Source organism: Phacochoerus africanus, chromosome 16, assembly GCF_016906955.1.
Source record: "Phacochoerus africanus isolate WHEZ1 chromosome 16, ROS_Pafr_v1, whole genome shotgun sequence".
Taxonomy (NCBI): domain Eukaryota; kingdom Metazoa; phylum Chordata; class Mammalia; order Artiodactyla; family Suidae; genus Phacochoerus; species Phacochoerus africanus.
Window position 1 is genome coordinate 40,406,882 of NC_062559.1, and position 50,880 is coordinate 40,457,761.

General features: G+C 37.3%; 1 protein-coding gene and 1 long non-coding RNA gene across 7 annotated transcripts; one reads left to right on the top strand and one right to left on the bottom strand.

The window, feature by feature from the left end:
• Positions 1-6,304: 6,304 nt before the first annotated feature.
• On the top strand, positions 6,305-48,412 carry NT5C3A (5'-nucleotidase, cytosolic IIIA). Of its 6 annotated transcripts, XM_047763375.1 has the most exons (11): positions 27,596-27,665; positions 28,341-28,436; positions 32,108-32,155; positions 38,478-38,576; positions 40,309-40,378; positions 41,917-41,963; positions 43,006-43,091; positions 44,798-44,887; positions 46,032-46,194; positions 46,740-46,940; positions 47,706-48,412. In XM_047763375.1, the coding sequence occupies exons 3-11, from the start codon at positions 32,126-32,128 to the stop codon at positions 47,805-47,807; spliced, it is 888 nt and encodes a 295-aa protein (XP_047619331.1). In that variant the 5' UTR covers positions 27,596-27,665; positions 28,341-28,436; positions 32,108-32,125; the 3' UTR covers positions 47,808-48,412. The 6 variants fall into 6 exon arrangements, with proteins under 6 accessions (XP_047619329.1, XP_047619332.1, XP_047619334.1 ...); XM_047763376.1 differs by lacking the exons at positions 27,596-27,665; positions 28,341-28,436 and adding an exon at positions 6,428-6,556; XM_047763378.1 differs by lacking the exons at positions 27,596-27,665; positions 28,341-28,436 and adding an exon at positions 6,535-6,556 and having other exon boundaries at positions 32,111-32,155.
• Positions 12,958-30,177, bottom strand: LOC125117485 (uncharacterized). The gene is made up of 2 exons (XR_007132633.1): positions 29,515-30,177; positions 12,958-13,229 (listed from the first exon to the last, which is right to left on the bottom strand). It is a non-coding gene; the product is annotated as an uncharacterized LOC125117485 (long non-coding RNA).
• Positions 48,413-50,880: the final 2,468 nt, after the last annotated feature.

Genomic DNA, 50,880 nt, shown 5'->3' on the forward strand with positions numbered 1-50,880 from the left:
AAAGAAAAAAGAAAGAAAAGGAAGAAAATCCTAAAGATGCCACCAAAACACTTCTAGAGCTCATCAATGAATTCAGTAAAGTTGCAGGATACAAAATTAATATGCAGAAATCTCTTGCATTTCTATACAACAAGGAACTATATAACAAGAAACTATCAGAAGGAGAAATTTAGGAAACAATCCCATTTACCATCACATCAAAGAGAATAAAATACCTAGGAATAAACCTATCAGAGCAGGTAAAAGATCTGTCCTTGGAGACTTGAACACACTGATGAAAGAAATTAAAGATGACACAAAAAGATGGAAAATACACTGTGTTCATGTATTGGAAGAATTAATATTGTTAAAATGACCACACTACCCAATGCAATCTACAGATTTGATGCAATTTCTATCAAAATACCAATTAGAAACTTTCACAAAAATAGAATAAATAATTTAAAAAAATTTTTGGTCTTTTTTGTTTGTTTTTTTAGGGCCCTTCCAGCAGCATATGGAGGTTCCCAGGCTAGGGTCAAATCAGAGCTGTAGCCGCTCACCTGCACCACAGCAACTCGGGACCCAAGCCACATCTGCAACCTACACCACAGCTCACAGCAGCACTGGATCCTTACCCCATTGAGCAAGGCCAGGGGTCAAACCCATGACCTCATGGATTCTAGTCAGTTTCGCTAACTGCTGAGCCATGATGGGAACTCCCAAAAATTTAAAATTTTATATGGAAACACAAAAGACCCCAAGTAGGCAGGACAGTCTTGAAAAAAACAACTGGAGGAATCAGGGTCCCTGACTTCAGACTGTATTACAAAACTACAATAATCAAAACATTATGGTATGGCACAAAAACATATAGTGGAACAGATAAAATTCAATCAATGGAACAGAATAGAGTCCAGAAATAAACCCATATATCTATGGTCAATTAATCTACAACAAAGGAGGCAAGAATATACAATGGAGAAAAGACAGTCTCTTCAATAAGAAGTGCTGGGAAAATGGGCAGCTACATGTAAAAAAAATGTAATTAGAACTTTTTCACACAACATTGTAAATCAATATTTTAATTTTAAAATGTGGAAAAAACATTTTATACCATCATATACAAAAATAAGCTCAAAATGGATTAAAGACCTAAATGTAAAACTGGAAACCATAAAACTCCCAGAAGAAAACATAGGCAGAACACTTTTTGACATAAATCATAGCAATATATTTTTTTGTATTTGTCTACTAAGGCAAAGGAAATAGATGCCAAAATAAATGATACCTAATTAAACCTAAAAGCTTTTGTACAGCAAAAAGAAAGCACTGACAAAATAGAAAGACAATTTACTGAATGGGAGAAAAAGCTAGCAAGTGATATGACAAATAAGGGATTCATATCCAAAATGTATAAACAGCTCATACAACTCAACGACAAACTCAATTAAAAAAAAAAAAAATGAGAGAAGACCTGAATAGCTATTCTTCCAGAGAAGACGCAGATAGCCAGTCGGTACACAAAAAGATGCTCAACATTGTTAATCATCAGAAAAATGAAAATCAAAACCACAATGAGCTATTAGCACTTCACACCTGTCAGATAATTAATCATCAAAAAAACTACAAATAGGGAATTTCCTGGTGGCACAGCAGATTAAGGATCTGGTGTGGTCACTGGTGTGACTCAGATTGCTGCCTCGGCTCAGATTTGATCCCTGGAACATCTGTATGCTGTGGGCTTAGCCAAAAAAAAAAAAAAAAAAAATCATAAAACAGGAGATCTCTTAGTGAGGAATAGAGAAATGATGAGCAAAAAGACTGGGCTCTAGGGTGTTGCAGAGGTCAGGGAGAAGAGGAGGAGTCTGCCAGAAAGCTGAACAGGGGTATCTAAGCAGAGCAAAGGAAAACCAGATATGTTATCTGGAAGGAAATGAAAAAAAAAAAAAAAAAAGTGTATCTAGAAAGAAGGAGTAACCAGCTATATCAAATGCTGCTGACACATCACAAAGAATGAAGACTTGGGGGACATAACAGTTTTTAAAGGCATGAGCCCACTGTGTCCTCCTTTGCCTGGCAAAGCAGCAAAGCTATATTTTTTCTCCTTCACCACTACCTCCCCCAGAAAGAATGAAGACTTGGTGGCACAAGGTCCATTTGGAGACAGAGCCAAGGACAGAAATCAACAGGCTAACCAAAACGTAAGTGATCCTTCGTACACAGTCTGTGTCAGCCAGTTCAAAAAAGTCTCAAGGAGAGAAAATAGAAAGGGGAGCTCTGCCCCACATCTGAAGACGTCTTCTTGTCCCCTCAGGCAGGCAGAAGAGAAAACCTCCTGGGTCCTGCCTAGAGAACATATTAAACACCCAAGCACTGGGGAAAGAGTTTTTTCTTCTTTAGTCAGTGCTACTGAATGATATATATAAAATCAAAATGCTTAGACATGGCTTCTGTTTGAATTTAAATAACTTCAAGTAAGAACTAATTGTATCAGGTAAAAATAGTTATACTGTGACAGTGGCCTTGAAAACATTCATCAGTGTTACAATTCTGTCAAGTTGTTAGAATGAAGATGAAAATGTCTCCAGTAAGCAAAACTAACTTTCCAACATTGTCTGCAAATGAATGTTCAATATTAAACACCAATTTCTCATGGGCTTTCAAACATCAAATTGTAGATCTACTTCTATTGACAAAATAACATTGAGAAATGTGAATTCCTTCTTGCTCCTCCTGTTCTAGCATTTCTCTTTAGTCCCCTCTTCCTCCATTTGTTAACTCCTTAAAGTCCCTTTGAAAGATCACCTCCCCCATCACAATTTAGCTTCTTGCTATTATGAGCATAGTGCCTGGACCAGGAGTATCAGCAACACCCAAGAGCTTATCAGAAATGTGGAATCTTGACCTCACCCCAAACAATATCCCCAGGTGGTTCATATTCAACTTAAAGTTTGAGAAGCACTGGATGAACTGATACTTGATTGCCTAAGTGGATGTTTCCTTATAGCAGGACTTCCCTCTTCCTAGGTTCTCTGCCAATTTACCCTCCAGGGTATGAAAAGACCATTACTTTCTAATCAAAGAGATTTAATAGCTAAAAGCTCACCAGAATTATTTGGTTCTTTCCTTTGCATGACAAGAAAGCAAAGTCTAGGAGTTCCCATCGTGGCTCAGTGGTTAAGGAATCCGACTAGGAACCATGAGGTGGCGGGTTCAATCCCTCGCCTTGCTCAGTGGGTTAAGGATCTGGCATTGCTGTGAGCTGTGGTGTAGGTTGCAGACACGGCTCGGATCCCGTGTTGTTGTGGCTATGGTGTAGGCTCCGATTAGACCCCTAGCCTGGGAATCTCCATATGCCGTGGGAGCGGCCCCAGAAAAGGCAAAAGCCAAAAAAAAAAAAAAAAAAGAAAGCAAAGCCTAGAGATGTTACATGACTCTTCTAAGTCAGAGCTAATGGCAGAAACTTGCTTCTGCATACTTTCTTCCTACTCTTTAGTTTAGCTGTCACCATCCCACAATTTCATATCAAAAGAAATGAGAGTAGGTGTAAGTGGTGTTTTTGTAGTTTTGCTTTGCATTGTTTTAATTTTTAACGGAAGTATTAGTAAACCTACATCCAACAAATGGCTCTTCCTCACAAGAACACTATTTACTTCAAACAAAGGATACGCTAATTATCAAAGCAAGACGTAAGGTCATGCATAGCAAAATTTATAAATTTACATCAAATTCTTGCATATTTTTCTATGGTTCCTGCTATCCCATGTGCCATCATGTATCACTATGGACAATAATTTCATGGAAAAAAGATTTACATACTTAAAAAACAATAGAGAAATCAAATATGTGGGCTGATAGTTAATAGCTACCATGTGTTTCCCAGTTCTGCCAAAGGCATTCATGCACCCAGTGGTTAATCCAGACTTGTTTTCTTACCTGGTGCTTGCTCAGGTGAGCCCTATCCAACCTTTCTAAGAATTATCTCTCCACAAATTTCCCTTGAAGAAAAACCCCTGCCAGGATCCCAGGGCTGCAACAACTAGAACAAGAGCTGAGGGTACAGAGAAAAGCAATTCTTACTTCTTCCTCTGGTTCTCCTGCTCCAACTTGTCCCATATCCTGAGCAAAGAGAGAGCCTCCCTGGGTAGCACCACCAGCTCCACAGAGTTGGAGGGATTCCCCTGAGTAGCTCCCCTGCAACCCCCCTCTCTCTCACCCCCGCAGAAAGGCAGGAGAAACTGTGTCAATCCCTTGAAAGAGTCTGGGCCAGTGAGAACAAGTCCTGCTACTCATAAAGAGGAAATGATGGAAGAGGCAATGATTGATTGGGATGTAACGGGAAAAGGACAAACACCTCCTTGCTCCATCTTTATTCTGTTGTCATAGCAATTTTTTTTTTAACGTGAGTTGTATAAAACACATAAAATTTACCAATGTATCTATTTTAAAAGGTAAAGTACAGTAGTGTTAAGGATAGGCATATAGGGGAGTTCCCGCTGTGACTCATCAGGTTAAGAACCTGACTAGTATCCATGAGGATGCGGGTTTGATCCCGGGTGCCACTCAGTGGGTTAAAGGATCCGGGGTTACTGTGATCAGTGGTGTAGGTGGCAGACATGGCTCAAATTCAGCATTGAGGTGGCTGTGGCATAGGCTGACAGCTGCAGCTCTAATTCTACCCTTAGCCTTGGAACTTCCATATGACGCAGATGTGGCCCTTAAAAAAAAATATATATATATATATATATATATGTATACAGGCACATAGTTCTGTAACAGACCTCTAGAACTTTTTCATCTTACAAAACTGAAACAACATTCGCTGAAGACTCCCCCATTTCCTCTTCCTCAGAACCCTCCACCACCACTCTTTCTGTTTCTAAGAGTTTGACTACCTCATATAAATGGAATAATGCAGCATTTGTCTTTTTAATGAATGTCTTATTTATCTTAGCATGATGTCCTCAAGAATCATCTGTATTGTCAAATTCTGCAGAACTCCCCTGTTTTAAAGGCTAAATAGTATTCATTTGATGTAGGTATCACATTTACCACATTTTCTTTGTGCATTTATCTGTCGATGAGCATTTAGGTTGTCTCCATGGCTTGGCTATTACATATAGCACTGTAGTGAACATGGGAGAGCTTAAATTTGAGTACCTGCTTTTAACTTCTTCTGAATACTGGATCATATAATTGTTTTTAATTTTTTTGAGGAACCTCCGCACTTTTTCCACAGTGGCTACACCAATTTACATTTCCATCAGCAGTGCACAAGGGTTTCAATTCTCTACATCCTCAGCAACACTTTTTTTTTTTTTTTGCCACATCTGCGCTATGTGGACATTGTTTCACCAGAGGTCAAACCTGCACCAGCAGTGACATAGATCCTTAACATGCACCACCAGGGAACTTCTCACCAACACTTTTAACTTTACATTTTTTTTGACAGTGATCATCTTAACTTGTATGAACTGATATCTTGATGTGGTTTTGATTTGCATCTTCCTAATGATTAGTGATCCTAACGGTTAGTGATATTGAGTATCTTTTCATAAGCTTCTTTTTTGGCAGCACCTTCATGGAGGTTTCTGGGCTAGGGGTTGAATCTGAGCCGGAGCTGCCAGCCTACACCTCAGCCACAGCAACATAAGATCTGAGCTACACCTGTGACCTACATTGCATTTTCCTAGGCCAGATCCTTCACCCGCTCAGTGAGGCCAGGGATCTACCTGCATCCTCATGGATACCAGTTGGGTTCTTAACCCGCTGAGCCACAAGGGGAACTACATCTACTGTCTATTTTTTAATGGAGATGTTTTTTGTTGTTGTTGTTCTTCACGTACAGGAGTCTTTAATATAATTTGGGTATTAACTCCTTATCAAATACACGGTTTGCAATTTTTTTTCTCACATTCTGTAGGTCGCCTTTCTACTGTTTTATCCTTTGCTGCACCCTGCAGTTTGTCGTAGCACTTTAAAGCCAAGCTACTGCGCAAATCAGACTGCTGGGCCGCCATGCCTTCTGGGGGTTGTAGTCCTGAGGTCTCAGGAGGGCGGAGGATTTTTTTTCACCGGTGTACCATGTTTGCAATCAGATTTCTATCGGGCAGGGCTGGAATGAACCACTGCCTGGCCCTCATTAGCAGAGAGAGAATTAGTACAATTCCCCTTTTCTGTCCTTGTACAATTCTTCAACCGCTTGTCTCTGAGAAGACAAGCTTCCCTCCTCGGCCTCCCACGCAGGCCAGGTTCTCTAGCCCCCTTGGGTTCCCCGGCTCAGGCGTCTGTGGGCGGGGCTTTTCATTGGGGCGGGGATTTCCTGGGGGCGGGGCCAGGCCGGGGGTCCAGGATTCTCCGCCAGCCTGCGGCTCTGAGGCCTGCAGCCGTCCAGCCACCTCTTCTCTTGGAGCGGGAGGCACAGGAGGACCCGTCCATGGACCGAGCGGCCGTGGCGAGGGTGGGCGCGGTAGCGAGCGCCAGCGTGTGCGCCCTGGTGGCAGGGGTGGTGCTGGCCCAGTACATATTCACCTTGAGGAGGAAGACGGGCCGGAAGACCAAGATCATCGAGATGGTGAGTATCGAGGCTCCCGGAGCGCTTGGGGGGCCGCGGTGGTCTGTTCCGGCCTCGCCTTCCCGCGGCGGCCGCTGCTGGAATTTGAGGGGCCTTCAGGGGACCCTTTCGCCCCGCGTGCGGCGACCCTGCGGTGACCTGGTCTGGACCCTCAGCGGCGGCACGAGGCTTCCCGTGGGCTTTGTTTCGTCTCTATTTGAAACAAAAAGGCAGCTAATATGTGAAACGGGCTACCTCCCGCTGCGACCCTCGGGGGGGGGGGGGTGTCTAGAAATAAGCGGAACTTTCTGGGCAGGTTTCTCCCTCCTTCCTTCGTCCCGCGTCAGACCGTTGCTGCAGCCCAGTTACGACTGAGTTGTTTTTCACCGTGGCGAGGATGAGTTCCATTATGAAAGGGTGTAACGCCTCACTGGGTGATTAGAGGAATGCCGGTTGGAGTTCAGGATAGTTTTCTATTTGAATGTTATTCCTTCGTGTCCCAAACTGCCGGAAAGTATCTTTGTGTTCATTTTTTTTACCTCCCCCCCCAAACCTTTTACATAACGTTTTTGAAATTTCAAGTATTAGAGTGTTTGGGAGTTCCCTTGTGGTTCAGCGATTTAAGGGCCTGGCATTGTCAGTGCAGCGGACTGGTGGCTGCTAAGGCTGGGGTTCCCTGGCCGGGGAACTTACACAAGCCAAAAAAAAAAAAAGTGTTTGAAGAACCCCGTTTGAGGTACTATATTATAATGCTCCAACAGTAGGGGTGTTTTTATTTCTGCAGGGTTTTTTGTTGTCTTTTTCGGGCTGCACCGGAGGCATGTGGAAATTGTCAGGCTAGGGGTCAAATCGGAGGAACTGTGGCAGTGGGCCTACTCCTCAACCATAGCAACCGCACCTGCCTCCTTAGCCCTCTGAGCAGTGGTGTCAGGGTCCTAACCCACATCCTCACAGATACTCGTCGGGTTCTTAACCCACTGAGCCACAACAGGAACTCCCATTTTTGTGTTTTAATTAGGACCCATCAAGACAATTTCCTCAGTGAGTTGCATTCTGATATATTTACTGGAGTGAATAGTCCCATGTTTACGCCTGATGATGTAGTACATGCGGGGACTTCTGGGATTAACAATTTTTGACAGATTTAAATAATATCACTTCAGGTTTGTATACTTAAAATACTTAGCTTCAGTCATATGTCCTCATTGATCAAAGAAACTATTTGTTGTTTGCTATTGGCCTTAGGTTGAAAACAGGAATATTTTCCCGTAAATAAAAGTAAAAAAAAGTTAACTCTTACATGTCTCATATGCCAATAATATTCCTAAGTTTTTTGTTTATTGCTGGAATTAAATTAGTCTTGAGTTAGTATTACACAGTCTTTGCTCCATCTTTATGCTCATAGCGGCAAACATCAAAAATTTCATTTTGGCGTTCCCATCATGGCTCAGCAGATAACAAACCCGACAAGGATCCATGAGGTTGCAGGTTCAATCCTGGCTGCCTCGTGGGTTAAGGATCTGGTGTTGCTGTGAGCTGTGGTGTAGGTCACAGACATGGCTTGGATCCCTTGCAGCTACAGCTCTGATTACACCCCTAGCCTGGAAACCTCCATATGCCTCGGGTGTGGCCCTAAAATAGCAAAAAAAAAAAAAAAAAATTCATTTTGTTTATTTTGCTCCAAAATTTCATTTTGTTTTATGTTGCCATCCTGCATAGAAAACTTGAGTGGCTTCCTTTTGCTCCAGACCAAAAAATGTGTAATACACATGTGGGAAAAGAAACCTAACTGCTGTACCTTCCTGTATGTACTTAGACTGTGAATTGGTCTATCATGGCTCCTCTAAACCAAGTAGAGATAAAAATAAGTCCCTTTACACAATCCACAATGAAGCCATCGTAAGAACATTTTGCCATCTTTGTGAAAAATAATGAAGGCCCATTATTTGTTGTTCAGAAGTCAATCTTTACATTAATTCAGGCATGGAGGCAAATAGTATTGTGGTTACAGCATGATATATAGATGTGTATTTGGAAGAAATCGACAGGGAATGTGGACAGAGAGGCCAAATTGTAAATGAATCTTGTAAAGCCATTTTAAGAGTTTGCCCATTATTTTGTAGGCAGTGGGTGGCCATGAAAGATTTTTAAAACAGGATAGTTGTGTGTTTAAAACTGTATTTTATAAAGATCACTTAGACAAGATAGGGTGAAAGAGAAGAGTCTGGAAAGAAGGAAATAATTTAAGAGGATATTGGTGGTTTTCCTTGTGAAAGATGTTTAGGGCCTAGAGTAGGAAATGAGATGGCAGAGGATACCTGTTTCAGAGATAAAATCAACAGGAGTTAGTGGTAGTACAGATACTAGGCTCATAGGACCCCAGCTTTGAATCTAGACTTTCTCATTTATCAAGCTCCATAATCTTTAAATCATATAGCTAAGTAGGATGGCAAGTTAATTTAACCTCTCTGAGTCTGTTTTTTCATCTAATAGTTGAAAGATAATAATAATAGTGCCTGCTTCATGGGGTAGTTGTGAAGATTACATGAAATAAGAGTGGACATAATTGCTATCATTTGAGAGTTTACCATTATTTATGATGATTAAGTGAAAAGATTAATCACAGGGTGAGATACAAGGTAAACAGTGATACAGGCTACATAATTAGCCAAGATAGAAATGGGGAAAGGGAGAGGAGGCAGGGACAATGTGGAACAGTAAGTTCACTTTGTCCTGTTAAATTTGAGGTGATCGGGGAATAGCCATTAGAAATGTCCATAAATTAGTTAAATAAAGTGCTTAGAAAAGCATTTGGTTATTTTCGGCCCATATACTGGTGCATAGTAACGTAGTATATACATTACCTGTTATAATTAGCCACAGCAACTTCTCAAACTGCTGGTTTTGAGAAGAAAAACTGAGACGAGAAACAGTATTTTCTCACATGTCTAGCCTCTTGGCAGTAATAATGGAAATGGTTATAATTTCTCATCCATAACTTTGCAGCAAGATGAAAAAAAAGAAAACTTGAGAATGCTGACATATAATGAGTGTTCAGTAAGAAAAATAGAGATCTTAGAGTGTGGTACCAGGACACCTTTCTATAAGAAGGGGCAGAGTCAGCAGTGTGAGTTGGCACAGATCACAAATTAGACTGAATGCCCTGTGGGCTGGAGAGCCACTAGAAAAACTGAAGTGAAGAAAACCAGAAAGTGGTTGTTGAGTACAAACATGCTTGTGCCTTCAGTGTATGTTTTGTTTTGTTTTTGAATGGTTGGCACATGACCATGTTGGTAGGCAGAATGCAATGAAAAAACAAGTACTTAAAGAAGTAAGGAGAGTTCCTGTGTGGCTCAGTGGAGAAGAATCTGATTAGTACCATGAGGTTCAATCCCTGGCTTTGCTCAATGGGTTAAGGATCAGGCATTGCTGTGAGCTGTGGTGTAGGTCGCAGATGAGGCTCCAATACCAATTGCTGTGGCTGTGGCATAGGCTGGCAGCTGCAGCTCCGATTCACCATTGTCTGGAAACTGTTCCATATGCCGAGATTGTGGCCCTTAAAAAAAAGAAAGAAAGAAAGAAGAGAGGAGGAGAGGAAATAATCCATCAATTTAAGTTCCCGGGGAGATAGGAAGGCAGGGGATGGAGAATACAGGTGGACAGATGCCTTTTTTAAAGGAATAAGGCCCATCCCTCTCTTAGAGTGTACATACAGTATTCCCTTGCTATCCCTGGGAGATTGGTTCCAAGGCTCCTTGTAAACCAGACTTCAAGGATGCTCAAGTCCCTCTGATAAAATGGTGTAGTATATACTTATAACCTATGCACAACCTCCCATATACTTTAAATCATCTCTAGATTACTTCTAATACCAAATACATAGTAAATGCTATGTAAGTAGTTGTAAATACAATGTAAGTACTATGTAAATTGTTGCCAGTAAGCAGCAAGTTCAAGTTTTGCTTTTTGGAACTTTATGGAATTTTTTTTCCCCCACATATTTTCAACTCTTGGTTGGTTGAATTGTGGACATGGAACCCACAGACGTGGATGGCCAACTGTACTACTCATTGATTTATAGGTGCTTATTCCTGCATATTTTAATTTACATTATATCTTATTATTTTCAGCCTTCCACTAACTGCCTCTGCTTACTTCATTCTTCTGTCCAGTTAACTTAATTTCTCCTACCAAATGGTACCTCTTTCCAATTTTTACATATCAACCGTTTGCATCTTTTCCCTACAAGGATGTATTCTAGTTTTACTTTTTACCAACAGATTATTTTTCTCCAATAGAAAATTAAAAAAAAAAAAAAAGATGAGGTGGTTTAATCTTCAGTTTTTCTCATATCGTTTATTGAATTCTCCCAAAGTAATTGGAAGAAGAGTATCAAAAAGTACAAACTTAACAGTTATAAAGAAGTACTAGGGTTGGAGTTCCCATCGTGGCTCAGTGGTTAACGAATCCGACTAGGAACCATGAGGTTGCGGGTTCGATCCCTGGCCTTGCTCAGTGGGCTGAGGATCTGGCGTTGCTGTAAGCTGTGGTGTAGGTTGCAGACATGGCTTGGATCCCCCAGTTGCTGTGGCGTAGGCCAGTGGCTACAGCTCCGATTCGACCCCTAGCCTGGGAACCTCCATATGCCACAGGAGTGGCCCAAGAAATAGCAAAAAGACCAAAAAAAAAACCAGATTTACAACATGACGACTGTAGCTGACACTGCTGTAGGATATATAGGAAGATTGTTAGATTAAATTCTCAAGTTCTCATCACAAAAAGAAACATTTTTCTTTCTTTGCTTTCTTATTGTATCTGTGTGAGATGATGAATGCTAAGATTATTGCGGTAATCATTTCCTAATATCTGTATGTCCAACCATTGTGCTGTATACCTTAAATGAATACAGTGACATAACAGTTACATCTCTATAAAACTGGGGCGGTGGCAGGGAGAGGGGTTCTCCCAAAGTAGAAGTCCTAGCTATGAACTGGAGATTGGCACTCACATCTGCCTCTACACAAATTAAATCATCAGCCACTGCAGCTGCCCACCCTCAACACCCACTGAAAGAGCTCAGGGTGGAGATCAAGAGTGAGGTGCTCTGGGAAAACTAGCAGAACAAGTCTTCAGATAGTTAGATATATTCAGGAGAAGATTTTATGAGCCCGGTTCTTGCATCTTCTTATCTAGAAAAGCTACACCTTCTTGGTGACATCTGCTTCTCATGACTAGCAATAACCTTCACGAGACTAGCAGCAAACTTCTGTAAAATGCATGTTAGGTTGCATGCACCTCCCCCTCAATTTCATATGTACTGACTTCCCCCCTTAGCTCTCTGGAGCTGTATCTCAGAGCTACCTGAAATGCTGCCTCCTGGGTTACAGTCATCTTTTTGCCCCAAATAAAACTCAACTCTCAGTTTTTAAGTAGTGCATATTTTTTAAGTTGGCATAATTAAATGAAATGTATAGTCTTAATACTATTCCCTAAAGAGCAACAAGGAGGGTGAAAATTATTTGGATATCAAGAATAGGGGAAATGAAACTGTCACGTGAAGCTCCCAATGAGTTAAAATTGTCATTTCTAATTTAAACACATCTCAAGTATTTATGGCTTCCTTGTGAACATCAGCAATTATTCCTTAAATAGCTGGTGCTGTTTCTGAAACTCTGGTGTGTTTCCTTCCTGGAGATAAACTTTTAACAAGACTTCTTCCTTCTATCCTAAGATAATATCACATATTTTCTGGATACTATTCTAAGTGGAAAGCCCACTACTGAGTCTATATTTAGATATATTCAGAAAAGGGAGAGGGGAAAACTAGGATTTAAAGGACTGCTTCAGTGGATCAACATATCACATGGGCTTTTAAAATATCTCTGTAACTCAACTTTTATCTGATTTACATCAATGCAGAAATGTATGACCTTTCATCACCTGTTTTGAATTCTTGATTTGTCCTGTGAAGCATATTCCCTGATCTGTGGCATTTCTTGATATCTCATAATTTAGCAATGTATATACTTTCTTGGGGGTTTTTTGTTTTGTTTTTTCTAGGACCACACCCGAAGCATATGGAGGTTCCCAGGTTAGGGGTCTACTCAGAGCTGTAGCTGCCGGTCTACACCACAGCCACAGACATGTCAGATCTGAACTATGTATGCGACTTACACCACAGCTCACAGCAACACCGTATCCTTAACCCACTGAACAAGACCAGGGATCGAACCCACCACCTCATGGTTCCTAGTTGGATTCGTTAACCACTGTGCCACGATGGGACCTCCTATATACTTTCTTGTATTGTTTACTGTTATGTATGTTCTTGAAGGGTCTGTCGGTCTGGATTGGTGCATAGTTCTTTGTCATTCTCTTTTATTCATTGCACTTGACTAGGCGAAACAGAGACTCCAAATCAGTGGCTTTACTAAATAGTACAGATTTTATTTTTTTAGTGTAATAGGAAGTCCAAAAAATAGGCTGTAGCTGGTATTAACATGGAATATGAAGAGGTCTTTGAAATTTCCTTGGCTTTTTTCATGGTCACGAGATGGCCATTGTAGTTCTGGCCAGCATGTCCATCTTCCAGGCAGCAGAAAGGAGGAAGCAGGGAGCAGAATACTTATTCAATAAGCAGAACTTTCTCCTTTACATGTCATTGGTCATATGGTCACCATAATTATAAACGAAGCTGAGAGGGAAAAAAAATTTTTTGGTTGAACAACTTGTCATCCTCTAACAAAATTGAGATTCTTTTAGAAAGAAAGAAGAGGGAGATACCACGCTCTACTGTATTACCTGCTCTTTAGTGCTTGCTCCTTTACATTTATCATTTACCATTCAGTAAATATTGATTCAGTATTTGACCAAATGAACTCATGTGCATAATATAATATTACTGGTGGTCAGTTGGCTGGTAGGAAAATAGCATTCCAGCTGTTCCAAGTACTTGGTAATACAGCAGTAGATAATATAAACTCAGAATAGCTTTGGTCTTCTGTCCACTCTAAGAGTAAAGATTTATTCATTCACACCTGAAATATCTAGATCTTAAATATTTCCTGAGACATGGCCCTGCCTTCATACTATGAGATTTAGAAGCTAATCTCCCAAATCATGTATCAAAAACTAGCTTAAAAACTAAAGTCCTAACAGTACTTCTAAAATGAATGAATATAAATGTGTGAGAGAGATCAGCGGAAGGCTTTGTGGAGTTCAAAGGATTAGGAGATTACACTGGGTAATGTTTGGTGGATGTGGTGGTATCTGAGGGGTATCCAGCTGGAATAAAATACATTGTAAATTGAGGACAATACATTAAACTCTTAACATTGGCAAAGAATATAGCCAGGGCATCTTGAATCTCTAACTTTGCAAGTATGGAAATACTTGTAACCAGTCCTATTATGATTTTGTCTTTTCAAAGCACATTTTGTCATGTTTCCTGTGTTATCCTCACCCAGCAAGTTAACCACATTTTCAACTTCAGTGAAAACTTGATCTCTTATCCAGCAAGCCATTTTTATGTTAGCTAGAATAGGTCCTGAAAAAGTTTTAGCTTTTTTTGCTTATATCTTTTGTTGCAAATTCATTTATATAACAGACGGAGCCACTCTTGAACCAGATACTAATATTTTTAATTTATCCAAGAATTTTCTTTTCTGGCTAAAAGCCATCATCACATCCTTGGATTCTTTTACTTTATTCATTTTAGCAAGCCTCCCCTCCCCCAGGTGATTCTGAGACTTACGAAAGTTTAAGAACCATTGAAGTAAACAATCCAAATTCTTGCCCCCAGCAAAATTACTAATTTTACAAGTCACAAAACTTCCAGGTTAATTGTCCACAAGTAGTGAAATTTGTGACTGCCAGAAATTACTGTGTGAAAAGAGAAAGCAGAGTGATGAGGCTATAGAAAAAAAAAAAAGTGCTTTCATTTACTTTGGAGGTGGCATACATTGGTTAAATAAATAATAGTACATGGTTAAATTATGGTGTAGTTGTATAGTAAAATATTGTGCAGCTTAAAAAAATGTAAATCTATAAGATGACATTTTTTAAAGCTCAAAAGATAGTAACTACAGAAAAAAGCAAGTTGTAGGACAGTTATGGTTCCAAAAGAGATATACATGTATATGCTTGTTATTGGAAATTCTTGAAAAACTATACTGTTTATAGTGGTTGCAGGTGGTGGTCGAACTAGGGAAGATGAGACTGGAGAGGAAGACTGCGACTTTTTCATCCTTTAATGTTTCAAACTGTTTGAAGTAACATGAACATGTATTTTATATATATGTATTTTAACACTTGTTAAATAAAAGCAGTAACATTTTTTAAGTGTGTTGAGACCACATTGTAGAGGCATCTTTATTATCAGTAGTAAACTGTTTGTAGTTAATTTGCTAAAGAGCCTTTGAATTTTTCTTTTTTCTTTTTTCTTTTTTTTCCGTGGGGAGGAGCATTCCCACAGCCTGTGGAAGTTCTGAACCACCGCAGTGACAATGCCAGGTCCTTAATCCACTGATCCACAAGGGAACTCCAGAGTTTTTCCCTTTTTTAATAAATAAGATCTAGAATGCATTTTAGTATGAATAATCTGGTAGCTGAAGTTTACTAAATTAGCATTACTAGAATCAGGAGGAGAGGAGTGTAGGGGAGGCAAATATAGTTTTCCCTCCACCTTTCTAAAATGCCCCACTGGGGATCCCATAACCAGACTAACGAGAAAAATGAATAGAAGTTCATTAACGTGTACACATGGGCAATACTGGGGAACAGTAAGTAACTCCTGGATGGCTTAGAATTATACCATCTACAGCTAAAGACCTAAAGAAGGGTGTGGGAAGGCCTCTTAAGGGGTGTGGAGGAAGAAAAGTATGGTAAACTTGACCAAGGGTTGATAAACAGATGAAAGTGCATTCTCCATTGATATGTTTCTTGTGCTTTAGTCATACTTCTCCTCCGGGTACAAAGAGAGACAGAGAGAAGATTTGCTTTATAAATGTAAATTTCCCTTACAAAAGGGTAGTTTCTACTTTGTTTTCAGAGCTTCTTCTGTTTCTGTTATTTCTCTGAAATAATCAGTTCAAAATAATCCTTATGTCAGAGAGGTACATGTTGGGTTGGCAAATCTGCCTTCCTAGAGGAGCAGGAATTAAAATAATCCTAAAATAAAGAGAATGACTATGCTCTCTAGACTTCTATGAGAGCAGCAGAAAGAGGAAGACAGAAAATTGATGGATTGCAGAGGTGAAATCTATAGGATTTGAAAGGGAGCAGAATTTGTAACTCCAAAACATACCTCTTTGGCGTAAGGATTTTTAGGCTGATTTAAAAAACAAAACAAGGAGTTCCCGTCGTGGCGCAGTGGTTAACGAATCCGACTAGGAACCATAAGGTTGCGGGTTCGGTCCCTACCCTTGCTCAGTGTGTTAACGATCGGCGTTGCCGTGAGCTGTGGTGTAGGTCGCAGACGAGGCTCGGATCCCGCGTTGCTGTGGCTCTGGCGTAGGCCAGTGGCTACAGCTACGATTCAACCCCTAGCCTGGGAGCCTCCATATGCCGCAGGAGCCGCCCAAGAAATAGCAACAACAACAACAAAAGACAAAAAAAATTAAAAAATAAAAATAAAATAAAAAACAAAGCAAAACAAAAAAAACAGCTGACAGGAGAGAAACTAAAAAGCAAGCAGAAGTTACACTTTGATAAGAGCAACTTACATTTATAAGCAAAATCTCCGTTTTTATGGGCGTCTTCCTTTCTGTACCAGGAAGAGTGTGATGATTGAATCTTAGAAACTCTTTTTTAAAGGTTTTAACTTCACATAAAAACTACACCCCTGTTTACTGAGCTTTGCCTGAAAACCTGGCTTTCCCCTGCCCAATGTCTTTTGTCTTTAGCTAGAGACAGCATTTTAGGTGATGGCTTGAGCCATTTTGGGAGCTAACTCAGTTTTCCTGGGTATCTCCCATATATACAGGAAGTATACTGTACATGTTATTAAACTTGTTTTTCTCCTGTTGATCTTTTATTCCTGGCAGGTCTCAGCCAGGGACCTAGAAGGGTAGAGGGAAAATTATTTTCCTTTCCCCACAGATTTTATGATTTTTCAAAATGTCTTGGATTATCTCTCATTTTTCATAGCAGTTTAAAATGTTTCAAGCAGTTTGAATGTTCCCTATAATTTGTTAAATCATTTCCATATATTTCTCTTATACTTGCTTTTAAAATAATTCAGGCATGGCATTATATATTGAATTAAGAAGCATACAGGAAATCTGAAATTATATTTTAATCTTTATTCTCCTTTAAGTTAGAAGTTGTAAATTATATCTTCATATAATAACTTATTTGAAATTTAATGTAACGAACCTTACCCGATAGGTTTCCTCCCTTAAAGAAAAGCATCAGGGAAATTATTCCCTGTTCTGTTTTGTATCAGCAGGTGGCAGACTTCTCCCTCTGCTGTGGCCCAGGGCTACATTTTTAAATTAACTTGTCAATGCACTTGGATGTTTACTCTCTGTGGTTTAAGCCTGAAAGGGAGCATAATATGGCACCCAAAAAGGCCATTTCAGCATGTGGATTATTTGGAGCTGAAGACAATCAAGACTCAGTGGATTCAAGAACAGCTTTTTACCTCCTTAAATGCCTAAAAATTTAGAAAGGAGACCTGAAAGAGAGCTATTACCAGAGATTACATTATCATCTTATAGACTTACCTGCATAGAAGGACAAATGTTTGTTTACCAAGTGTTTGGTAAATGTTTGTTTGTTCTTCCTCTCCTGCTTTGAATTGCCTTCCTTCCCTTGAAGTCCCAGGCTCCTACCTCTTTCTCCTTAGCTCAATATGGTATACAAGCCTCTATTTCCTGGCTCTCTTTGGGTCTCCTATCTTTGTGCTTGCTCTCGTAGGTACGATTTTTTTTTTCTGTTAATCTGTTTTGTTTGTTTGTTTTAGTACAGGGCATGCCTCAGGCAAGAACCTGGAAGAGTAGAGGAGAAATTATTTTTCCTCTCCTAAAAACCATTATTAACCTAGAAATTTAAACCATGTGTGACATTTTTCTGCCAATACAGATGTAAATGCCATTTGTCTATTTTTTTCAAAATATGTTCTTCATTTCACTTGCTAATAGATTACAAAGTTGTTTTGCAGTTGTTGGAGGGTTGCTTAATGTGTTTGGCAAGTTCCTGCTTGTAAGTAGGTGGAAGTAGTCATAGGTTTAAGATGATGTGGGTTCCTGCAAGATCCTTCCTGCCTCTGTTGTATCTTCTCTGAAGCCTAGTCACGGCACACCCCTCCCGTTTACCTTACCTCGGATGTCCCACTTGGAGTGTGGGTTCAGAGTACTATCATCAAAAAAATCATATTACACAGTCTTCCCCTGTGAACTGTTTGTCGGTTTATCTTGATTTCTCTGTCACACCAAGGGAATGAGGGAATGAGACAGTGGATCGATTTTGATAGAGATCAGAAAAGTTTGAGAACCTGGGAGTTCCCGTCGTGGCGCAGTGGTTAACGAATCCGACTAGGAACCATGAGGTTGCGGGTTCGGTCCCTGCCCTTGCTCAGTGGGTTAACGATCCCGCGTTGCCATGAGCTGTGGTGTAGGTTGCAGACGCGGCTCGGATCTCGCGTTGCTGTGGCTCTGGCGTAGGCCGGAGGCTACAGCTCCGATTCAACCCCTAGCCTGGGAACCTCCATATGCCGCGGGAGCGGCCCAAAGAAATAGCAAAAAGACAAAAAAAAAAAAAAAAGAAAAGTTTGAGAACCTAACCTTACCTTTATAGCATAGTGAAATGTTACAAAAAAGAAACCTCCACAAGTTCCCCTAAGATAAGAGAGAACTACACCAGCATTCGAACTAGAAAATAATTAGAAACTGATTGACTTTGGGGTGAGTTTGACCCTACCCTGTTTGTTGTCTTGTAACTAGGGAAAAGGAACTCAAATTTGAGTGTTTACTTATATCCAAATATACCCTGTGTGTTTTACCTAATTTAATCCTTAAAACACAGTACAGCTGGTAATTATCATAATTTTCAGTTAATTTGCTTAGGAACTATAGCTAGTAAGTAGCAGAGCCAGCATTTGGTCTAACTCTTTGAAGCTTTTGAGTAAAGCATGCTTCTAGGTGAAAATGAGAATTACTTCTTTAGTAAGATGTTACCGTGTTGTTCATCTTTAAAATTTTTATCTTTCTAAGCTAATTAAATACTTATTCTGTTTATCCTAGGTACACAACCGTTTCCTATATATGATTTTGTCACATGTTCCTACTTTTGGCAGGAGAGGGAAATCTAATTATTGATCAATTATCATTGTTCTGTTATTCTCTGTATATTATAAGTATTGTGGTTTATCTACTTAAGATACATATATATTTCTTTCTTTTCTTTTAAATGGCCACACGAGGCATATGGAAGTTCCTGGGCCAGGGATTGAATCTGAACTGCAGCTGAGACCTACACTGCAGCTGCAGCAACTCTGGATCCCTTAGTCCACTGTGCAGGGCTGGGGATTGAATCTGTGCTGCCTGAGTGACCCAGGCTGCTACATTTGGATTCTCAACCCACTGCACCACAGCAGGAACTCCCATATTTTCTTTCTTTAACAAGTTATATAATCTGTGATCTGAGCAGTTTTCAACCTTGTGAGGGAATGAGGTCATGTATAGATGTTTGAGAGTTTAGTAGTTGGTAAATCCTTGGTTCAAATCTCAGTACTGCCTCATTGTAAGGGTTTAGCCTGGACACATTTCATTTTTATAAACCTTGGTTTCTAGTTCTCTAGAATGAGAAGATTCACCCAAAAACTCTCTTGCCACCTTGTTTCCTTCAGTAAATATTAGAGTATGTTCAGTCTTTGTATTTTTCATTTCACTTATTTTAAAGAATTACACTTTGGGAGAATTCCAGCTGTATATTATTCTAATATCTACCTGGGTGTTACTAAGATTTTAAAAAGAGGTTAGATACATTCAGTGCCAAACTATTTTTACCAGATGCTAGTTATTCAATAAATATTAATTCTTTTTTTTCTTCCTTCTGTAAATAAAGCTGTTCTTTTCCCAACTTTCTTTTAGACGTGTCATTCTCATATAGTAGGTTCATATTAAGTAGTGCATTTAAAAATTCTCTCTAAACAATATTCCATTTGAGCTCTCAGCTTTGGAGATAAAAACTGAATGGCTAGCTTTATCATACATCTTTCTTAACTTTAAAAAGATTGGGAATGAGGGATGTCCAGCATTATGCCAAATTTGGAGCAAGAGTTTTTAACCTGAGCACCTACACTCTAGAAAACAGAGACTAATCCCAATGTTCCTGCTGTCATAATTGTAGTTGGTTCAGCTGACCTAGGTAGCGCACTTGGAGGCTTGGCACATACTTTATATCATTTTCAGTTATTGAGGTTTTTTGTGGGGTTTTTTTTTACTTTTTTTTGTCTTTTCTAGGGCCGCACCCAAGGCATATGGAGGTTCCCAGGCTACAGGTCTAAGCAGAGATGTAGCCGCCGGCCTGTGTCACAACTTGGGATCCGAGCTGCGTCTGCGACATACACCGCAGCTCATGGCAACACCCGATCCTTAACCCACTGAGCAAGGTCAGGGCCGCAACCTCATGTTCATAGTCGAGTTTGTTAACCACTGAGCCACGTCAGGAACTCCCTTCAGTTATTGAGATTTAATTTCACTAAAATTGTATGAGAAACATGAATTATTATAAAGGATAAAGCTTACTTTTGAGTCTCCTCTAGAATACTTAAAGTACAGATCATGTTATTCATTACTGAGTTTGAAAAATTAACTCGTGGGGTCCACACATGTGGATTTCCAATCTTTTGATTCAGCTTTAGGGAAGTTTTGATGATAAAGGACTCATGAAACCTGAATTAAGATCCAGTTTTTTATAAGGATTCTTCCATTTTTAATTACCTATTTTAGACTTAATTTTCCTTTTGATTCTTTCCCTTTTTATTCTTGATATAGTATATGCTGATATAAAATTAGTAAATCTAGATAAGCAAAAAGAAGTAATCTGCAATTTTCACCACCTAAAAAAACTCCATATTTTAGTAAATGTACTCCTTTCTCTTTGTACACATATAACTATTGTCATTTTTTGCAAAATGAGATCATACTGTATAACAGATTATCACTTATTAATTTATTCCTTAACAATAAACTTATTCTAATGACTGTAATATTTCTGTTCTTAAATCATATATGGCTATCATTAATTATTTAGCAGCTTCTTTCTTGTTGAAGACATTTAGATTGCTTCTCATTTCCCATTATGATAAATAGTGAGTCAGTGAACATTCTTGTAGCATCTGTGCATGTCTGTGTTTGATTGTTTAAATGAAAATATTGGGTCAGAGCCTTCCGAATGTGTTGCCACATTACCCTCTGGAAAGATTGTACCAGTTTATATTTCCACCAACAGTATATTCAAATATCTTAGCTCTGTGTTTTCCAGGGACTAGGTATCATTTTTTCCTCATCTTTGCCAAATGATAATACGTTTTTTTAAAAAAGTATTTCTTTTACTTTTGAAGTTGAACTTTTAAAATAACTAGCCATTTATTTTCTTCTTTTCTCTCTGAGTTCTTTTTGTTTTTTTTTTTTATTTGCAAGGGTTTTTATAAAATGATATTAACCATGAGAGTATGTTAGAAATATATTTTTACACGTTTTTTGTTTCATTCCATTTTTGAGCAGTGTAAATGTGAACCTCCTTTTCAGGCCTTTAAATGGCTTCTTTAAGCCAACGTAGTAATTCTTTAGAATGTTTTACTGACCTTAATTTGCACATGACTCTTCATTTACACATCATGACTCCATTCTGTAGCCAGAATAGGAGAATATAGCATATTATTTAAATAGCTTGTATAACTTACTCGCTAATTTATCCTCCCAGGCATAGAATGAGAAAATGTACTACAGAAAAAAATAACAGTGTTACGATTTTCCTCTATAGATGATTTTCCTTTTACCTTCATAAACATCACTTAATATGTGCCATGTACATTTCTTCTAAAGATGTAGTAGCATTATATACACTTTCATTTTCTTTTATTTTGGAACATGTAACTTTTAAGAAATCGTCTTTGTTTTCTTCTAAGTACAAGATATCCTTTATATAGTACTTTGGTTTATTTTACTATATTGATTTTTTTTTCCTTTTTTGGACGCACCCACGGCATATGGAAGTTCCTAAGCCAGGGATCGAATCTGAGCTGCGTTTGTGACCTGTGCCACAGCTGTGGCAATGCCAGATCCTTAACCCACTGTGCCAGGCAAGGAATCAACCAGCAATGCCACAGAGATAAGCTGGATCATTAACCCACTGCACTACGGTGGGAACTCTGAAAGGGTTATATTTTGTGTTTTCTTCTATTTATATATTTTTAAAATTCAAGTTATCAACCACTAATCCTCCATATAATTTCAAATAATTCTTTGCTACAAATTATTTATGAACTTGAATCTCTTTCATAATAATTTTCTTCATTATTTTCTTAGCTTATTATTATTATTATTAATTATTATTTTTTTGTCTTTTTGCCTTTTCTAGGGCCGCTCCCAATGGCATATGGAGGTTCCCAAGCTAGGGGTCTAATCGGAGCTGTAGCTGCTGGCCTGTGCCAGAGCCACAGTAACTCGGGATCCAAGCCACATCCACAACCTACACCACAGCTCATGGGCAACCAGATGCTTAACCCACTGAGCGAGGCCAGGGATTGAACCCGCAACCCCATGGTTCCTAGTCGGATTCGTTCACCACTGAGCCATGACAGGAACTCATTATTTTTTAAATGAGTTCATTTGGCACAGCAAAAGGAAGGGATAGTAAGTTGTCTCTGAACATCTAAAAATGTACTGGATAGAAATACACTGATAATAAAAGCTTTAATACCATAACTCTTTTTCTTTTTTTACCATTTTTAATATAACCCATGCCAAAACAGCAATCCTAAACAATACTGTTACTTTTCAACATACAGAATACCAACTGTGTGATATGGAAGGAGTTAAAAATTAAAACAGAAGTTCCCGTCGTGGCGCAGTGGTTAACGAATCCGACTGAATCCGACTGGGAGCCATGAGGTTGCGGGTTCGGTCCCTGCCCTTGCTCAGTGGGTTAACGATCCGGGGTTGCCGTGAGCTGTGGTGTAGGTTGCAGACACGGCTTGGATCCAGTGTTGCTGTGGCTCTGGTGTAGGCCGGCAGCTACAGCTCTGATTCGACCCCTAGCCTGGGAACCTCCATATGCCGCGGGAGCGGCCCAATAAATAGCTAAAAGACAAAAAAAAAAAAAAAGTTTTTCTTGTTGTTGCATTTTAGGCACAGAAATGCAGACCTAATAAAATAGAAGCAATTTCAGGGGTGAGCATCTTGAAATATTAGAACATAATGCATTTAAGAGGAGAGTTAGGAAAGACTTCCTTCATTTATGGTATTGTCTTACATCTGATTTTCTTGAACTTGACCTACCTATTGCAACATAAATGTCATTTCCTCTAAAGGAGTTTATAGAATTTATTACTTTTTAAGTAAGAAAGTAAAGAGATATAGACTGTGTTCTTGAACTTCATTTGAATTTCTGAAAATTAAGTTACTCAGTCCTAGATTCTTGCATAGCGTTTTTAAGAAATGCATTGCAATTAGAACCATAGGTGTTCCTCTTTGTAGTTGTGTGTGTAAATTCATAATTGCAGCAATCAACTCTGCAACAGTCATCTAATAGGTTAAATATTTAGAATGATTTTAAATGAGAAAAAAGCTTCGGAGAAAATCTTTACTTGATATTCATCTACCCAAAATAGAATAATGTATTACTTTCATCTCTGTTTTTGCTCCTTAAACATTTTAAACCATATTCATGATAAACATATCACCTTGAGCTTTATTTTGAACTGTCACAGTGTTGAAGTTGTCTTTTTCAGAGTTTTGAGGGAAGTCAAAGGCCTCGGCAGATGTTTTGCATATAAATAGAAAGAACTACATGAAAAAAGTCTTTCTATTTACACCATGTAGTAATTAGCAAGAATAAGTTTTGCAAGAGTCCTTATGAAGAGTATTATAACTCACCTCCTACCGAATTGTCTTCCTTATGGCTCTATTGTTTGGTCTGGAATAACTTCCTAGTCAAGTTCAGATTGAAGTTGAAAAATTCATTCCATAGAGGAATGATAATTAGATTCTGGTAAACTGTGAGTTAATAGTTAAGTCATAGATTGTATTATTGAGAAATAACTACTTACCACAGGTTTTATGTGGGATTATGAAATGATTTCTTTTATATACCTATTAATTAATGTAATACCTTTATTCCCTTTACTCTCTGCCCAAAGATTAAAGGCAAAACCAATCGATTAATAAGTTATTAAGATTTAAATTGATAGATTTTTGGTGGGCTTTTTCATTTTTTTCATTATTTCAAAATTTCGAGAAACTTTTTTGATGGTAAAATTCATCTTTAGCCTTTCAAGTTAATTGAATAATTGACAGTGTCTGAATGTTTTAACAAGTTGCTCAGAAATACAGATGGATATCCTTTTCTCCTTTGATAAAGACAGCCAGTTTCAGAGTTGTAAGGGGAGAAAAATCTGCCATATATTTGAGCCCTGTACAATAAGTTCTTTGCTCTTTGGCCTATCGATTTCAGGTTTAGAGTTTGCTTTAGGAACAGTATGAGTAATTTCTGTTTCTATGACAATGAATAAAGAAACTCTGAGGCAACAAGGTCCAGTCATTGTGTCCTGAGATTGAAAGTCCACTGTGTTGCTGAAGAGTCTGCCTTTAGGACTTCTCTTATTCCTGGGATCTTTTATATCTCCATTCAAAAAAAAAAGATCCTAGAGCTATTTGAAACAAAATTCATTTTCTTTCATTCCGTACTTTGCATGCGCTTTGCTTGTGTCCTTATTCCCTTTCTGTGGCACGGTTTCAAAACATTGTTCTTATTCACACACATCTTTAGCCCTCTCATGTTAAGTGTTATGTTTATATTATTGCCTAGAAACAATGCCGATGCCGATATAATAAGAAAAAAAGTCTTCCAGCTCATATATGTAAGTCACATAAGTAACACATGATTTCTCTCTGATCTTGGATTCCTTGTCTATAATGAAGGGGGAAGTATTATCTTAAGATTTACAGATTAAATTACACAGACATACTTCATTATAAAATGCACTGTGCACTGCATTTTTTACAAATTGAAGCTTTGTGGCAACCCTTTGTTGAGCAAGTCTATCAGCACCATTTTCCAACAGCATTTGCTCACTTCATGTCTCTGTGTCACATTTTGGTAATTCTCACAATATTTCAAGCTTTTTCATCATTACTATATTTTTAATTCTGTGAATTTTATTACAGTTATATTTGTACAACCTAACTTTGGAACATTTCTATCCCAAACCCTCAGTCTGTCTCCACCCCTCCAGTGTGTCCCCTTTGGTAACCATAAGTTTTTCAAAGTCTGTGAGTTTGTTTTTCTTCTGCAAATAAATTCATTTGTATCCTTTTCTTCAGTTCCATATGTAAGTGATAGCACATGATGTTTGTCCCTCACGGTCTAACTTCTCATAGTATGATCATTTCTAGATCCATCCATGTTGCTGCAGATTCTTCTATTCTTTCATTTTCATTTATGACTGAGTAATATTCCAGGGTATATATGTACCACCTCTTTTTATCTATTCTACTTTTGGTGGACGTTTAGATTGCGTCCATGTCTTGGCTCTTGCATATAGTGCTGCAATGAACATTGGGGTACATATATCTTTTTAAGTCATGTTTTTTTCCAGATAGATGCCCAGGAGTGGGATTGCTGGATCATATGGTAATTCTAGTTTTAGTTTTTTGAGGAGTCTCCATACTATTTTCTATAGTGGTTGCACCAATATACATTCCCACCAACAATGTAAGAGGGTTCCCTTTTCTCCACACCCTCTCCAGCATTCATTGTTTATAGACTTTTTGATGAAGATGGAGTATGTGAAGTGCTTAAAAGTATCTGGCACACAGTAAACATACAATACATTTTAGCTATTTATAATAATCATTTTTGAGAGCTATAGAATTTTTATGTGTATACCACAATTTATTCACTTTTCCTGTATTAATGAACGTTTAGATATTGGGCATTTAAGTTGTTTACAGTTCCCCAGTATTATAAAACAACTCTGTGGAGTTGCTCTTTTGGCTCAGCAGGTTAAGAACCTAACATGGTGTCCATGAGGATGCGGGTTTGATCCCTAGCCTTGCTGAGTGTGTTAAGTACTTGGTGCTGCTGCTGCAAGCTGTGGCATAGGTCAGATGTGGCTTGCATCCTGCCTTTCTGTGGCTGTGGTGAGGCCGGCAACTGCAGCTCTGATTGACTCCATAGCCTGGGAACTTCCATATGCCACAGGTGAGGCTGTGAATACAAACAACTCTGCAGCATACATCCCTGCAACTAAATCTTTGTGTACTGCCTTATTTTCTTAGGGTGAAGTCCTTGGGACATAAGAGTGGTGTGACAAAGGGAATGTATATTTCTAAAAAGCTCTTAATAGTATTTCCAAATACCCCTCCAGAAAGGTTATAGAACTCTCTAGCATTATTTGTTGTTTTTGTTGAACACGATTCATCTGAAGTCATCTTTCAAAGAGATATCCTTAAAATTCTTATCATTGCTAAGCATATTGATATATTACAGGACAGTTAAGTCGTCATATTCATACTTGATAGAGAAGTGTTTTCAAAATGGGTCACCTAGTTGTCCTTGAGCCTCCATTACTAGAATGTAAAAGATCTTCCTCTAAGAGGAATGTTGGTTGTGAATCTTCTCATCTTATTAAAATAAAATAGCAATGCCAAATTTTTAGCATTTGATAGATACCAAGTTTGGATAATGTATTAGTGGCCTTTTTTAAAAAGTTTAAAAAATTTTTGTGTTGTTTTTAATAGAGAATGCTACTTCACAAAGTTTGATTTCTGAAATTTTGTGTGGGTTCAGTTTCTCTTAAGCCTAGAAGAGAGAAGACTGTTATAAATAATATTTATTTACATAAATGTAGCATGACCATGTTCCTGATGATAAAGCTTCCTGGAGCCTGTAGCATAACTTATCAGGCCCTGGCACATGGTATTAGCATATTTAATCCTACTATTTAGGTTAAAAACGAGACTGATTTCTCTTTAAAGGTTAAAAATATTTTTCTTCACGACAGTTTGACTGCTTTTATTTGCAGCAGAAAGAGAAATTTTTTCAACTTTTTAACCACAAGAATTCCATTGTGTTCAGATTTTTTTTTTTAGCAGATCTATGCATGGTCTTGTTGAAATTTACAGTTTAGGAAAATAGTACAAAAAAAAAAAACACATAAAAAATCACTCTGAATCCCACTGCCTTGCAGAAAAGACTGTTAACCTCCTACTGACCACACTTTTACGCTTCGTATCATTTTTCATGTCTTAAATGGGCTAACCTTTGAAAAATGGTAAAATATACATAACAAAATTTTCCATTTTCTATTTTAAGTGTATAGTTTGGTGTCATTAAGAAAATTGACATTATTGTGACACTGCCACCACCATCCAGCTCCAGAACTCTTATTATCTTCCAAATTGAAACTCTGTACCTGTTGAGCAATAGCTCTTAGCTCCCACCCCCACCCCACCCCTCCCCGCTGCAACTGGCAGCCACCACCTAATCTTTTTCACTTTGTATTGAAATATAATATTCATAGAGAAGAGTATGCATATTATAAATACGCTGACAACCAAGAAACATGATGAGGAAGGGAGTGTTTCCAAGTGTTAATATCGAGGTTCCTTTTTTTCTTCGCAGAGCAAATTGGCAGTGCTCTAACAGTACAGATTTACCTTAACTGCCACATTATTTCTATTTGATCATGTTCTATTGACAGACTGGTAACTAGCTCAGAGCCAGCAAGCCTGTAACTCAGAGCATAATAAAGCACTGTGTAGTAATTCGTCACAAGACTGATTTTGCATAGAGCATAGCCAAGGCTTTGGAACCGCCCTCAGCTGCACCTTGTACTATATTAGCACGCCTCAGACAGGAAGAATTTTCTTTTGCTGCGGTAGCTCCTCCGGTTACCTTCAGGGTAAGCATATGCAGTTCATGTAAACAGTGAGTCTGTTGTTTAACTTTACCTAATTCTTTTTTGGTTCAGTGTCATGTCGAAATTTTAGGCATTTAAAAATGTAAATTAAATAGATGATCCTGTGTAACACAAAATTTCTTTGTAGTTCGCAAAGATAGGAGTATGTTAAAGTTTGCAGTGCCTTGGGTCTCAGAAATTACAATTTGTAGGATCTAATTTTAAGAGTTTCTTGTTTCATTTGTTGATGTTAAGAAAAAGCAAAGTACCCTCAGAAATCTCTTTTCGGGGGGAAAAAAGATCCAATTTTGTTGTTCATTTGGTTGTTTTGTGACTCAGTTTTGCTGATAGCCACAGGCTTTGTGTACCTGGAATTAGAAATTGTTTATTATGGCTAGTAATAAAGACAATTAATTTTTATTTTGTGCCTGCAAGCTTTATCCAGGGTATTATGGAATGGGATTATACTGGCATGTTTTATAAATTGATAAAAGCTAGATATTGCCTGTAGGGACTATAACACATTTTATATTGAAAATTAAGATTCAAACACATATATACCATAAAAGCCTAGAACTTTGTGGTTAACTTAGTCTAAATAATTGAATTTATCTTATTTTAAGCTAGCTAATGCAGCAGACCATATCTTAAAGTAGTTTACTTGGTTTTTATTGGCAGCTTATAACCAAGCCCTGCATCTCTGGATATTGCTTACTACCTATGCTGTTGTTCTAGGACAAATTCAAGGACAGAGGAACTCCAAGTGCTCTAAGGGTAATCAGTGCAAATTACCTCCTTTCCATGTGCCTTGGTTTATCATCTTGAAAAACACTGTTAGGTATTAGAGCAGTGGAATTGGAGAGGATAGATAAATAAATTCTAAGCTCTGAAATTGTGTATTTTCCCATAAGTATCTATAAAATTCTGACTGAGAAGCCACGTTTTACTATTTAAGGAAATTGGTATAAATGGCCAGTTTTTAAATAACTAGCCTTTAAAATCTGTTCCCTTTTCTTTTACCACCATCTCTTATCTACTCTTTGCCGAGTTTCATTTTTGTTTTATGTTTGTATCATGAGAAAGTTTCACTTTCTAGTTTGTAGGGTTTTTTTACCTGCTGCCTTGAAAATCTAATTAGGAAGAACTCTTTCTAAATGCCCCTAAGAAACTGATTTTATGATGCTGTACAAATAATGATTACTGTTTGATTTTTTTTCCACGTGCTAATCACATTTTTAAAAAGTGTCTTTATTAAAAACTCAAGCTTAGGACAAGTTATACAGGTTGCTGGAGATGTGCAGTAAGATGTTTAGTACTGTTGCTAATCCATATCGCAGTAATACATACATTTTCTTACATAAGTGTGTATAGTTTACCATTCAAAATTTCATTACTTTATTATGTAGTTTATATGTTTCTACAAGTATCAAAATTCAAGCAGAATCACAACTTTTTAAACTAAATCAATAAATTTAATATTTTTCACTTTGCCATAAGACACACTCAAGTGGGCCTTTAAAAACATTCAGTTTGTTCTGAAAACTAGAATGGTACAAAAATGTAACCAAAACTTTCAGATACTACATTTCTAAAAAGCAAGGATGGGGAACATATGTTATCAGCATGACCCTGATATAGAAAAATAAAGTCTTCAATTGAAAAATAAAATACTCAATTTGCATTCATAGGTACTTTAAAACTTTTATAAAGGCAAGTAATTTTTTCATATAGATACAGAAATTTTCAGTAATTGATTTGTAAACTTCAGAGTGTAATACATCTCAGAATGAAATACCACAATAGCTAAAACTTTTGAGTTATCAAGTTAGTGTTATTCAAGTGAAGTTCTTACCTCTTGCTTCAGTCTTTAGCCTTGTTCTACATATTCCTTGTAATGAAAACAGTTACAGTAGAGACCTTAACCTCACAGTGAAAGAACACAAAGTAAATATTTTTCAGTTTCCACATTTTTCAGTCCACATTTAAAGATTCCAAATACTTAAAACTTCAAAACTTTCTTAGAAGAGAGTTCATAGCTCAAAGGTAATATTTTCTATTTTTGAACTTGTCTTCTACACTTGATGTGTTTTTTTTCAGCAGCTCTTCTCTTAAAGCATCTGCAGCAGATGACTGCTGGCAAAGTAACTTAAGCCAGAACTTTATATACTAAGTATAGGTTTACAAGCCTATTGGTTTAAAAATACCCTGCCCTAATTTTCAGTGTCTTCCTTAGAATAGTGCCAGAATGCTGACATTTATACCTTGGTCTTTACACTTCTATAATGATAGTGATTTTTCTGTTAGGACTGCAGTATCACTTTATATGAGATTATCTTTAAACAAGGATAAATACTGGTCAAGTGCCAGTGAGGATTAGGAAGAACGAAATATATCTTTAGTTGAAATTTGCATAGCATCTAGTAATCTATTAAGTTTACATAGCAAAAATAATGGCCAAAAGTTGGCCATTATCAAATTTCTTTTTTTTTTCTTTTTTTCTCTTTTTAGGGCTGCACCCAAGGCATATGGAAATTCCCAGGCTAGGGCTCAAATCTGAGCTGTCTGTAGCTGCAGGCCTATACCACAGCAGCAGCAATGAGGGATCCATACTATGTCTAGGACCTACACCACAGCTCATGGCAATGCAGGATACTTAACCCACTGAGCAAGGTCAGGGATCCAACCGCGTCCTCATGGATAGTAGTCGGGTTTGTTACTACTGAGACACTACGGGAACTCCGTCCATTATCAAATTTCTGATTCTCTTTGTTTTCAGTTATATTTTGTTTAAATAAAATAATGAAGAGACCATAAGAAAGATGATTAACTCTTTTATTACTAATACTGGCCTTTTTTTTTTTTCCTTTTTACTAAATATGAATGAATGCTCCAAAAATAGCCATACTTGGGAGTGGAGGGTGAAGAGGAATTAAGCTGCTTGGCTATGTGTAACAAAAGATTTTAGATTCCCAGATTTTAGATTTCACTGCCTGAAACTGTTTTCCTTTGGGCTTTTCAAATGTTTCAGAGTATATGGTATTTTTGTAAACTCCACTGTACATTTACACGTTCTCCTTCCTCTTTTTCAAGCTAATAAAAGTAGTTTCATTTAATTAATGCTGTCTGAGAAATCTGGAAACTCTTTTCAGATATTAAACATTGAAGAAAAGTCGTGAGCATCATGAGTATTTAACTTTATGCTTTGGATTCTGTAAATGAAGAAACAGACCTGCCAGGCAGTCAGTGTCTATTCCCTTATTTTTCAGATGTAAAAAAGTGGAGGTATCTTACTTTTGGGAAATACTGTTTAATATACCATCAATTGTAAGACTATCAACTTATAATCTTTCTAAGAAGGGTGAGAAATATTTTTAAAATAAGACATTTCCCAATTTTATGTACTTTTTAAATATATCTGCTACTAACCTTCTTTATGATTTTTATTTTTTTCCATTATAGCTAGTTTACAGTGTTCTGTCAGTTTTCTACTGTACAGCAAGGTGACCCAGTCACACATAGAAATATTTACATTCCTTTTTCTCACATTGTCATGCTCCACCATAAGTGACTAGCTCCACCAGTGCTGCTACACACATTTTATTATAAAAAAACACAGATCTAATGTCCAACTTGTATTACTAGAGTTTGAGAAAAAGTAAGTTTTTCCACCTCACTAAATTTAGCCTTTTTAAATAGTGTTTTTATTACAAAATTTTGCTTACCTGGAATAAAGTAAAAATAAAGTCATTAAGGAAAAAAATAAATAGTTTTCTGTAAGATTTATACTGCAAAAATGAAGCAGTATAATGATAAGGTATTTTTAAAACTTCTTTTGTTTAACAAATAGATGTGTGTAAATTTCACCCAAACTCCTTAAATGATCATTCAGTTAAACTCGTATCACATACCTGTTTTGTGCCAGGCACTGTGGTATATTCAAACACAAGTCAGCTCTTGGTCACATGATATCACAAAATTAAGGATTTTAATATGAGAAAATTGAAGAATAAATTTGACTTTTGTATATCATGTTTCTTCTTACATTCTGTTTATATCTTCCTTCAGTAATAATAATGCATAATTTCCCACAGACTTCATCCTTACATGTGGAAAGATGTTGATATTCTTGCAATAAAGCATTTTTTTTGCGAGTATATACTTCACTTTAACTCTTTATTCAAATCCTATTAAAACTACATAAGTTCTTATAGGAGAGCTGCAAATTCTCCATATAAAATTTTTAACCCCAAACTGTGAGATACAGTAAAATCTTTGCTGAGCTTCTTAGGAAAGAAAAAAGATGCCTTCAATAACCTGGTATTTCAGTCAAACCAAAAGTACCACCCTAGTATGTCATTAACATACAGGAAGAGCCTGAAATGTATGTATGTCACATGTACTTTTTTTCTCTCTCTCTTACTGTGACATCACCTGGGAAAATCCAGAAGATTGGATAACAAGAAATGCCTAATCAAGATTCTGCTGTGAAAATGGTGGGTATTTGAGTATTTCCAGTTCCATTTATTAATGGTGAATCTTCACCACTTTTACTTCTGTCTCAAACCAGATAATTAGTTATGGGACTGTAACCTTATGCAGATCTTCCTTCACAATGTTAGATATACAAGAGAACCTGAAATATTTGTTGAATTGAATTTCTTTGAAATTTTTTTGCTTGAAATATAATGTGCATTAAAATGTTTCTCAGCATATGAAATGATTACCCATTTATTTTTGTGCTGTTTTCCGTGCTCAGCAGCAACACACTGAAGTCATACAACATGAGATCTTTTATCTTAGGCCTCTGAATTAAAATGACAAACATTTAAATAATTTTGAAAACTTCTTGAACAGCAGTAAATTTCACTGCATTATAGGATGAAGTAGGAAAAATAGAGGCTTTGGCGTCAGAACTGGCTTCAGATATTAACTCAGTCCTTAATAGCTGTGATACCCTTGAATGAAGGCGGCCATCTCACCTTTAAGAAATAAGAATGAAACTATCAACCTCGTGTTGGTTTTGTATTGTTTATGGTTGAACCTACGGCACGTGGAAGTTCCCACGCCCAGGGATTGAATCTGAGCTACAGCTGCAGCAACACCCAATCTCTAACCCACTGCATGGGGCCAGGGATTGAACCTGTACCTCCACAGCAACCGGAGCTGCTGCAGTCAGATTCCCATCCCACTGCACCACAGCAGGAACTCCCTCGTGTCGTTTTTATTCATATTTTTTCCAGACTTATTAAGATATAATTGACAAAATTATATTTAGTGTACAACTTGATGATTTGATACCTGTGTACATTGTGAAAGTTTCCCCTCATCTAGTGAACACATCCATGACCTCACATATTTACCCTTTTTTACAACATTTAAACTCTATTCTCTTAGCAAATTTCAGTTATGTAATGAGTGTTATAAATTATAATCACTGTGTTACACATTATACCCTCAGACCTTACTCAACTTCTTATACATACTTAATGAAAAAGTGTACGTAAAGTGCCTAACAGACATAGTAAGCACTCAGTGAATTTTAATCTCCTGTATTATGTTAGCGTTTTAATTCTGTAAGTAGCATTTATTTGTATATGTGGGGAAAATCATGCCCATTCTCCTTAAGGATAATTATAAAATTTTTTAAAAAATCACAGTTTCTTCCCTTCTTTTAAAAAGGACACCTGCCCATGCCACCTTTCTTATTTTCTCTTTCTGCTCTCTTTGTTGTTATTATTCCTCTTCTCCTCTATTTTTTCATGCTTTCTAGTTTTCTTTTTCTGGTTTGAGCCTATAAACTAGAACATGACTTAGCATGCAAACAGCTTTGTGTTACAATTAGTAAATCTTTTGTTCAACTTAACTTTCCTCATCCAGTATGTGATGGGAGGTTAAAGCTGACTCAAGGTCCTGGTTAAGCTAATGAAGAATATGAAATTTCTGTTTTTTGAATACATTAACCATAGTCCAGTATTGGCAGTTTTATTTGCTTTAACCTAATACTTGGACATGATCTGTGTATCAGTTGTATGATTGGCATTTGAGTCGTTGGCACAAGCATAAGTATCTCTGATATGTAAAATTAAATTAGTCTAAACTCATTTTCTTGCTTGAGTTGATTTTTTTTTTTTTTCCTCTTCTGGGGCCCTTTTATTTGTTTTTTGTTTTTTGTTTTTGTTTTTGTTTTTTTATTTTCCCACTGTACAGCAAGGGGGTCAGGTTATCCTTACATGTATACATTACAATTACATTTTTCCCCCAGCCTTTCTTCTGTTGCAATGATTTTTTTTTTTAACCAAAATAAATACAAGTGTTATAGGAATGTCCCACCATGTATTTTGTTGTTACTGGGATCCTAGAACCTTTTAACATGTGTCTCCTTTAGAAGCAAGTAGCAGTGTAGTTAACCGACAAGAAGACTATTGAAGGAAAACAAGCCAAAAGATGATATATACTTAAATACTTTTTACCAGCACTGAATGAATTTACACAGTTTTTACCTTGGGTTTGCTTTTCTAAAGACATTGATACGCCTTTTAAGTTGACATCTCCTTAGGATGTTTTCCTAATTTCTAGTCATCGAGATCCAAATCTCTCCTTCACACATACACTCTTCTCCATGTACACTTAAGTTCTAGAAAGACAGAGCTATTTCTCCTTTTCCCACATCAGACCCTGTACTTTGACCCCTCCCCAGTTTCTGCATACTCAATCCTGCTTCTCTCAGAAAGCCTAGCTCCTTCAGCCCCAGCAAAAGTAATCTCAGTTTCTTCTGTTTCTCATGTAATGTATTATTTAGGTTCCTGTATTATAATCCATGTTAGAGAATACACATTTGAGTATAAGATGTATATCTTACTAAAATGTCTGTATCTCTTAGAGGTGCTTAGCAGAGTGCCTCACACAATATGGTGAATGAGCAAAAGAATTTGGTCTATACCACCTTAATGTAGAGACAGGCCAGAGACGTGAAGGCAGGGAATATGGCTATCAGTCAAATTTAGAAATACATAATTTTCAGAATAAATCATGAAATCATCCAGGTATATGATAAGTGAATAAATGTACCAGTCTGAATAAGTGGCTTTAAACTCTACTTTTTTTGTATAAGATTTAAAAATCTATGCTTTTTATGTCCTCACATAAAAATTGTAGTGCCTGCTCCTTAGTTTGTACCATATCTGAACATTGGAAAACAAAAAATATATTCTCTGAGAGCTTCAGATAGAAATTCTTAAGTAATTTAAACTAATTTTTATGTGGGCCATTTTTAGGAAAATACAAGTAGACATCATTAGGGCAATTTTGTGACTGCCATGCAGATGCTCATTTATGTCTTGTCTCAACGTATCAAGTGATAATATCACACAATATTATCAAATAATCTAATATTGCTATAGAGTTGTGAATAAAACTATGTAACTTTGAAACCAACTTCTTTAGAAATCATTTTGAATATGGAAGTAGACTAATAATTAGGAGTTCATGGAGTTCCCGTCTTCGTGGCGTAATGGCTAACAAATCCGACTAGGAACGATGAGGTTGCGGGTTCGATCCTTGGCTTTGCTCAGTGGGTTAATGATCCGGCGTTGCCATGAGCTGTGGTGTAGGTTGCAGACATGGCTCGGATCCCTGCATTGCTGTGGCTGTGGCGTAGGCCAGCGGCTGCAGTTCCGATTGGACCCCTAGCCTGGGAACCTCCCATATGCCACAGGAGCGGCCCAAGAAATGGCAAAAAGACCAAAAAAAAAAAAAAAAAGCAGTTCATTTCATCTGTATAAATACAGTATATTAAAGATCAACCAGAATACCCTGATTCTTGTCAGGAAAGCTTTGGTCCTTCCCCAGCATTTTACATTGTGGCCTTAGAAAATAAATTTGTTTTCTTTCACTCACAAATGATGGAAAACTTTAGCCCCTTATTTATCTTTCATAAAATTATAATCAGATTGGAAGTTTTTTGAATAATTTGAAACAACTTACCCTTCAAATTTCAAGTATATTATTTTATGCACTACCAAACAGGCAGGTGTATTTTGTCCAAGAGGAATATGAGGAAGGGATTTGAGGAGGTAACAGAAAGATGTGACATAGGATGAAGTGCATACTCCTGCAGTATGCTTCATAATGTTCTGATGGTCTGATACTCATTGACATATCATACATTTTAAAATTATAGTTCTTAGGTTGTATTCTAAAATGCTTGAGTAAAATGTCCAATGTTTCAAGTTCTTGAGAAGTATTTATCATATACTTTAGTAATGTATGTGTATTGTGGAAGGGGGTATATATGTATTACCATGTAATCCAAGTCAGACGTAATTTTTATATTTCTTACACTCATGTCCTCCACCCTGTGGTATCCTTTGGAGAAAGTAGCTGCTCTTCCATCTGTTTTCATCATTGTTATTTCACTCCAGTGCTATTTGTATATTCGCTACTCATTTATCTGAAAATGAATGGTTATATGTTATGCAGAAGCAGGGATGTGAAGGCCTTTAGCCAATGGTTCTCTTTCAAACCACAGTTATGTAAAATAAACCAATCTGTTAGTTGTAAGCTTAGCAGAAACCCACATACTTTGAAGAGGCCTTGGTGTTATACTCCATTATCTGAAACAGGTTCTTTTATCTTACTTAAATATGGCTTTTTATTTACTTACTTTTTTTGGGCTGCACATTGCAGCATGTGGAAGTTCCCAGGCCAGGGATCAAATCTGAGCTGCAGCTGTGACCTTTGCCACAGCTGCAGCAATGCCAGATCCTTAACCCACTGCCCCAGGCCAGGGATCAAACCCACACTGCCAAAGAGACAACACCAGATCCTTAACCTGCTGTACCACAGTGGGAACTCCTAAATATGGCTTTTTAAAATTAAATGTTTTGTAGGATGTGATTTGCATGAGGCAGGACATCTTCATCAGCATAGACACACTGAAATAAAATGTTTAATTTTCTTGGTGCAAGTACCATAGGTGACATATATACCCTCTGTTGCTTTCAATAATAGTTATCGAATCAAGCATATGCTGGTTATTATGTATCTACCAATTAAGGCAGAGGTAAGAGCAGAATTTCGTTAGGAAATGGATACTCCTAAAAGTATTCATTACATGCCTATAGTATTTGTAAGTGAGCTACGGAAGTGATATTCTGAAACAGCGGTGATTCCTTAAACTCAACAGGAAAACTGTATAAACATCATATCCCTAGCTTCTTCTTGTGACTCAAAGTAGTGGTTAATTTGTAAAAATAAATGAATGGATATTAATGAATGAAAAAAAGGAATGTAGGAAGAAGTCCCTGTTGATTTTTCTCATCTATTAAGAATTACTATAAAATAAATTATTTAGGTGATTTAAATAATGTTCTTTATTCTTTTGAACTCTTTAAAGTCCAAGTAAGTAAAAAGGATTGCTGTATAAAGGTTAGTTGCATTGCACGTTATCCTATCCTATTTAAATATGGCTTGTGGCTTTTTAAAATTAAGTGTATTATAGATTCAGGTCTTTCATTCATGGAGGAAAATTTAATGTTCACATTTCTCTTTCCTGTACACTTCTGTGTTCATCTTCCAGTCTTAGGAAAACACTGGCTTTTTTCTGATTTTCTAATTTTTCCATTACATAGAGACAACATGGGACCTAATAGACTTGTCAGATTTTCTTGTAGCAGAGATACAAGGTCTGGGGAATTTTTCAGAACTGTGTCCATAACACTCAGGAAATACATTAATATTGATGGTGATAACATAGACTAATAGCGTATAAAATAAATAAAGATTGTTGGATACATACCACTATAGAGTCTTAATTTGAGGTTCAATCATTGATTGTCTTAAACTGTGAGCTGATTATTAAATGATCCATAGTTTCCTATCCCTAGTCTTCTTGTATAGCTGTGCTTGTGCTGATTTTACTCTGATCAATTTCATTCTATCTGTGATATGGTAGCAAAAAGAAATTATATAACATTAAATTATTGAGCAAAACTAAAGCCTGCATAAAGCAGCCTAGTAACAAGCTTAAGCGCAGACGGGCTCATACTTTTTGATGACTGTCTTAACGTGAAATAAATCCATTGTAAAATTATGCCAAGAACAGTGAAGTTATAGGGGATTTAGTACAATAACGGAGCAAAGATCTTGATGCAACTTTTCAAATTAAATATATTAAATATATTTTAGTTATCTGTACAAAGGTAAACTTGGGGAATAATCATGTAATATTTATGTCCTTCCTGCCAAGAAATTATTTAAAATGTAAGTATGAATACAAGCTAAATCTTAAGCAGAAAGATTTTTGTAAGACTCAAAGTTCAAATGTTCTCTATTCAATTCTAGGATTTTATTTTGAATGAATTATGTTAAAAATATTCTTATAACTATATATGTAATAATACTTTCAAAAAGTCAGATACAAAGGTATATAATGAGAATGAGATAAACTATGTACATATATATGCATGGTTGCAATCTTAGAAATGAAAATAATAGAGAATAGAATAAAAAGTTTGCTTGTTTATTTTTGGGTAGTAGAATACCAGACAATTTTTATTTCTTTTTTTTAGACTTTTTCTATGGTAAAGATGTGTGATTTTTATAATTAGAAAAATTGCATTTTTGGATAATATATTACAAATTTAGTGTTAATCTTTTGGGTGGAAACTAATGATACGCTTTAACATTTCCTGTGTATATAAATGGCAAGTTGATGGTGGTTTGCTTTTTGAAAATAATACCTGAACATTAAATTTTTTTAATTAAAAATGTACTTTTTGAAAATAATGCCTGAATGTTAATTTCTTTGATTTTTAGATGCCAGAATTCCAGAAAAGTTCAGTTCGCATCAAGAATCCTACAAAAGTAGAAGAAATTATCTGTGGTCTTATCAAAGGAGGAGCTGCCAAACTTCAGGTGAGTAATTATCAAGAAGCCTTTATCATTAAGCAGACTCAATTCATCTTATGTTTTGCTACAAGCTCAGTAAAGAAAGTTTAGACAGACAAGCTTTGCCTATCCTTTTGGAATGTTAAATCTAAAAATATATCTAAAATTGGTCTAAAATATGCAGAACACCCCATGGGAAACAAACCGTAAAAATTAATACCCCTGAAATAAATCTAGCTTTTCTTTAATATTAAGTGCTAAGCTAACTAGCACTGTCCATAAGTATTAAACTATCTTAAGTATAAATATTAATATGATTAATAATATTCTTTAAAATGTGTACAGTTTCAAGTTGTTATTTTAATTAAATAAATGATAGTAATTCAAAGTAAAATGTAACTTTTTTAGGAGATAACTACTTTTTTTTTTTTTTTTTTTTAGGGCCTCACCCTCAGCATACGGAGGTTACCAGGTTAGGGGTTCAGTCGGAGCTACAGCCACTGGCCTACGCCACAGCCATAGCAATGCCAGATCTGAGCCACGTCTGCAACCTGCACCACAATTCAGAGCAGCACCGGGTCCTTAACCCCACTGAGCAAGGCCAGGGATCAAACCCACATCCTCATGGATCCTAGTCAGGTCTGTTAACCGCTGAGCCACAATGGTAACTCTCCCAATAACTACTTTTAAAAAATCCTCTCTCTTGGAGTTTCTGTTGTGGCTCAGCAAGTTAAGAACCCAACTAGTATCCTTGAGGATGCGGGCTTGATCCCTGGCCTCCTTTAGTGGGTTAAGGATCACGAGTTGCTGCAAGCTGCTGCTGGTTGCAGACGCGGCTTGGATCTGGCATTGCTCTGGCTGTGGTCTAGGCCAGCAGCTATAGCTGATTGAACCGCTAGCCTGAGAACTTCCATATGCCACAAGTGTAGCCCTTAGAAAAAAAGGAAAAAATCTTTTTATTTGTCTTTATAGTGCCGCACCTGCGGCATATGGAGGTTCCCAGGCTAGGGTCTAATTGGAGGTGTTGCTGCCGGCCTACGCCAGAGCCACAGCAACTTGGGATCTGAGCCTTGTCTGCGACCTACACCACAGCTCACGGCAACACTGGATCCTTAACCCACTGAGGGAGGCCAGGGATCAAACCCCCAACCTCATGGTTCCTAGTCGGATCCATTTCCACTGTGCCACAACAGGAACTCCAAAATCTCCTTTTTAAAAGAATGTTTTACATGTAAATTAAATCAACAATCTGAATATGTAGTGAAAAATTATTCATTTAGACATTTCTGAAAAAATATTTATCACAGTCTGTTAAGTTTTAGGAGCTGGTAATTTGTTGCTATGTATCATTCATTCTTTGGCATAGTTTACCTAAGTAGACAAGTTAAATCAATAATGTAACAGTTTTAATAACTGAAAGCTTCATATAGTTTAATTGCTTCCACTGCATTTTTGTACTTGGCCAGGTAGGTTGAAATTGTGCAATGTTTTATTGCTATTAGGACCAGTAACCTTACTGCCTGCAATTGCAAATTCCTGTACAATTAATCAGATTTTAGGGGCATTTAAGGTTCACCTTTTAATTAAGGAAATTCTCAGGACTTGATACATGAACTGCATTAGAAAACTCATTGTAGGCAGAACAACCTATGGTGGGGGGCAGGGACAAAGCACAGTCTCGTGCCTGTAGGAAATATACATTTTAAGTGTCTGGCCTTGGTGGCTCTGATTTCATTCTACCTTTCCCCTTTTCTTACAGGTAATAACAGACTTTGATATGACACTGAGTCGATTTTCCTACAGAGGGAAAAGATGCCCATCATGTCATAGTAAGTGTGACGTTCATAAACATTCATGGAAGTGTTTGAAGGTCTTTTTCTGCATATATGTGTGTGTTTATTTATTTATTTTGCCATACCTCTGGCATGCAGAAGTTGCCAGACCAGGGATCAAACTCAAGCCACAGGGGTGATCTGAGAGCCAGCAGTGGCAATGCTGATTCTTAACCCTCTGAGCCACCAGGGAACACCTCTACCTATGTAATCTGTGATGTTGCTTGGGGTTTTTTCTTCTTTTTGGACATTGAGTGGGCCTGCTTTTTTGATTATTATGTATTGTTTTTTTTCTTTTTTTTTTCTCCATCTTACATAAATGGCTGTTTGTATGGTTTTGGTTGTAAGAAGAGCAAGACTTCTGAAATTTGTGTCTCCAAATGTGGTATATTTATTATTCAGGAAATATTTAACAGTTTTAAACTTTGAATTAACCTAAGGAAATAGACTTATTAAATACTCTTTGTTTTCTAGAAATAGTACTGAATTTTTGTCTGATTAACTAAACATAATAGAGTGAGTTACTAAATAAATATCAAATTAAAATGTGTTGCTAGGATAATATACCTTTACTGTTTTCCAGACTTGGCAATGAGTTTTGTTTGTTTTGTTTTGTTTGCTTTTTAGGACCATGCCTGCTGCATATGGAAGTTCCCAGGCTAGGGGTTGAATCAGAGCTACAGCTTCCAGCCTATGCCACAGCCACAGCAATGTGGTATCTGAGCCTCATCTGTGACCTACAACACAGCTCAAGCTAACATCAGATCCCCAACCACTGAGTGAGGTCAGGGATCAAACCCAATCCTCATGGATACTAGTCAGAGTCATTTCTGATGAGCCACAACAGGAACTCCAGCAATGAGTTTTTAAAATAGTACTCTTCAAAGTGATAAACAAGCAGTGATTTAAGACCTCTCATTTACTCTTGGTACATGTATAATTTGAGAAATCATTCTGATAATTTATTTTTAAAAACTACTAAAAACTATACCCTTTGGCCCACTAATTCCTATCTGGAGAATTTATTTATTTATTTATTTTTTTTGTCTTTTATTTTGCTATTTCTTGGGCCGCTCCTGCGGCATATGGAGGTTCCCATGCTAGGGGTCGAATCGGAGCTGTAGCCTCCAGCCTACGCCAGAGCCACAGCAACGCAGGATCTGAGCCGCGTCTGCAACCTACACCACAGCTCACGGCAACGCCGGATCGTTAACCCACTGAGTAAGGGCAGGGACCGAACCTGCAACCTCATGGTTCCTAGTCAGATTCGTTAAACACTGTGCCACGACGGGAACTCCCTGGAGAATTTCTAATCTAGTAATCTCAAATGTAGGAAAAGAATTTTAGATTTAGAGGTTTAGATTTTGGAACCATAGATTCTCTAGGAATGCCATGTGAATTATAACACTAAGACCAAAAGTTGTAATGACCATGCTAGTTGACTTGGCATTTAAAATTAAAAGTAATTTTATAGTTTTTATAGTACTGGTAGCATCAGAGTATTTTTTAATGCCTAGTTTGCTTTCTCCCTGTAGATGTCATTGACAACTGTAAGCTAATTACAGATGAGTGTCGAGAAAAGGTAAGCACTAACTGTAATCCAGAGTTACTCAAAGATTTCATTACCTTTTTTTTGCCTGAGATATTTTTTTTCCTGCTTCATTCATACAAACAAGAATGGATGCAAAGAGCTTCTAGCCATATCTGGCACAGAGTAAACACTTAGTACATTTTAGGTTTATTGTATTATATGCTCCCAGTGTATTTTAATGAAAAAATTAACAGTAACTTTATAGTGATAACAATAAAACTTACATGAAAAACTTTTGATTACCAAAATATTTTGGTGTCCTTACAATAACTGGAGAATTAAAACAAAAATACTGTGATTTTTATGTATTTTGTTATCTTAAATTGATCAGAAAACTGCCTCCGTTCTCTCCTTGAGTAAGTAAAACATCTTATTTTAATAAATAAGACTCTTTTTTTTTTTTTTTTTTGCTTTTTAGGGCCACACCCACAGCACATGGAAGTTCCCAGGCTAGAGGCTGAATCAAAGCTATACAGCTGCCGGCCTATGTCACAGCCATAGCAACTAAGGGATCCGAGCCGAGTCTGTGACCTACACTCCAGCTCATGGCAACGCCAGATCCTTAACCCACTGAGCAAGTCAGGAATAGAGCCTGCATCCTCATTGATACTAGTCGGGACTCATTTCCTCTGTGCCACAACGGGAACTGCCAATAAGACTCTTACTTAACAAATAAGACTTGATGTTCTCCAAATGTGAATCAAATGTAATACTTTCATAGGAAAAAAAAATACTTCATAGCAATAATTTGCATATTACTGACTTCACTGAATTACTGACATGACTGTACTTTTAAAAAGTAGTTTTTGGCAAGCATAATTTTTGACATAGGCCAGCAGCTGTAGCTTTGATTCATACAGACAGATCAACAAAGATCTCTTTAGTGGATACATGTATTAGGTAGGCATGATCTAATCTTTACCATATAAAGCAGTTTATGGAAAACACTTATTTACTTTTTTTGCTTGCTATAAAACTAAATAGCTTAATGGCAACTATAATCTTAATGATTAAGTTTTTCACTTATTTCTAGTTACTACAACTAAAGGAAAAGTATTATGCTATTGAAATTGATCCTGTTCTTACTGTAGAAGAGAAGTACCCTTATATTGTGGAATGGTAAGTGTATATTGAGTGATGGGAGGGGTGAAAATATAAAATAACATCACAGTTATAACTGTGGTTCATTTTTGCCCTGTACTGTATATGAATGGATTCATAAATTATCCAGTGAGTTAGAGCAGTAATTACACATGACAAAATGAACTCTAATTCTCTAATCACTGCACTATTCGAATTTGTTTTATTCTGTTTTTTTAAGATGAAGATCAGTAGGAGTAAAATGTGGCTGAATGTGTAAAAAAGAATTATGATTTAAATTAACTGTGAACTCAGTTGGAGCCAGTGGATGACATACTTACTGAGAAATGAACCTCTGATATTGGTCACATTAATCAAAATGCAGCATTCAGGAGTTCCCGTCGTGGCGCAGTGGTTAAGGAATCTGACTATGAACCACGAGGTTGCGGGTTCAATCCCTGGCCTTGCTCAGTGGGTTAAGGATCTGGCATTGCCATGAGCTGTGGAGTAGGTTGCAGACGTGGCTCATATCCTGCGTTGCTGTGGCTCTGGCGTAGGCCGGTGGCTATGGCTCAGATTCGACCCCTAGCCTGGGAACCTCCATATGCTGTGAGAGCGGCCCAAGAAATGGCAAAAAGACCAAAAAAAAAAAAAAAGCCACATTCCAAGCAGACCACAGTGAAAATACTGTGTTGAATCCTAGTTGGATGCTATTAAGAGAAATGTTGACACACTTAGGCTGTATCACAGAGTCCACCAAGATAATCATAGGAATTGGAGCCCCATCCCATTTGTGGAAGTTTTCAGAGAATAGAAGATTTTTAGATTTGAGAAGCAACAACTTGTTGTTGTTTTTTTTTTTTAGTCTTAAAAGACCAGGAATGATGTTACCAGTCTTCATTATCCTATTACCTAACCTGAATATCCTGCACGCTTAAATCAGTGTTTATGGTATGAAACACTGAAAAGGGGTTACACTGGAGGCCAGGGATTGAACCTGCAACTTCAGGGATACTAGCCAGATTTGTTCCACTGAGCCAGGATGGGCACTCCCTGGGTGGATTTTTAAATACCAACAAGAGAGCTTCTAAAGGCCTATTACCCTAAGATGGTATAATTATAGTTTTTTAAATTAATTACAAAGCACTTATATATAAAACTTTCCATAACAAGGATTTTCTCTGGCTCTCTTAGGCAACATCTTCAGTATTAAGCATTTCATGAAAATTCAGACCACAAACAGGTGGAAAAAAAAAAATGGCCTTGCCGTAATTCTCATTGCAATCAGAGAAATGGTTATGGCTTCCCAGCTTTAATTCAGTTCTTATCTGTAGACTGAGGAAGGATTTACACATACTATCTTTTGATTATCTTATTTAAACTAAGCCAGGGTTTGAGAACTGGGCAATACATTAGAAGGAAGATATGTATCATGTCTTGAGACACATTGGGTATACATTCATTAGTAATGAATTTAAATCTCTAAATTCCAAATCTAAACTTAAGATGAATGAAATCCTCTTTTTCTCACACTGAAGAATGCTTCTAGATAAGGATAATACAGAGTTCCCTGGTTAAGGACCCAGCATTGTCACTGCTGTGGCACAGGTTCGATCCTTGGCCCAGGAACTTCCACATGCTACAAGTGCAGCTAAAAAAAGGGGGGGTGGGGGTAATAGTTTCAGTTTGTTTTAGTTGATACTCTCTTTTTCTTTGATAACTGACATTCTCCTTATACTTTCCAGGTATACTAAATCACATGGTCTGCTTATTGAACAGGCTTTACCAAAAGCCAAACTTAAAGAAATTGTGGAAGAATCTGACATTATGCTCAAGTAAGTTTCTTATATAAATGTATTTAAGTGTGTGTTCTTATTAAAATAATCTATGACAATATTATGTATAAAAACATATCCAAAATATGCCACCTATCATAAGAGTGGTAAGATAAGGAATTTAGACATATTAGATCTCGGCATAGGGAATTATGAGATTTCAGTATAAATCTGCATTTCCTTTTTAAAGATTAAAAATTTCAAGACTAACTTAAAAATTTATGAAACCAAGACATTTTGAAATATTTTAACAAAATACTTTTGAAAGATAGTGAAATATGAAAGGAGTGTTTATAAATCAACTTGAAAAGGATTTTTAGCTCATAACTCTTGTTTCTGTTACATGATCTGCTTTCCGAATGCTCAAACTCCCCTTGAAATCTGTTAGCTCTAGGAAAGGTGAATGTGTTTTAACAGATAATAAAAATATTTGTAATACATGAATTATAAGATACAAACATTTTTAAGCTTATTTTCAGTACTGTTTACCACTTCTTAAAATTTTCAACTCATTAGGCAAATATGATGCTGTTTCTTTTTTTCTTGATGATGCAGCATTTTAAGGTGATCTATTTCTAAGGAGAAAAGCATTAAATTTGTCAGAGTGTGAGGACAGCTAGTATTTCATTCCATTGTAGGCAGCTTAACCTGTAGTCTAGTAAGAGTAAAAAGGGTTTTGATTTTTAAGATTAAGACGGTACCTGCAGCCACCAGATCTTAAGAGGTGCCAGATGTAAAGAGAGTGTAGCTTAGTTCCTGCCACTCGGCTTTTCTAACAGTAGATAGGAGATAAGCAGGTCTTCCATCCCACTCTAGTCAGTTTTTCAAGGTGCGGTTCAATTATTTGCTGTTAAATGGTATACCTTCTGAATTGTCGGTTTATATCCGTCTTCAGTGCATGTCTAAAATCATCTAATTTGTACTGTTAGAATTTATCGAAAGGCATGTAAAGAGTTAACCAGTTTGAAAAACTTGGTGCTAACAGTGCCATAGACATCAATAACAGCCTTCTCAGGTAGTATTTTGAAATGAGGATATTTAATGAGCCATGGAATGCAGTAGAACTATTTAGCTTTTTTAACTTCTAGGTGAAAAGGAGCTGTATCTTGCTCTTTAACACTCACTTCCAACCTCCATCTTACAGGGAAGGATATGAGAATTTCTTTGATAAGCTCCAACAGTACAATATCCCTGTGTTCATATTTTCGGCTGGTATCGGTGATGTGCTAGAGGAGGTTATCCGTCAAGCTGGTGTTTATTATCCAAATGTCAAAGTGGTGTCCAACTTCATGGATTTTGATGACAATGTAAGAATATCAAGTCATTCTTCATAATTAATTTTAACATCACAAATTATTTTAATCATGTAAATTCATTTTTATTTATTACTTAGTGCATATTCATTAAAATAGGCCATGTTGATAGGCCGACTCTGGGACTCATCCCTCTCAGGGTTGTATCTATATCCTTGTTTTAAAAATAACACACCCTTCCTAAACTTTTGTTTCTGAAGCTATAAACTAATAAGGAAATTAGTAAAGCTTCTTTTATAGTAATTTAATGCAGCAGTTGTGAACACTTAATACCCATAGATGGAAAAAAATGAATTAGAACTGATGTTATTTGAATGAGTCCTAAGAAAGACAATATTTTATCATATACATAAACTGAGACCTTTTGGTTAGGGAAACAAATGAAAAGTAAAAATTGTGTTTTCAATGCATTGTATTTAACTTACAGTCTCTAGAAAGTCATTAGCTTCTCAGAGCCCTTCTTACCTATCATGAAAGTGAAAATACAACAAGCAGAACTTGCAGAACTTGCTGTTTCAAAGGATTTATATTTTTAATAGGGGCTGCTCAGAGGATTTAAAGGAGAACTAATTCATGTGTTTAACAAACATGATGGTTCCTTGAAGAATACGGAATATTTCAATCAACTAAAAAATAATAGCAACATAATTCTGCTGGGAGACTCCCAAGGGGACTTAAAAATGGCAGACGGAGTAGCCAATGTTGAACACATTCTGAAAATTGGATATCTAAACGATAGAGTAAGTATACATATCCATATCCATCGTTTAATTCTCTGTTTACTTTAGAGACATTTTGATTACTCTTTATCCCTTTACTTTGGTGATGATTAAAAGAGTTGGGGAGTTCCCATTGCTGCTCAGCGGAAACGAACCTGACTAGTATCCAGGAGGACGTGGGTTCCATCCCTGGCCTCAGAGAGTTAAGGATCCAGCATTGCTATGAGCTGTAGTGTAGGTTGCAGACGTGGCTCAGATCTGGCATTGCCATGGCTGTGGTGTAGGCCAGCAGCTACAGTTCCAATTTGACCCCTAGCCTGGGAACCTCCATATGCTGAGGGTGTGGCCCTAAAAAGACAAAAAAAAAGTCTAAAGGAGTTGGTATGCACATGTGCTTGCAGTAGCTATTAAGGAGACGGAGGATGTATGTTCTAAATGAGGCATCTCTGGCCTCTCCCCACCAGAGGCCAGTGCTCCCTAGTTAATAGAATCAAAATTATCTTTAGACATTGCCAAATGTTCCTGGGGCGCTGTCTCCCCAGTTGTTAGAACCACTGGCTAGAGAGAAATCATTTTGGAAGGAAAACCGAGTGGGAGATTTTCTATGTCAATGAATTTTAAAATTTTGAAAGTGTTTCATTTCAAAACGCTTTATGAAAACAAGTTTAATTTACTACATTTTACCTGAATGCTCTAACACAGCAGTGAGATTTATAGTGGATTATTTACTTCTCCCCCCTGCATATTATTTTAATTTTTGTAATTTTTTTCTTTTTGGTTGATTAGGTGGATGAGCTTTTAGAAAAGTACATGGACTCTTATGATATTGTTCTAGTAAGAGATGAATCATTGGACGTTGCCAACTCTATCTTACAGAAGATTCTATAAGTAAGCATTCTTCAAGAAGACCTCTCACTTGTGGGTGCAACTGATGCAAGAGCTGCTCATCTGTCTGTCTTGCTAAAAGACTATTATTTATAATACATTCTTGCTCTTGAAGTTTCTTCTCTACATTACTGAAGTATTTTCAGATTGGTTGAATCCATCAACTGGAATCTCCTTTTTCTCCACTTCTCTCAGCACACTCCTCACTGTTTTTAACAGATTAGAAAAAACAAAACAGAGGAAAAATTTGAAAAATAACGCTACATTTCTAGAGTCAGTTTTGTAGCTTAATGTTATTATGAAGTTTTTGAAGAGTTTTTACATTGGGAAAGCTTGTAGAAGTTTAAAAAGTTTTATGAAATGGTGAAATAATGTACATGATTTTAAGTGTTGTCATTTTTATAACTTGGCTGAATTATGATGATAGTATTACCATCTCCTAAAATTATAGTATGTTTGGTTATTTTGTTTGATGAAAAGCAGTATTTACCAAAAAATACTGGCACTTGATGTTTGAAAAAATCTATTGGTATCTTCATGTCACTAAATCATTACAGAATGTTCTATATTGAAGCACTGATGATAAACATGAAATGAAAAGCCTTTTTTTTTTTTTTGTCTTTTTGAAGGCCACACACACAGTACATGAAGTTTCCCAGGCTAGCGGTCTAATTAGAGCTGTAGCCATCAGCCTACACCACAACCACAGCAACGCCAGATCTGAGCTGTGTCTGCAACCAACCTACACTACAGCTCATGGCAACGCTGGATCCTTAACCCACTGAGCAAGGCCAGGGATTGAATCCACAACCTCATGGTTCCTAGTCGGATTCGTTTCCGCTGCACCACGATGGGAATTCCTGTTGTGTGGTTTTGTTTTTTTTTTTTGGAAAAGCTTTTTTAATTATTTGACTATTACTTATTCAGCAAATTCATTCACCAAAACCTGCCATGTTTTTCTTGTGTGTGTCTGTGTGATATATGAATCCTAATGTCCTTGTCATAGTAGCTATTTTCCAAATTTTCATACTATAAGTTTAAGAAGAAAAGGTTTTGCAGAAAAAAACCCATCTTAAATATAATATTAAAGTAAACCAAAAAGCAGGGGATTCCTGTATATCCATGCATACAAGCTAGAGGGCTACTGTAGAAGTCCAAACTAGAAATTATGATAGGTTGGCAGGAATGGGGAGTGGAGCTGGAGAAAAGTGGATTAGTTAGAATAGTTTCAGTTTAGAAGTGCCAAGACTGGAGTTCCCATTGTGGCACAGCAGAAATGAATCTGACTAGTAACCATGAGGCTGTGGGTTCAATCCCTGGCCTCATTCAGTGGGTTAAGGATCTGGCGTTGTTGTGAGCTGTGGTGTACGTCATAGAAGAGGCTCCGATCCTATGTTGCTGTGTCTGTGTGCAGGCTGGCAGCTACAGCTCCGATTGGACCCCTAGCCTGGGAACCTCCATGTGCCTCAAGTGTGGCCCTAAAATGACCAAAAAAAATTCCAGCACTAAGGATGGAGACCACACAGAATCAAACAATATTTTAATAAGCACAAAATGTTTATATCTGCAACTACCAATAAGTAATTGGGAGCAGTATTCCTATTTTATAAAGACTCCAGATCCCCAGGAGATGCAAGGGAAGAAGGCTTCAAAGAAAGCAACTTTGTTCTAGAAACCTAAGATTAAAGGGCTTACGTATAATCTTGCAGTCAGGCCAACCTACCTGACAAGATGATATATGTGTCCTTAGCAACAGGAAGAACGGAAGTGCCAGGCAGCACTCAATAAGCCAGAGGTTTAGGATGAATACTGCATGGTATTATATGTGGAATCAAAAACAATAAGTTGAAGTAATAGAAGCAGAGTGAAAAAAAAATGGTTACCAGGCATCAGAAGGGTTGGGCACAAACTATCAACTATAAAAGAGGCCTGTGGATCTAAGGCATAACCCAGGGACTATAGTTGATAATACCTATTGTATAGCAGAAATTTGCTAAGAGAGTAGAACTGAAATGTTCTCAAAGAAAAGAAGATGATGTATGTGTTAAGTGTATGGGGGACTCTCACAATGTATATTTACATCCAGTCATCTCATACACTTGAACTGTCTTACCATTTTATAATTATACCTCAAGCTGAAAAACAAAAAAGCCGGCAGGACAGAGACAGACACTAGAGCCAATATTTCAGCATGAGTCTAAAGGCTAGAAAATATCAGTGTTCCAACTCAGCAGTCAGGTGGGAGGTTTAAATACAAAAGCAAGCTAAAGTTTCCCTCCATTCTTAAAGCTCTAAAGCCTACAGTCCTTCCCCAGAGATACAAAAATTGTTATTGCTGTGTTTTAATTGACGTATTGTTGATTTACAATGTTGTGTCAATTTCTGAGAAACTTAAATTTTATTCAGCCAACCTGTCTCCACCACTGTAGAAAATAGCCAATGAAGAAATTCAAACAGGACCAACTAAAGATCTAGGGTAGAGAATAAGCACAAAATTCTTATCTTCATGAAGATTCGTAAGCCTAATGAAGTGTTACAGGTCAAATGCATTCCTAAGGGCAATTCAATCTAGCAGATCATTAACCTACCTAGTGGTCTTAGGGTATTCTGTTAAATGAAAAAGGTGCATCACTGTGTATGCCCTGTAGAAGAGAGTGAGAACATTAGTGACAGTGGTGGCGGCACAGCTGGTAAGGCCGCAGGCACCTCGTTACTTCCCCAAACCACAGGGTCCCTGAAGTTGCTTCTGCAAAGAGTAAACCCTAACATTTGCTCCTTAAAAAAACTATGTATTTTTCCTATACATGTGTCAGTTATTCTCCATTTGCTCCCACCCTGACCCCGGCCAGAGTCATTTCCTTCCTCTGCACCTCAGCGCTGACCTTTGAGAACACCAGCCCCTGACTGAGCACCTTGCCCTCTGGCTTCCAGTTGGCTTCAGCTGATGAGAGCTAGTGACAGGACGGAGGGATGGGTGTTTCTGCCCTCGCTGCTCTGCACTGTGGCCACGGTTCTGGGAGTGGCTGCAACTCTCCACCAACTCCCCCAGGCTCCCCTTGACCCTGCAGGCCCAGAG

Bases quoted from the DNA above. Each gene is read 5' to 3' on its own strand.
- NT5C3A (XM_047763373.1), top strand. From the start codon at position 6,419: ATGGACCGAGCGGCCGTGGCGAGGGTGGGCGCGGTAGCGAGCGCCAGC. The intron at 6,557-38,477 runs GTGAGTATCGAG...TTTGATTTTTAG, and splicing joins AGACCAAGATCATCGAGATG to ATGCCAGAATTCCAGAAAAG. The intron at 46,195-46,739 runs GTAAGAATATCA...TATTTTTAATAG, and splicing joins TCATGGATTTTGATGACAAT to GGGCTGCTCAGAGGATTTAA.